Genomic DNA, 72,089 nt, shown 5'->3' on the forward strand with positions numbered 1-72,089 from the left:
GCCAGACTCCCCTTTAAAATAACTAAATAAATTAATAAATCGGCTCTTTTATTTTAGTCTGCTTTGCTCGCTCTTTTTTTTTTTTTCGAACTAGAGTTGTGGGAAAGCCTGAGGGAAGTGAAACTCAATCAGGCAGGCAGTGTTAGGTAGGTTAAGGACGCAGCTTCTATCTGGTAAACAATTGATTAAACCACATTATTCTCTCTCAGGTCAGCTTTTTTTTAATTTTTTTTACAGATTCTAACAATAGAGACTGTTTCTTTCCTTTAATCTCTCACTTATCTAACAACTCTGAATGAAAAATAGGAAGCAACCTTTTCGTTATTCAGGAACTTAATTTCACAATGACAAAGGCTTATGGATCTGAGCTGATCGTTGACATACTGATTGTATTTTATGGTTTGCGTGATTTGAGGCCGTCAGGTGGCATATTCTCTCCACCCCGTTGCAGCCAACGTTCAGATGGGATGTTTCCTCTCTTACTCCACTGGCTCCCTGACCTGATATTACATCTCTGCCACCATCATGTTATTTAAAACAGGTTGGGTCTTTCCTAAAAATGTGTGTGAATTTGTTGACATTTTAGCCGGCGTAGTCAGAGTCGACCCTCTTTCTGCTGAAAGTGTGAAGGGAGTTGATCTTCGCCGACTGGAGTATCAGAATCAGAAATACTTTATTGAGCCCCAAGGGGTAGATTTAGAAAAGGCTATGTTACAGCTGCTTCTTCTAGAATAAAAATATCACACTATAGATAAATGTAAACAAGAAAAAGACATAAAATACAAATAAGACACAAGTAAGTAAAAATAAACTAAATTAAGTTCTAAAAAGTCTAGCTTTATATAAAAATGTACATATAGAAATACAAATTAATGAAATAGAGTTGTAAAGATATTTGCCTCGTACTACACTATAACTACAGTGTAGATAATACTGACTAAACACAACCTTTATGATTCAATTATTCACCAAAGAAATAAAAACAAAGTACTGGATTGTTTACTTGAATGCAAGAAAAAGAGAGTTTATTAAATGGCACATTTTATACTCAAGCAGCAATTCAAAGCAGTTCACTTAACTCATACAAACATCAAATAAGATAAACAGTACAATACATTTAAATGATTTATTATAGAGATGGAAACAATTAATTCATTTATTTTAACTATTTAAGGGTGAAAACATGCATTAGTTGGATTATGGTGTTCGCATAAAATGTGCATACTTTTTTTTAACCTGGTCTTTAAAGATCAGATTTGGGCCAAATCTTCTCACTCCTGGAAGTTTCTGTGCAGCATAATTGAACGTTAAGGATGGTGCTTATTGTATAAAAGCTGTATAAGCAAACTGTATTTCTGACTTTGCATGTTCGCTTTTCTCCGTCCTTGTTTAGATCAGCTGTTTCCTCAGAAAAGACCGTTCAAGTTCAACCTGCTGGAAACAAAAGGGTGGTTAGTTTTTCCTGAATCTTGCCTGGACTTGAACGCTCTGACTCTCGCTATTAATAGTTTGTTGTTTACTTGATGTGACTATTAAAAAAATGTATTTGAGGCTACGCAGCAGGATTTCTTACTCCATTTTCCAAGTCGAGATGGGATTAAAGGAAAATAAGGATTCTTTATAATGCTCTTCTTCTTCCCGTACTCCATCCTTTAATTTAGTAAAAGTACCAGTCAGACAATATGAAAAACTCCATTACAAGTAAAAGTCCTACAATTACAATCCCACTTAAGTGAAATACATAAGTATGATCAGCAAAGTTAAATTACTTCCTATGGTAACAATAAAGAATACAAACACGTCCCCTGTGAATTAATTAAAAATGTATCTAGGTGGAGCGAGATTTAATTACTTGATATAGTATTAGGTAGTTTAGCCCAGTGGTCCCCAATGTAAGAGTTGTGTCCCCCCCAACAGTCACATGATGAAGCTGAGGGGTCATGACATTATTAATGGGACATGAAGGAAGCGAAGGGCAACTGCTACACTTTATATCTAACATTTGCATGCTACATCTAAGATGAGATGAATAAAGATAATCCTTTATTGATCTCCAGAGGGGAAGTTCAGGTGTTACAGCAGCCCGATGAGTACAGATAAATAGAGAAACTTAAAAAGATTCAAAATTAAATGTTTATACAATAAGAGTAGAATAAAATAGAAACTCTGCATTTAGACACAAAACTGCAAAGTGCTAGCAGTACATTTACAGTGCTCGACTTGAAGTATTAGTGCGATACTGTCTCAGCAAAGTGATACTGTGATGTGATTACTACAGCAAGTCATCAAGCTTGGAGCTGCCTGTATTTTTACATATTCATTTATTATTATTATTTGTGACATACTGGATTATTGCACATCTCTGTGTCTCAAACAGTTATTTAAATGACACCATCTGAGAGCTTTAAAAAGGAAATTGCTCTTATGTAAATCTGAAAGTTGTCTACACACAGTTTTTTGTTTCAGGGGACACCAAAACATTTGGGAACCTCTGGTTTAATTTCTAACAGTGTGTTGTATTTTATAAGCATATCACATTTTGTTTGCGGTCAAAAAAGTACTATATTTTGCTCTGGATTTTGTAGTGAATTACTCATTTTACATGGCAGGAGATACTTAAGGATCTTCTCCACACATGGATTATGGATTATTAAGGCATACAAAACAATCATCTAATGTTTCCTCCTGTTTTTCTTCTTCTCTCTTCCTTTTCCTCATCCTCCTCATCTGCCTCCATTCCTCTTCTTCATGTCCTCCCCTTCTTTCAAGTATGCATAAATAGCAGTAGCTGTCATTGAGCGCCGTTAATTTGGTCGAATCATCATCTGAAAATGAACAAGTAACTTCAGCTGTCATATAAATGTAGTGGAGTAAAAAGGGCAATATTTTGCTCTGGAGTGTAGCAGAGTATTTGTTTTAACATATCCACACGTGTACTGAGGCAACCAAAAAACTCTCTAATGTGTGTCTTTGTGAAAAAAAAAAGTATAATAACCACATTAAAATCCATAAAATAGCACCTAGTCCCTCTCCGTCATTAAAAAGTCCAGATTACACGAATATGCAAATATTTTTAATTTCACATGTTTAACTTCTGGACACTTCACTGTAAAGTCCATACTCAGTAAATGTGCACTGGAGGCTTCAAGTTTCCACGTCACAATCCCGTACGCTGAGTATTCGTCCAGGATTGGCTTCCAAACTATTTGTGATGTCACAAATCCTGCTCGTAGGCCTGCCTCTTAAAATCTGATTTCCAGCAGATGAATGTGAAAACAGCCTTCTAGTGTCAAACGCTGCACGTGAAGCTCAAATGTTCAGCTGTAGATACAAGAAGACAAATACAGTTTTGACTGGAGGGAGACTTTAAGTGAGTAAACACCACAAGTATATATTAATCTCTTTAGCTAACTACCTGGTCAACTGGCCGAACAACTCACTGTTTTGATAATTAGCTGCTACTAACGGACTTACTGGCTGCCTGGATGACTGATGGGCATATTGACTGGCTGCCTGTCTGCCTGCCAAACTGACTGACTGGCTGACTATTGAGGCTTAGTCCTGCTATGTGGTGAGATCATCATCACTGGCAAGCACAACAAAAGACTGATGGGAAGAGGCTGTCAGCTTGTGTGTGTCTGCGTGTGTGTGTGTGGGAGTGTGTGCAAGTGTGTGATGGCTTCATTTCTGTATCAACACAGTTCTCTCTGTGGATGAGTCAGTAGGCCAAGCCTGACCATCATCCTCTCTCATCTCTGTCTCTATCACGCGCGCACACACTCACAGGAAATCAAAACGTTCTCAGCACACACACACACACACACACACACACACACACACACACACACACACACACACACACACACACACACACACACACACACGCACACACAAAATGTGGGCTTTGGGGTGAAGTGGTGCTTAGAAGGAGTGAACTTGGGGTCAGGGTGGAGAGAGACAAGAGAGGGACAGATAACACTTCTGTTGGAGACACTATGTTTCATTTTCAGCCTCTTAGATGGCTGTTCCTGTTGACTAATCCTGCAGTTTTAAAACGCAACACCTCCTCTAAACTATTCATAAACCGCTCCGCATTTTACAATCATATCATAGTTACAGACTTCCCCAAAGCTGACTCCCTTCTCTCGCTTTTCGAGCGCGAGGCGTGGAATAAAGAGAGCAGCAGAAAGAGAGAAGTGACAGTAAGAGCGGAGCCCTTGTTAGGAGGGACACATGGGGGAAGGGATTTAGCGTAACACCCAGCTGTCTACCTGTCTGTCTGATTGAGGGGAAAGTGGGGTTTTCAGTGTAACACAGAGCCAAGCTGTTCTCCTCTGTGGCGGCTGAACGAGCGTGTGTGTGTATGTGTTTCGCTCCTCGGTCTCAGGGGCGCCATGGTGAGGAGGAGATAGGCAGACAACCAAAATCTCTCCCTCGCTCTCTCTCTCCTGTCTCCAGTATAGATGTCTCTATATGGACACAAAGAGGGAGGGAGAGGATGAGAGACACTGAGGGAAGGGAACAACAAAAACAGGCCGTCTGCGTGCCAATGCAAAGCCTCACTGTACCTCTGTGTTTTTGTTTTGTTTCTGTCAGGTGAATCACAATCGCCTGCTTTGAGGATATAAGACTTCTCCATTCTTTCTTCGTCTTCTTTCCTCTCCATCCTTCGTCCCTCTTTGCCCTCTGTTGTACATCCTGTTATCCTTCATTCCATCTATTCTTGTCTGAGTTAAAGCACGGGCGAGTGAGGGAGTGAGCGGTAGTTTTGCCTCGGTTGCCTCTCATTCGTATGTTGTTGTCCTCGGAGATGCCTAATCCAAGGGGTCGTCCTCCCAGTGGAAAGCCATACTCCACACACTTGTTATCGTTGTTTCTCTGATGTAGCATAAAAGGGACTCAAACTCAGGATTGTTTTGCAACCCTGGTGTTGTTAAATGATAAATAAATGAACCTTGAAAGCACACTAGACATTTTGTCAAGAAGATCTTGGCTGTTTTGTAGTAAATAAACACAAAACTGAGTTGCATAACACTTACTCCAGGTTGTAACAAGTCAGCATAAAGAAATTGTTTTATTTGCCTGCTTATTGTATGTCCGCATGATACAGTATATGCAATTGTGTCCTGATTGTGCTCTTTAACACACATTGTTACTACTGTTTTTCGTAATATAACCAATTATCACATGGCTTAAAAGAACTTTTTTATTCAGTTGCAGTTGGTCTGAAATTTACAAAGCCAGTACAGTAGTTTATGGTGGAGTAATCATATTTTTCAGGACTTGAAATATGCAATATTACAGATTTACATACTTTATGTTAGCTTTTTTAATGTGTGTGTTTCATGTAATTATAATGTTACACATAAATCCTGTATTTACAATCACGCGTATGAGTTTGAAAGCAAAAGTGACACCGGATTGGTTGTAAAACAAGTTTTATTGGGTTTTTTGGTTTGCTTTTTTTTTTAAAAAAAAAACAAAAAAACAAAAAAAAAAAAAAACAATCTGTAATATAATATGTATTTGCAGAAGAATTTGTAATCATTTGTGCTTAAATTTATTCAGGCACTGTTGAGTTTAATATGCAAAAACAAGCTGTAATGTCTAAGTTCAATGCTGCCACCTTGCATAAAATATAATACAATAGAAAATATAAGAAACCGAGTCTTTAATGATTAGTATTTCACTTGGTTCCTTTAAGGAGTAATCTACATCACATGATAGAGATGTAATTTCCATAATGTAATTCTCATTACATTATAGAGCAAAAGCCAGTGAAATGGTAAAAGGCCTGAACAATGATGCAGTGCCAATTAAAATGGTGGATAACCCACCTGACCTGCAGGCAGTTATCCCTAATGAGATAATAATAATCTCTACTTTTAGAAAAAAAGACCATCTATGTCTGTTTCCTTTCAATAACTTACATCAATATCATGCTGCTTAAATATGGTTTATACTGTGGCTTCATCAAAGCTTTGATGCAAAGGTGCACAAGTGGTGTTTTGTTAATCATTTGGAAAGTTCACCGACTTCTTTAAAAAAAAAAATTAATGATCAAACATTTTTTTAAATTAAGGGCAAAGAATACAAGTGAAACCCTTCAATTAAATTACAGGTGCAAAAACAAGTTGCCCTTGATGTATTGTGATAATTAATCTGCATATTTTATCTTTTCCTTTGCTATAACAACAGTCAAATGCTTGAACGTGAAACCTTGAAAATGTCCTGTAAAAAAACAGAAGAAGAAGAAGAAGAAGCTGGATGAGCCTCAGCAGCCTTGAATGCTCAGCCTCCGAGTGAGGATATAAATAGACACCAGACTTCACTAGCACACACACAAAAGGTTTTCTCAGGGATGCAAAGTGCTAAACTCACCAGCGCCCAGTGACGTGGTGATACTGGTCGTTTTCCTGCCGGGGGAAGATTTAATAAACGCAGAAAAACAAACACGGTCTGTGCGGTGGCGGGGTTGCTGCGGGGTGAGGACGGTGGCACACACACTGGACACATCCTCCTGTGGGAAGGAAGCAGAGTTGTGGGAAGAAGAAGAAAAAAAAAAAAGCAAACAGGAGCCACGGACGGGTCTCTTTAACCCCGCCGTGAACCCGCGACCTTACCTTCCGACGACTTCCCATTACCTCTGCACGACATTTAGCCCGCATACCGCAGAGCGCACACGCACACGCAGCATTGTGTGGAGCTGTTTGGACTTGGGGGGTGTGTGGAGGGGTGGACGGGTGGAGGAGGCAGCGAGGGCGGCGGCGTGCTGTTCATGGAGGGGTCAGAAGAATGAAAACCACCGTGTTCACAGGGCAATTACAAAAAAAAAAGTGTGGATAGTGTGTGCAGCTACAGTCAACTGGGAGAGAAAATACATCTTTTAGCCTGTGAAAAACAGCCATGTTGTCTGATATTATACTGGAAATGTTTCTTTTCCCCCCCATTTTATCTGTTTTGATCGGAGGATTAAAAGATCACAAAAGAGAAGATATGAAACCAAAAATTAAAAACACAAAAATCTGTAAAAACAAATAAAAATGTCATTTTATTTCATATTTTAAGACAATACAACACGAATGGCATATCACAGAGAATGAAACTAGCATTATATGTCTACTATAGTGTATTGCAAGGAATTTTCAAATATTAAAAAAAAACGTATGGCACCAGTATCCCATGTTAAAGCCACTATATGAACTTATAGCTGAGAAAATGTTCTAAATAGGATTTTTTTTAAATCGTTTGATTAACAACAAAAACTCACTAAAATAATGATGCATTTAATGACTCACTCCAGAGTTAATTAACATGTTGCTAGACCATTTTATTAAATCTTTACGAGTGAGTTAATTGCTGTAAAGACTAATTGTGTCAATTGAAGATGCCCCCGAGGACAGATCCCTGTTATATCGTCTTATTTGCCTACAATCATGGATGCTGGAACTAGGGGGTGCTGAGGGGGCTGCAGCGCCCCCTGAAAGGAGGCTATAACATATGCCGAATTTACAAGAAGGCCCGAATGATATATAGTTACAGTTATCTAGTTAATAATATAGTTTTTAAAGTTTCTCCTGACTCAACAACTCACAAAATCATGCGATTTAATAAGGGAGCCTGGGGAGTTTCTCTCCTTCCTCAGCTCCCTGCTGGTCCTGACCGCAGCAGATGTGGCTGCTTTGAGTCAAACTGTAGTAAATTATTGTTAGTGACGATGCACATGTCAGATTAATGCAAAAAAGCATGAATGTCGCGCACCATTGCACCATGACGTCATTACAGAGCCTGACCCCCTCAGCACCCCCCAACTGTGACTGCCTTGTGTGTCCTCTGTTGTGAAATATTAGAAACTATTTCTGCGCTTTTAGATATTTTAGAGATATTCTTCTCTCAAATATTAAAAGATAACAGGTTAACTGGGTGGAAAGGTCAAAGAAGAATACATGAAGCGGCCACCAGAGACACGATGGAGGGCAGATCCACACAACTACAGCTGCCACCCCATGAATGTTTGATAAGCAGGCGGGATAATGGCTCCTCAAATCAGTCAAACATAAACATCTCTATCACGCTCTGACATCTGCCATCCCAGGCTAATAAACCGGAGCTGAATAATGAATGAACAAATATGATGATGACGCTGAAATACGGATATAGGTCAAGTTTGTTTTATGCTTATATGGTGAATTTGGCTGGGTGGTCTGAGCATCGCTTTCTTTTTGGACCTGCCTGTGTGTTGGCTGGACATGGCAGGTTACACGCAGGCTTCAGTGGTTTCAGCAGTGTGTGTATGAGCCCCATGTGTACGAAAACATTATGGTTTCAGTGGCAGGGAGTGGGTGTGCGTAGTGAGCGTATCTAACTCGATACAAACTACTGATACTGGAAGCCAAGCAGCTTGATGTGCCGCAAAAACACCTCACGATGAAGCAATCAGGAAACGGTAATATTTTAATCATCCTCCACGAGGAGATAAAACTGCTGAAATACGCACTGACGCGTCCGACTGATGAACAGAAATCTAAAAATGGCAGTACAGACTTTCTTCTCCTGTCAAATCAAGTGACAGCTTTTGTCGGATTATTGAACGAGGACTTTTCCAAAAATGAAATGCTTTTCAGTAACATTACGGAAATATATTTTATTAAAGACTTAAACCAACAAAATGTAACTTTCCTGGAGAGAGATGGTTGATTGCTCTCCCAGGCAGCTCGGGTCGGACATCTTTCTCCACTAAGTTGAATTTGGTTGCTTAATATTTATTTCGACATATTGATTTAACAATTATCAGTGATAAATGACAGCTGTGATGAATGTTAATAAATAATAATAATAAAAATATATTGATAATAATAATAGTTATTATTATTATTATTATTATTGTTGTTGTTGTTGTTGTTAATAATAAGATATAATAATTATTTCTATTATCATCATTATTATTTTACAGCATTATTATCCCTCAAAATCAACAAGCCTTTCAGAAGCTATCATAATATAATTAATCCTTGCTTCTGATTCTTATTTTCATTCATTAAAACCACACAAACAGCAGCCCACAGAGTCGCATGGGTCAAACTGCTGTTGACTTGTTGCACCTTTCCTCTCCTCTCCTTGCACCTGTGCCTCAGCTCAGCTCAGCCTCACCCTTCCCTCCCCCCCCCTCCCATCCCTCCCTCCCCCCCTCTCCCAGACGTCCGCTATTGATCCGTGGAGACGCGTGACATAAATCAGATTGGATGGGCGCTGCTCACCCGCGAGTAACCGGCTCCTCGGCCGCCGCATCCCTCCGTTATTATCCTGTAAGGTAATATCTGCCACAGGACGGTTAAGCTCACCTCGGATTGGCTCTTGAGACGAAGCCGCTGTGACGTATGCCACGTCTGAAAAACGCACCTGGGATGACGCAAAACAGCCATTAATGAGCTCACCTGCGCCAATCAGTTGCCTAGCAACCACTTTACGTAGCTACTATTCGAACAATCAGCCAAATATTAGGACTATTATTTATTTATTTATTATTTGAACGATTTTGTGAAAGCAACGATCCAACACGCCACTTACTATAGATGTTAAACAATGTTAGCACTTTATTCAGAAGATATATTTATATTATATTTAGTAGCCTATATGTGTCTATAAATAATAAGAGGGAATTTGCGATTTAGTTCAGGTGGATCTTTAGCCTGAAATAGCCGAGTAGCAAACCAACCCGAACATGTTTCCCAAAGAAATAACAGTAGCTACAGCACGTTACTGACTATGTGCTACATGCGCATAAATATATGTTAGGTCACCTCGTGCTGAAAAGTGGTGGCGGCGTAAAAGCTCGGATAGAAGAACATTTCTTAACGTGTGGTCGAGACTAAAGAAAAATATGAATCTGAAATTTAAGGCAATCTAATGTTGAAATCGTATGTGGTCAGAGAAGATGGATACATAATATTTCTTATGCTGATATTAGCTGATCACCTCTGTTATCAACTTTTTCCTGCACATGTTGTGTTCCGTCGCTCAGCATTATTGGCTACACAGTGTCCTGCCTTCAAACTCTGTCATATTTCGCACCAGAATCAGTAGCAGTTATTTTCAACTGCAGCTGCTGATGGAGACCTATTTTTCTAGAACTTTTTTTTTTAAAAAACCCCAAAAACAATTTGTGCTTTAAAAAAGTGATGGGGAGATGCTCCTAGCGTCCCCGGTGTAAAGGACACCTATATGTCCAAAACAATTTAAAAACAAAACAGATCAAGGATTCAGATTTGTATTAAAAAGTCGTCTGTTAAAGGTGCACAATGTAGTTTTTGGGGTGAAACTCTAAAATCTTCATTGATTGTTTTTCACGCTTTGACAAACTAAATTAAACAAACTCTTTTTTCGTTTTCATGACTGAATAAACAAACTGACCTGAAATGACAACACAGTTTCATACTGTCTTACTTTGTTTATACTTTATCTAACTTTAAAAAGCATTCTGGGGACCTTATTTTCCTCTGAAAACGGCTTATTTATGCAGTTATGGGAATAATAAATACCTCTGAGTTTGTATTATTATCTCATCAATATTGTAAATATTACTTTTCTGAGTTTTTGAATTTCTTTTCCAAAAAACGACACAGTGCCCCTTTAAAGTAATGTTGGAAATAACACCAAGTTGAAGAAAGGTGTTCTGGGACTTTTCTCGGTTTTAAGGTTTCTGGTGGTCATTTCACATTAACTTTCAGGGGCACCTGGGACCGCCAGAGGAACAGGTTATTTGTGTAGCTTATTAAAGTGGCTACATCCGATTAATAGTAATATCCTTGAAGTGGTGTCCAGGTGGCAGAGTGACTCACCCTTAATTAATCTGATAAAATCTGCACAAAGTGAATGTCACTGCAGACTAAATAAAAATAAATTACGAGACAATAATGATGAATATATAAGTAAAAGCTCCACAATAACTATGAACTGCTGCTGTGAAGAACTGTGCAAATTGTCCAGCCAGCCTTTGTGTGCAGCCATTCTCCCAGTCTCTCTGATACGCTGCCTTCCTGCTCGCTCTGTGCACGAATTGTTCTCCTGAACAATGATCAGAGCCGAGCAGGCCAGCAATCCCATGCACACTGAGCGGATATGACATGGCCCACCTCTTTTACACTTCTTGCCTGTCTCAAACTTGACTTGGGGGTAAACGGGCAATCGAGTGGAGTAATGTCAAAAGCTGCAGTCAAGGAGGGGAGGGAGGGAGAGAGAGAGAGAGGAAGAGAGAGACTGTGACGTCGGTTTCGTTCATTTCGTGCCATGCAAACACCGCAACAAACAAAATGTGAGACAATGACAGGATCGTGTGTGACGCGGTGACTGTAACCTTCACACACGCACACACACACACACACACAGGACGGACACACACACTAAAGAGAGAGGGAGGGGCTCAGTGACTCGATATGGATCTATAGATCACTCACATCAGTCCATCAGGAAATATAGCTTTAATGAAAGTCTTTACCTGCTGACAGAGATAGAAGCTGTTCATGTTGTGAGTTAAATGCTTGTGACAAACAGACACTGCAGGTGTCAACACTTTCTGACCGCAGCAACTGTGTGTGTAACTGAATCGTGTAGCAGTACTGGTACTCCGGCATCGACAATGTGATGTATGCATGTAAATGTTGAATGTAGTTATCGCAGACTATCAAAAGGAATTTGCAGAAAAGCTCATTTCAAAGTGTTTTAGCTGTTTTTAAAGGTGCACTCTGTAGTTTTGATCAGAGGAGAAAGATCTTCACTGACTGATTCTTTTATGTCCAGATAAACTAAGCAATCAAACTCACGACTGAATAAACTGAATAAACAAACTGACCTTAAAGGCGACACAATTTCAGACTGTTTTACTTTGTTTATATGTGGCGGACCCTGCCATCTTTCTGGCTTCAAACAGTGTCCTGGGGACCTTATTTTCCTCTGAGAACAACTTGTTATTTCACTTATGGAAAAGATCAATATTTCTGAATTTGTGTTATGACCTCATTAATATTGTGAATATTAAAAATCTGAGTTTGAATTTCTTCTCCAAAACTACCCAGTGCCCCTTTAAGCTGCTCGATCTAGAAAGTTGCCTTTTGTTTTAACTGAACTGAGTCTGTCAAATAAATAGAGTAAAAGTATTTGGACAATTTACTTGAGCAAAAGCAGCTGTGCCACGTTACAAAAATACAAGTCTTGTTAGTCTTGTACTCAAAGTTGTACTTACAGAAGTATTAACAGCAAAATGTACTTTAAGTATCAAAAGTGAAAGCACTCATAATGCAGAATCCTTCTCTTCAGTGTGTTTTGTTTCCTATAAAATACTTTTAGAGTATTACCTCTGATGCATCAACATATAGGCTATAGAGCATTTTCATTAAGGTCGAGGTGAAACTAATATTGCAACTTTATACGGGACTACTTGAATGTTTTAACCTGTAAGATTGTGTTATACTTTTACAGCTGATAATGTAGTGTCAATAGCTGTCAAATGAATGTAGTGGGGTAAAAAACACTATATTTCTCTCTGAAATGTAGTAGGATGGAAGTATAAAGTGACATGAAATACTCAAGGAAAGTAGGCTGACAGTTCCTCATAATTATAGTACTTGAGTGAATGTACTTACTTTCTCCTGGCATGGTGAGTGTATACAAGGATGGAGTCATTTAATCTCTCACGATATCATAATCTTTATTTTAAATATAGTTACCCAGCTGGAAGAAGCTTTTACACAATTTACATGTAAAGCAGCTTTGGAAAAATACTCGATTATAAGTAAAAGAATTGCATCCCAAGTTGTAGGGCCTACTCAAGTCAAGTTAGGAAGTAGTATCAACAAAATTATTACTTTGATGCATAAAAGGAGCATTTTCAATATTTTGGCTGATGTGAAGTGAATTAAAAGTTATTAAACCACCTGTATTATTATAGTATTTTATGATTATGATATGTAAAAAGTCTTTAACTGTATAGCTCTCAGATACAGGTAATGTAAAATGTAGTCGGATACAAGTAGATATCTCAATTTGTAAGTAGAGAACTTGAGTAAATGTACTTAGTTACTTTCCACAGAACACTTTATAGTAACCATCGTTAATAAATGGTAAATTTCTAGTTGATTAAACTTTAGTTAATAGTTATGTAACTGTTAGACAATGAAATGCTTCATAAAGCATGTAGTAAATGTTCAGAAACATCAGGTGCAACTTTATAAATGATTTGTTAAGCATTTCCTTCTTCATTTACAGTCAAATTAAAGTTTAATTAACTAAAAATTACCATTTTTATCACCCTCTCCACCATAGCCGCACAGCTTGTCTTGTGTCTGTGTGTCAGCGTGCTGTTTTCATCCGCACACAGCCTCATGATCTCCACCACCATATCACTCGCTTTAAATAATCGGCTATTTCACTGCTGAAATGTTAAAATGAAAAAGGTCAGCTGTGGAGCACGTGGCCAGCCCAGCAGCATCTGAACCCGGCGCTAAAAGCGGCTGCATGGCCAAAGAGTGGCGCGGCCTCGGCTGTATGCATGCGGTCTGTGGGCTCCACATCTCCCACATTAGTGAGCTTGGAGAGCGATATGTCAGCCGGAGTAATTACGGCTTGTCAGCCCCTGTGACACCGGGCTTAAGGGCCATCTCCACAGCTCCTATCTGCATCTGAAAGAGCCGGGGCGCTTAATCAGCCCTGACAGTCGAGTCCAAAACAGTCACATCTTCCTGCAGAAGTTCTGTCATCATTTTGGGCTGACGTAACTGCGGCCATCGTGTCAGCCCTCTCGAGGCCCGAGTGCACTTTTTTTAGGCCCACACATGCAAATGAACGATAAGTTACACAACGATTCTTCAAGGGCTGGAAATAAACTGGAGGATGTGGAGGAAGTCACTGGGGGAATGGAAGGAAGGTGTGCATCATATGTAAAGCTCGGGGCGATGCATCTGATATGCGCCCATTATATTTACCGCCTCTGTCTCCAAAATGAGCCATCTACCTGGAAGAGTGAGCACACGGCCTCCTCCGGCGCTGCTGCTGCTGCTGCTCCGCGTCACGCCGCTGCAGCTCTTTAACGCGGGAGACCAAGCGACTGTGTGGTTAAAGAGACGATATGAGGAAATGCGCAGAAAGAAAGGGGCTGGATGAGGAGTTTTAGAAAGAGTTTTCACATATCAAGGACATAAAACCCCGTCACCAAGGTGAGAAAGCGCCATGGGACGTGCATGTGTAGGTAGATTTTTACAAGCAATGGTAAATCCCATAAAGGTTCTACAAAATAAAAGAATTGGGATGACGTTTCAATCCCAAAAATCACAACCAGTCAAAATAAAGGGCTTGTAAAATATGTAAAAGGCAGAGATAACGTGAGAATGAATTCAAAAGGGCCATGAAATAATGAACCCAAGTCCGATTTTACTGTCAGACCCCTCCCAAAATTTGGTGGAAGCCACCTGTTTCCGAAATGGTGACAAGCCGGGAGGGAGCGAGCAGACGAGCCTAATTGATTTTTAAGTGGTGTCTCTGTGGGTTAGAGCAGTAAGAGGGGAGTCCACTTCAGGGATCCGCCAAACTCCTCCAGTTTGTACCTGAATTGAGGGGCAGTGATGTGTTGCTGATGCGGCTCAACAAGCCACACTGGGGGCCAGCCGAGGGGCGGACGGACGGAGGGGCCGTGCAGCTCCGGTGGGGGGATGGAGGGTGATTATAAATGAACTTACTTCTGCAGAGGCAATAAGCTGACACGTCAAGCCTCATTCAGCAAACAATGGAAGACGTGTCAGGTTTGTGATACGGGCACGCAAACACGAACTCACTCCTTCCCTGCACTGTTAGTGATGATCAGACACCAAGCTGCAAAAACACAGTTTCACTTCATAGTCTGTTCATTATAAACGTGTGATTGTGCCATTCTTAATAAGATCCCTGGGTTGCCATCATCACATTCCTATAAAGATAGGCTATATGCACCACCCACTTTCATTCTTCACACACACTGACACACACACACACAGGCATGCATGCATCATGGAGCCCAGACCTGCAGAGAAAAAGCAACGCTCCCTGAGTGAGCGGAAGAAAAAGGGGGGAGAGAGGGAGGCCGGCTCGCAGCTCCACTCTTCCAGGGTCTCACACACAAGATCCGGGCGCACGGCTCCATTGAGTACGAGGAGGCTTTTGCATGGAGGTTCATTAGAAGTAACGAGTTGACACAAGGTAAATCTTAATGTTGAGGCGCCTTTCTCTACCGGCCCGGGGAGGAGCCCTCATTAACTGTCGCTAACAACCCGTGTAAATACACTGATTGGACAGCTCCGATACAAGCTCCCAGCCCTGCCAGGAAGTCCCCCTAATGAGACCACACAATAAAAACAATAAAAGAAAGAAAGGAGGGAGAAGGAGAGAGACAGAGGGAGAGACAGAGAGAGGGAGAGGTGTTAAAAACTTTTGTAAAAGCTTTGCTATTAAATTTGGCGCCACATTTACAGATCATGACAAAAAAAAAAAAAAAAAATCACAGAAAATTGTGCGTTTGTTTAATCGTCGCTTTAGTTTAGTTACTTTCATTTCACATTTGGCATTGTTGTGTTTGAGGGTTGACCTACTGCACCTGTGAAGTCCTAAGCTGGCAACTGTCTACTTAATTGTTTCGGCGCTTGAGCTCAATCAATCAGTTAAATCAATAAAAAATGTCGTGCGTAATTTTAGCCAATAAAGGTTTTAAAGGGAATAGTAAAATAAAATCGCCACAGCAGCAGTGCGCAGGTTTTATTTGAGAGCAGGAGAGAATGCACTGCAAAAAATATCCAAACACCTCAGTCCTTATTTTAGCACATTTTCTCCCCTGACGCGGTGAAATCCTGCCAGTGCCAAAAAGGCGGTTCCACACATTTTACGCGTTGGAGAAAAATTGCAGAAACAAGTGAACGCATCTTAAAGCAAACCAGAATGTGGCTTATTAACATTTCTACAGTACAATTAAGAGAACTGCACTGATTTAAATGTGCTATGAAAAGAGTTGTGGTGCAAACAGATTAAATTATTACATCTCACTGCCAGATGTTTCTAACGAGAAGCGCAGCCTGTATTTTTTTAAAACTCGATGTGGCACTAAACGACTTGTACATATTGATACTTTTTACAGTGTACACACAGTGCAGAGTCTCCGTACCCTGATATGGACAACATGGGACGGAGGGGATTGTGCGCCCCGTCCCGACAGCATCACACATCTGCTCTGCAGAGGCGCAGATCTGCCCGGTGCTCCGGGATAAAAAAGAACAAATGCGGCAAAATTAAAAGCGGACTTTCGAGATCTAAAATAAGAAATTTAGGAGAAGGTAATCACCTCGTGAATCAAACAAAAAAGGCCTGCATCGTTTCATAATTGTTTTTTTTTTTAAAGTTACCGAACATTTAAATCATTCGTAGTTTTTCGAACATTATTGGCAACATTGTGGACGGAAAACGGCTGTGTTGAGACAGGACTTACAGGAACAGCGGCTGGATTTCCATCCTGATCTTTGGACAAACTGACCGGTGAAACAGCAGAGAACCGGTGTCACGTCCCGTCCAGAGCTCGGATGGTGACAGTCGGTGGACTGGAGCTTGCGAACAGTTCTGCAGGGGACGAAGAAGAGCAAGGAGACAAACAAGAGCGAGAAGAGGAAAAAGGTAATTCCTGGTGAAAAAAAAAAAAAAATACACCTGCATCCAATTTCCACATCATTTAAAAATAAAATGTCTTTAAATTCTCGACATTTTAATGATGATTAAAAGTTTGGAAATAAACGCACGCGTGCACACAAACAGGCATCAGAGTTAGAAGGAATAACGAAAAATGAAACGCGTGACTTTTTTTTTTCTGTACGTACCCGCCATCGCTCCAAACTCTCGTCCTCTGGTTTTGTTGAGATGAATCCAGGATGGAGCAGCAGCCACATGAGCCTCTCCTGTCTTTGCCAGGGAGGGGTGTGCTGCCTTTTTCTGGCCAGCCTCTGCCAAACCGGGGTCAACGAGGGAGCAAAGAAAAAAAATAAATAAAAAAATAAAACAAGACCCCTTCTTTCGTGCCTTCTTTCTCTTTCCCTCTTACCTTTTACAGTCAACACCTTTTTCTTTCTTTCTCTCATCCGGTCCCTCTTCTCTCTCTCTCTCTCTCTCTCTCACTCTCTCTCTCTCTTCCTCTCTCTCTCTCTCTCACTCTCGTACATGACGTAACATCAGCTTTGTTTATTTGCTGCCCTTATTGGAACAGAAAATAACTCACTAATTGGCAATTAACCAGTAACGTAACTTACATTTTAGATTTGTTGCGAAGAACTTCTGGAACCGAGTTGTATTTCCTAAACAACAAGAACTAACTTTATTCACACGAAAGTTTTTATACATAGTTCGACAAAGTGCCTTATAATCAATCAATCACCAGAGCAGGATGAGAGAGGTGTCAGTGCAAAGCCTCTGTCTGCTTGGCCGATGTATTATCAGTGTTTTAGCGCGCAAAGTGCTGTTTGTGTTGTCGTGTCTGGAGATTTAGGCTGTAAGTAAACGGAGAAGACGGTAAATGCTCGCAGTGCATTCAGAGCCTCTCCGTCCCCCGCTGCTCGGAACATTCAGCAAGCCCCCGGATAAACACACAATTAGGGCAGGTGAATAAACTTGTTTGGGGGGTGTTAATTACATGCTTAACGTAAACAAAAGCCATGTAAAAGAATGTGAATTACCAGTGGCTTTTTCCCCCTCAATCCCCATTCAGGTTTTACATTTCACCTCTAGTCTCTTCGAGGAGTGATTTCCGAATTGCCTGCGAGGGGCTACTCCCAAACAAGGCTCCTCCAAAACATAATGCTGGATAATACCTGCAGCCTCGTCTTGAATGGTGATCACCTAAATTGATGCACCAGGTAGGAGGCTTTGCATATTCGGAGGAGAGCTGCTAAGCCTGCACTCTCAACTTAATGTTGGGGTCGAGAGAGAGAGAGAGAGAGAGAGAGAGGAGGGGAGAGGGGGGTGGTGGTAGGCTAGGAGGTTAGTTTTAACACCAGCATGAAAATACCAGCCTTTACTTCCAGTCCACGGAGCTTTCCAACGGGACCAATTCAAGTGCCACTTGGAATTAGTTCTCCTGAGGTTCGTATCGCAGCGCAGCGGACAGGTTTGATCCCATATACTCCCCCACCCCTACCTCACGCGCGCGCGCGCACGCACACACTCCCAAAAGAAACGCCTGACCCTGCAACAAGATCATCACAAGCCCCGCTCTGCATCACATCAACGCACCTGCAGACGCTTGCACAACATCGCACATGCAGGAATTAAAAGCACTCCATGTTTGCCCCCAAAAACGCCGGCGCGTAAAAGCGCGCAAACGTGCGTAATTCGCACGCTCGCTCATGCAGTTACTTAAGTATACGTCGGTTAAGGCGCAATGGTGAACATGAACAGGTGACCACACATGCACGTCCAGCTGGTCTACTCACTGTCCCTCCATGCTTGAAGTCGGTGGTCTATCTGGCCAGCGCCGGAGAATGTGTAAATCTGAGAGAGGAAAGGAAAAGTTTTGAATTCCTGAATGATTTTGTAGAAAGGCGGCTTAGGATCATTATGTCAGCTTTATTGAGGGCGGATTAAGCGGAGTCTAGATGCTACGCCTTGTACACGGCCCTTTCACAATGTGAGCACTGTTCGTGTTAGAGTGAACTCACACTATTTTAACACCCTATAAGCCCTGTCTAAATATGAAGCCGTTTTAGCCATAAACATGAAAATCACACCGCCGTGGCTACTGCTATAAGCCGAGTCCTGTGACTGGATGTGGACATTGATCATGTCCTTACCACTAGATCAAATACATGAAAACTGCTTTTATGTCCCCAAGGAGCTTTCATGTTGCCATTTGATTGTAATTCCAATACTAGTGGTATTATTCAGAGGTCAGGACTATCACAGAAACCCGTGTTAAACTGGTGGCATTAAAGGGCGACGCCACTGGCAAATTAGTTTTCCAACTGAAACGCCGTGACCTTTGTTTAATCAACACAACGCTGCGCATCGATATTCATTTGGAACAATAAATTTTGTTGGCTGAAGAGGAGGCAGCGGGCAGGGGGCCAGGGCTGCGCCCAGCGTCCCGGAGGCAAGGCCGGGGACGGCAGGAGGGGGAGCGGCATCACACTGCAGCTACACCCGGACCAGCACCCACCAAACACAAAGTGACCACACAGCAGCCGACCCGAGGAAAGTCACGCTCGGGCGGCGTCAGAAAAATTGCCAACGTGCAATTTTTTCAAAAGCATCGACGGGTCCGGGGCAGAAGCCAGAAGATTATAGGACTGTGTCATAATGTGATCTTTTAGAAAACAGGAAAATGGAAAGTGATAACATATATGAAAAGGAAAAAACGTAGCAGACCCTGACGCCTTCCTATCTCTCGCTCGAAAATGAATGAACTGATTAAAAAAAAAAAAGAGAGATAAAAAAAAAGTAGCTACTACAAGAAAAACTGTACGAGAATAATGTGCAAATTGACTCGCTTCAATTCAAAACGTGTATTCCGGAGTTGCAGTCATTGGTTGTCCATTTGTCACCCTTTTAAAGCTCCCTCTGCCTCCCTCCCTCCCTCCCCGTCTCTGCTAAGCATCTCCAGTCTACATATCTTCTTTAGCTTTAACGAGCCTCGTTAAGATCGCAATAATATTCCACCCTCTAATTGCTCATTCCATTCAGCAGATAGGCGAGCATTGGCTTGTGCCTGATGCGCGCGGTGCGGTGGGAGGGTTGCTGTGGAGATCGGAGACTCTGATAACCCCCCGTGCGTGCTGCACAAGTGGTGAAAGCCTCGCGCTACGTACTGGCTAATGATTGGCACGCTTGACAGTGATTGGCAGGGCTGCCATGACAACGCTACAACGACACCAAGAAGACCAATAGAAAAGGGAAACAAAATGTTTCAATGCTACACTCAACGGCGGATTTAGGGGGGAGATATTATGAGGCTGGTGTCATTAGGCGATAGCCATTGAATCATTCAATCTTTTTACTTGCCGTGTTTTTTCGGTTTTTCCCTTTTCTCGATAATTTTCTTTCTCTCTCAGGTCATTTCCATGGTTTTCAGATCCCCCTTAGAGCTTTATCCCTCCCATTTCTTCCTGCCAAACTTCGCTGATCGCCCTCTGCTCCTGGCGAACAGCGCTCCCACCACCAGGTCTCCAGAAGACTTGTCCATGTTTCAACTACCGACCCTCAACTTCTCCCCGGAGCAGGTGGCGAGCGTCTGCGAGACGCTGGAGGAGACCGGGGACATCGAACGGCTGGGCCGCTTCCTCTGGTCCCTGCCTGTGGCTCCGGGAGCGTGCGAAGCGATCAACAAGCACGAGTCCATCCTGCGCGCCCGGGCCGTGGTGGCGTTCCACACGGGGAATTTCAGAGACCTTTACCACATCCTGGAGAACCACAAGTTCACCAAGGACTCGCACGGCAAACTGCAGGCCATGTGGCTGGAAGCGCACTACCAGGAGGCCGAGAAGCTCCGCGGTCGTCCCCTCGGACCGGTCGATAAGTACCGGGTGCGGAAGAAGTTTCCGCTGCCTCGGACCATCTGGGACGGCGAGCAGAAGACGCACTGTTTCAAAGAGCGGACACGGAGCCTGCTGCGGGAGTGGTACCTACAGGACCCATATCCAAATCCCAGCAAGAAAAGGGAACTGGCTCAAGCCACTGGACTCACTCCCACACAGGTCGGAAACTGGTTTAAAAACCGGAGGCAACGAGACAGAGCCGCGGCGGCCAAAAACAGGTTGGTGATTTATGTCCTTACGCTCCGAACACAAGAATGTTTGAAAGTTTGTCTAAAACGCATAAATGTTTAGAAAAGAAAAGGTTTGATTATAAACTGTAGTTGTGTTCACGGACAGAGGCTGTCTAGGAAAAAGACGAGTCTGTCTGGCAGGGGGAGGGAGCAGGCTGCGGCGACATTTTTGTTATGAAGTGAAAACAGAATGAACATCGAAAACACTACAGAAGCTGCTGTAAATATCTAAAACCCGCCTCAGAAAATATAATATATATATTTTTATCATTTAGAGGAGCTGCTTCAAACACTGCCGGCTGATGTGTGATTTTATTTTGAAAGGGTTTTGAACAAAATACAGAATTATCAGTAAAAACACAACTAATGTTAAATTCAAGTTCTCTGTTGAAATAAGATGAATAAAATAATATTATAACAGTCACGAACCAGATTGTTGTTAAACTCGCGAGGCGATTATTGCGCAGTGTTTTTATTAAACAGAAACAGCTTGTTTACGTTTTTCCGTAAAAGTGGAATAAATCCCCAAAAGAGCTCCAATTAAATATCCAAACATTTCTCCACCTTACATATTTACAGCATCACCACTATTTCTGTAATTACAGCACAAACAGCTTCAGGAATTATTTTTAATCAAGTTAAACGTCCAAAAATAAAAACACTGGACGAGTCTTAAAATGCATTTAGACACAACTTTATTCCCTTTCTCTGCTTTTTTAAACACATTTCAAATTGTCACGTTTTACAAATAATTTTAAAACATTTTCCTGCCTGCTCTCAGAGCTGTGTGATGATTTATTTAAGCCACACAGCGTGTAGTAGCTACATGTATCATGCACTGCTGGTGCGTTTATCATTTTAACATCACATGTTACTCATCACTGTGGACAGAGATCATCTCAGAGGATAATGGAGATATTATCGATATTACTCGACTACAAAAAAAACAAAAAACAAAAAAAAACAGCCAGCACGCCTTTTAAAAAAATCATGTGGAGACGTACAGTAGGCTGTATTCATAACATTAAGTGTGGTATCACTCCAGTGAAATGCTATAATTGATTAGAAAATACCTCGGAGGACGACTAAGCCATATGAACTCTATTCTAATCTTTCTGCTAAATGAAGAGATATATTTCCAGGCTGACATTATCCCGCCGCGGTGCAGTTATTATCATGAGTGGATTGGAGATAAACATTTAGGATGATTGGAGTAACCTGGATCTCCACGTCACTCATTCACACACGTCCACTTCCATCAGACTGAAATACATCTGTGTCACAGCCTCGTGACATCTTGCAATTGCACAAAGGCCTATATATACATATATATTATTTGTATGATATTTTTTTGCATCATATTGTTGTTCAGTCCACGGGTCTCTGTGAGCTAAATGTGCAGCCAGGAAGACGAACAGTAAACGCAGAGCACATGCACTTCGAATGAAAACAGCCACAAAGTGTTGTTGTAAAGAGAGCCATCAAACTGCTTCTATAACAACAAACCGAGCTGGATTTACAGATTATATTTTGTCTCCCTGCGATGTGACACGACATCTAAATCCCAGCCGCGCGCTCACCGTGCCTACTTTTTCGCAGGAATCAAATATAAAACTGCACAGAAAAAGAACCCATCACATTTCCTCCAACATTTGGTAGTCTAAATAGTGCTGTGTTTTGTCCCCTGAAAGCTGGCTATTTGATAAAAGCATGCATGCATGGCTGGGGCCGGCAGGGGGAAAGAAAGGCGAGTTTGAACCCCTATTTTGCAGGAGGAGGAGGGGAAAGGGGGACATTCTCAGGTCTAATTGCCATTTCTCTCATTTTTTTTTTCTTCTTCTCCCCCTCCTCTCTCTCCCCTCCTCGCTTCTTTTCTTCTCCAGGCTCCAGCACCAAGCAATAGGACCGAGCGGTATGAGGTCCCTCTCGGAGGCCGGGCTCACCCCTCACAGCTCGGCAGAGTCGCCTTCGACCGCGGCCAGTCCCACCACCAGCGTTTCCAGTATGACAGAGAGAGTTGATACCGGGACGTCTATCCTGTCCGTCACATCCAGTGACTCGGAGTGCGATGTATGATACGGAGGAAAGAAACACACAAAAACAAACAAAAAGAGAAATATTTACAGGGAAAATGGACCTGAGAGGAAGAAAAAAAGACTTATGAAATATCTCGGATGAAAAAAGGACCGATTGATATAAATATTAAAATAAAAAGAGATAAAAGCACGTCGTTTTTTTTTGTTTTTTTTTATTAAAAGCGCTTTCAAAGGACCCACGCCTCCCCTTCCTCTTCATACCCCCACACCACCACCGCCACCGCCACCACCACCACCACCACTACTACTAGACTACTTGCATGATGTCTTTTTTTTAATTATTTTTTATTTTGTAATCAGGGGAAAGAAAAAAAAATCCTGAGTGCAAGATTCTCCATCAGGAACATCGATCAGAGGGAATAAACACAGATCGTCTTGGTGTCTTCGTCGCTTTTTTTTTTTTTTTCTCCCTCCCCCCATCTCCGTTTTTAGTCCAAGTGATGATGATGATGATGATGATGATGATGATGATGATGATGATGCCGCCATGCAGACAAGATGCAATCCTGTTTCTTTTTTTTTTTGTTTTGTTTTGTTTTGTTTTTTTTGTTTTACTTTATGTTCATCAGACAATCATTTTGAGTCGTAAGCACCTTTTTAAATACACTTCTGTCACTGCCTGTGTGGGGTACATGGTCAAAAAAATGACGAACGGGATCGTTTATGACTGTATCAGATTTTTATTTTTATTTTCAAAATTTTATATTGAATTATGTATATCTCAAATAATGCGATCATTCTCCCGGTCTTGTAATATACGTGTAGAAATATGCTTGTACATAATTATTGCTCTCTCCCCCTCCTCTCCCCCTCGCCCCCCCCCCCCCACCGTCTCATCCTCTTTTCTATCCCCTCCTCACTTTTCTTGACTTGGTGTTCCTACATAAAATATTTGTCAAAACTTACAACTCAAGTGCTCCAGGCGTTTTTGTTGCCTGTTTTGTTGGTGGGGTTTTGATGATGACATGATGTTTGCCGGTCACACTTTATGCAAAAAAACACAAAAACAAAAAGGAAAAATATGTGAGAGTGGAATAGCTTGTTGTTACTACGTTTATTCAAGTCTGCAGGCTGCCTCCCCCCCCTCCCTCACCCTCACCCCCTCACCCTCCTCCTGTCCTCTCTCCTCTCTCTGCCGCCCCAGGGTCGCTCCAAGCGCTTATTTACATTAGCCTACCCAATGTTTCTTTCTTTGCGTGGTTATTATGTTAATGTACCATACATTTCTAAATCAAATACAGTATTCAATTTGCTATACCTCTTTTGCATGATGTCTGTCTTCTCCATCCGATTGCGGATAAGGACATTGATAAGTGGCTCTGTTGGCTCGTTATTGGATTGTGGAGGCATTAATGCTCCGTCGTGGCTCATGCGTTCTCGGACCCGTCACCCCAAAAATTAGTTTGTTTTTTTGATTTGACTTTAAAGACTATTTATTTATACTGTTGTAAAAATGTTTGGTTCTTGGGGGAAACCAGAGCTGTGTTTAAAAATGTGACAGATTTCGCACTTTACCATTTTTTAAAACTGTGTTAATGCGCCCTGGTGTAGGTAAAATCGCCCTATATGACTGCCTCTGTATACTACACAAATTCTGGCAAACGTCAACGTCATGCAGCACTTAAAAATGTGAGTGCTATTTCCCCTTTTGTTTACCGTTGCTAGTGAATACAGAAATTAAGTAAACGCGCCATTAAATGGGCTAATCACGATGGGACTCCTCCCCTGTCCCAATCTCCCATTGTGGCCCGCTGAAAAGAGCTTTTCTTCCTCGGACGAGAACCATTTCCCCCCTCCAAAAAAAGGCTTTCTCTCCTGCAGTCCCTTTCCATCTAAATCCCCAACCAATTATGCTGCAGACTAGGGCAGATTTGCTATAGGACACTGTTGCAGGAGCTATAGTTTTTTGGTGGAAACACAAGATTTCTGCTTCCTAAAAGCAGCGCTGAGGGTTTCCCCCATGTAAATGCGGCGCTGCGTAAACTGCAGGCAACTCTGCAATGCGCGTCGACGCTGTGTGAGTGCTTGCAGTCGTGTCTCTGGCAACAGAAAGTAGGACAGATGCTGCTGTTTGGCTCAGGGAGAGCGCAGGAGTTTTTTTAGAAAGTGGAGACTGTGCGGCGTGCAGCTTACACCAGCACAGATTTCTCCTCGGCGTTAGAGGGAAACTTCAGCGTCTCCAGCAGGTCTTTGTAGGCCTGCAGTGTGGTGTCAGGGACGGCCAGTGTGTTTGGATATTTTTGTGCAAAGTCTGAAAGCTTAAATATAAAATTCTATGGGCGGTGTACGCGCACGCAAAGAGGCTGAAAGAGGCTGTTTAACATTTAGAGTAGAGACCAGGGAACCAGTTTCTCAGACAAAAACGTGCCTAATTAGACTGGTTACATGTGTTAATCTATTAACAAAGGAGGCTATGGGCACGGGTGTGTAAAAAAACAAACTCAGCATTAATCTTAACTTGTAAAAATATTTGTTTTCTTCTTGTGAAGTGACATCCTCTGCGCGAAATCTGCGGATTAGTCCGGCAAAAGTTGAATTTGTCATAACTACAGCTGTGGATACTCTCCATCTGACCGTGGATTATGTTTTTTTTTTCCCCCTCTCATAAATGTTATCAGTCTCCACTGGATGAAATGCGCGCATAAGCTACCCGCATGCATAAGTCTCTCTCAATCAAAACACAAAAACAAGTGTGTCAAAAAGCTTCAGCCATACGACTCAATGGGCCTGTGATCCTGAAATAACCGAGGCCATAATACAGCTCCCTGCCCGGCTGAAACAAGCCAGCTCCCTCCCTCCCTCCCGCCGCACTCACTCATTCATTAGATGGAGAAATCTGTATCATATTTTAAACCCATTCCGGGTCTTAAATCGGCCTGCCAGAGACAGATAGGCCCTATCAAGAGCACCGAGGGGCCGTGGCACCGCCGCACCACCAAGACCCTTATCACACCCCCACCCACCTCTCCATTTACGCACTCCACAAGTTTTATTGGCTGCGACAAGTCTCGGCTATGATTGAGATTAAATTAATCGTAAACTGAAGAGCATTTTTATCGGCAAAGGAGGACACGAGGATTAGGGCTGTATCTGAGAGATGGAGCCACAGATAGGGGCTCATGAATACAAAACAAGAGATGAATGGGCTTCATTTGCGCAACGTTACGTTCATTATCCCAAAGGCTGTGGAAACACGGTGTAAATATGCAGATATGAACTTAACTTAGTGGAGGAAAAAAAAACACAATGAAAGCGAGGTGTTTGTTTGAAATTATGTGTGTGGGAAAAAAAACAAAACAAAAACAAAGTCAGCTAAATATAAAAACTTTCAGCTCTGTCATGGCTCCGTGAACTCTGACAACAGAAACAGGATATTTTTTAGTGGATTTCTATAAATGCGCTCGTCAAACGACGTGTTAGAGAGATGTTAGAGGAATTCGAGGCTGTGGATGTGACAGCAAAAGTCAATATTAATTAAATATCATGGTGATTTTCCATCAGAGCGCGTTTAATCATGTAAACGAGACGCATGTAAACAGGTACGCGATTGTCCCCGCCGTAAACATATGTAGGCCAGAGCGGCGGTGGTAAAAGAGAAAAAAAAAAGTGCTGGAAGTGTGAGTCTATCTGTTGCTGGCTGGGGTCATTAACAGTGGGGGAGCTCTTGTTCGTGATCTGTCAACTCAAATATGGATCACAAGACAAAGGAACTTAGCGAGGAGTAATCTCTGTGTGTGATACTTACATGAGAGTAAACGAGAATGTGAGACAAGTGCGGCAACAATGGAGACTCGCATGTTTTTCTCTTTTTCGCTCCCTTAAGTTGTTTTGCGTTTATCTGTGCAAGTGCATCTGTCAAACAAGATCTGCGTGAGCATCACGCCGAGCGTCAACAACATAAAGACGATTAGTTTTTTCCTTTTCGTGGCTCGCAGATTTGAAGTCAAAGTGATCTTTAAAGAGGAGGGAAAGCGCTCCTGAAATATTACAGATTTTTTTTTTTTTTTTGTTTGTTGGGGATTTTGTTGTTATGCGCCGCGATGATCCGCTTAGAGGTCAGAGTTTACCTTCCTTTTCATTCCCAACCACAACATCTTGTATACCGAAGTTAATTCAGGCAGTGTCAGTCCAACTATAGGGAACAAGAGGAAGGAGGAGGGGGGACTATTAAGCCGGAGTCTGGCGGTGAGAAATACTTGCCCTGCCCTGTTTTTTCTCGGATTTCACCGGTTAACTGAACACAACTTTCCTATTGGTGTGTATTCATGCAGCACCCAAAGAGCACCGGCTTCCTTATAGCCTCAGCAGCGCGGCTGTCAGTGCAGGAATGAGCGGGGCCCTTTGGACTAAAAAACTTTCTGCTCTCACTCTCTCCTTCCTTCAATAGGTAAGGCGCAGGGCTGCAGCATTCCTCTTGACTGAGTGGTAATTCATACTAAGTTATATGACCGTGACCTGCCGTTCTGCCGTTTGGAGACGGAGAGCTAACTGTTCTCCCTCTTCTGGGTTATTATGTGAAATATTAGCAGCAATTATCCGTCCTTGGAAAGGCCAAAACAAGCGAGTGTGCATTAATTACACGTTGTGTTTTCACCTCAACACCACCTTTAAATCACAACCGATCCCGCAGAACATTTTAGAGGAATTACAGACGCTTTTTACACGATTTTACCGACATGAAAGGGATTATATGAGGTAAAAAAAAAACTACCACAAAACTCTTTGGAAATTATATAAAAACGATGCTATGTGGTAATAATGACGTGTCAGGTCGATAGTTGACATTTTGACTTAATTTCGATGATGTGTCTCCGTGTCCGCGGTGCGTAAAATGTGCGCGCCGTGCACCTGCTGCTTGTCGTCGACTGATCGACCCCCTCCAACCTCACCGACACACACGCACACGGTCTCTCTCTTTCACGCTCGCCATTTATCACACACACACACACTCCCTCTAAGACAAGGGCAGCAGCGTTTGAAAGGTGTCCTTCTATTAAAGCGTAATTTGGAGGTCACACAAGGCAGGAGGCGATGATACAGGATCAGCGGTGTATAAGCTTTCATTATATGTAGGGCTACCGTGTATAGACAGATGGGATCATACTCTCTCTGTAGCCAGGTTGGGAGGTGTGTGTGTGTGTGTGTGTGTGTGTGTGTGTGTGTGGTGGGGGTGGTGTCAAGAAATACTTCACTCTAATGCTTATTAGTGTGGACTGCCATTGCACAAGCCTCATCTTTTTAAAACAAGCATAACATGAAAGCAACCCAACTCTGGCTTACTCAAGCGAACATGACCACCACCACCACCACCTCCACCACCCCCCACCTCTGTTTCTCTCTTTCGCGCGCACACACACACACACACACACACATGTGCACGCGTATAGCCTTACACGGACAGCACATATGGAGGTTGTGTGTGTGTGTGTGTGTGTGTGTGTGTGTGTGTGTGTGTGTGTGTGTGTGTTGGGGTGAGATGGGATGGGTGGGGGCGCTGGGTGCAGGCTGTGATCTCTCGCCTTGTGCACACCGAGTGGACAGAGGGCTGAGCAGCTTAAATAGAGCCCCAGCACCTGTGTTTTCTGCCGCCGTTCTCAGGCCTTCTTAGCATGGCACGGCACTGTACAGCACTGATGTACGAGCCGAGAACACGCAGATATTACACACCCCACATGTGTGCGCCAGAAATAAATGAGAAGAAGGCCGTCCATCTTTGGATTTAAGCCACACTGAATAATTAAACTGAAATCCCTCATATTGTTGGTTTTACACGCTGCGCGTCATGTTTTGGTTGAGGATGATTATCATCCAACTTGAATATGCCAGTGAAGTCAGTCACAATGAGGAACCATATGTTGATATTATATATTTTAAAAGTTCATGAATATAACTGCTGCGGTCTTCCAATTTTCAAAATAAGATAAAAAAAAAGAAAACTCACTCATTTTGTAAATAGTTTCAGAGGTCTCCACGCACAACACAGTCACTGAGTATGTGTTTATTAGCAAGAATCCACAAAAACAGACTCCGTCCATGGTGCATTTTTGGTGACAAGTCCCCCCCCCTCCTCTTCGCTCCCCCTTTTCCTTCCATGAATTGGTGATTGTTCCCGGGTCTGATGCTGAAGGCTATTGTCTGTCAGCTGGAGCTCCTGCCTGCTCTGGTACTGAAAGCACCGGATGAACCTGGACACGGACACCCGGTCCCGCTGTGCCCACCAGACACCTCACACGCACGCACACGCACGCACGCACGCGCACACACACACACACACACACACACACACACACACACACACACACACACACACTCCTCGTCTTTTCTTTTTGACCATTCAAATTTGGGACGATGACGCGTAAAACTCCAGAGGGCAACAACGTGATTATACTCGAGGCCTTTTGCACTAAAGACTGCGCACCTCTCTAAATAAAATTTGGCATCTGTTTTTGTCTCACTCTCAAACCCAACATAAAACAAATCTCATCTAAAAGTACAATGAAATAATAATTCTGTGAGAAAATAAAAGTAAAAGTTACAGATTTTGCCTCTAAATGCACCACCTCAAGCTGCTGCGTTATTGTTATTTTCTGACTAAACAACACCCAAAGAAAAATCCTTATTTTTATCCATATTTTTTAGAGCATCATGGATATTTGGTGTATATGTGAAGAACATAAAACTGTCAACATCTGTGAACTAAAACAGATTAAAGATGTTCTGAACGCAGGATAAATCACGTCTGGTTTGAAACTCAGCTCATACAGGCTCTGGAGCTATAACTCTAAAATATGTATGGCACCATGTTGGCTTGTCATATATCACAGTGATTGGCCTAATTGGTGACACATCGTAAAAAGCCTCGGCTTTAGTCCAGCTTTGCCCGGTGACACGCCTCCTTTCAGTACCCATGCACTTAACAAAAGGTCAGGGATTGACCGAGGCCTGGGTGTCCTTATCAATTTAACCTCCATTTACAAAGCTATAGGATGGATTACGCGGGATGCCAGCCTCCACAAGCTCACAAACAGCCCCCGACCAGAAGAAAGTCCACACTGCGAGGCAGGTGCAAAGCCGGCCAGAGTGGAGGCTGAGCGGAGAGGAGCCAAACGTGCTCCTCGACTGCCATCTAGAGGATTCCTGTGGAAGAGACATGACCCCAAAACATGTCTGTGTAAACAGCTCCTGTCATGTCAAGTGGCTGAGAAATGGAAGGCAAAGAGGTGCAAAATTCAAGATATTTGACTCTATCTCTTATTTTCGACTGTTGCTTTACATTAAAAATTAGGATTCTAGGTGTCTTGAACATTAATTCAACACATTTCCACAAATGTCAGCCTCACATGTTTGAATGTTTTGCTGCTTAACATGGAGCCACTAGAGAGAAAGTGGACCTATTATGCTTTCTCGTTTTTTTTCCTTTTCCCTTCAGCGTGTTAAATCTGTTCTGGTACATGAAAAAAATCTTAAAAGATAAAAAGGTCAAAGAATCTCTTCTCTCCTACAGAAAACACTGCTCCTCAAATGCCTCGTCAGTAGTCTGCCTTTAATTCTGTGACTTTGTGACATCGCACTACGTCACCATGTCGCACATTTTCATCATTTCTGCCTGGCAGCCAGTTTGGCACATAAGAATTGATTTAGCACAGCTGCTCTGCTGTTGCTAGCGGTGCTGGCTAAAGAGACAGGAGCTAGAACAGAGCATTTCAGACAGAGGGACAATTGGACAGTGCTAAAGCATGTAAACCTGTTCTCATAGTAACCCAAAATAAAACGATGAACCTGAGAATGAGCATCACGTCTCCTTTAAATGGTTTTATCTCATATTTGAAAGCACTGTTTGGCCACGATCGCATAAAGGACTCTGTTCAGGTTGGGACTTCTTGCTTCTCTATTAAATCCACCATGTGCTCTATAATGTCGACGCAGGCACGAACGTACATATACAGGCTTTTACTACAGGGACAATAAGTGCTGGCCGGTGAAGTCCTACTGCCCACGTACTGTACACACACTGTACAGGGCGCATTCATTAAAGTTTCATTGCATGAAAGTCAAATGATGTTGGAACACTGAACCAGCTTCTCCATTTAGTGCTAGATCAAGGATTCAGACGCCAGAGAGTGAAATGGAACCCCTGATCCCTGGTTAATTTTTAAAAACTGATACCCAGAGTTTTACTGAGGCCGCCAAGGAGCCAAGTGACTGACTGACTGGTGTGTGTGTGTGTGTGTGTGTGTGAGAGAGAGAGGGAGAGAGATGGTGGTGGCAAGGAGGGGAGGCATAATGGTGTCCGCTGGAGCGCGGCCTTTTAGAGTTTAACTTGCCTATTATGGAGAGCAGGGCAGGCGGAGGAAGAGGACAGAGAGAATGCAACAGAGAAGGTTTCACTGTAAATGGACAGTAAAACGCTTCCGGCAAACTAGGCTTGAATCCACCATTAAATAATTGCACGTGGAAAGGAATACATGACGGCATGTTACAGGCCATAAGCAATGCCTCTTTCATTTCCCCACTTTTTAACCACTCGTATGTCCCTGAACAGTTTCAGCCTGATTTCAGGTTCACATGAGGGTATGAGCAACCTTTATGTGGGGTCACTAGAGTCGGTTAACAGACGGAGATACATCCAACATTCACAGACGTATTAGCTGACAGAGCCTGGAGGTAAAACATGCACTTAAAGACAATTTTGATTCTGTAAAATTTTAAAAAGTCTGTAGGTAAACACAGACATAGCATGAGGTGACATTTAAAGTACATGCATGCTGTATGCAAAGCCAAATTACGGTCCCATTTTAAAGTTTCCATTGTCCACCTCCCTCCTCACATATTCATCTCCCTGAATCCAACTGAAAGGTTTTGCATGTCACATCTGCTCTTGGATTGAGACTAACCATCTGGAAAAAAGGGAGAAAGTTTAATGAATTTCCTTTTTCATATTCACCCTTTTCCAATTCATTGTCTATGAGAGCATCTACTTAAGCGCCTCATGTAAGATGTACCATGCTAGTTAATAACCAGCTCAGGGCTCTGGAGGCCCTCAGCTGAAGCGTGCTGTTTTGTCCAACCACTTTTTCTATTTTTAATAGGTTCCTGTACATGAGTCGGCCGTGGAGTATCTTTAAAGCGCCTCTTTAAAAACGGCCTCTGTCCCGGGGTGGCCTCCAAAACGCATGCATTATTGAAGCATGCACCGGCCTTGTCCTCCGCACTTCCCTCCATCACTCAGTCCAGTTCAGCAAGCAGCAGCAGCTGCACGGCTCCCACAAGAGCCGGAAGAGGCGGAAGAAAACACGGCCCGAGTGTTCAGAGCTCAGAGACCTGCTGTATGAGTGCGGAGGTGGAGGGAAGAGGAGCAGCTGCAGGTCAGAACATCAACCCTCCTTCTCAAGTTCACATGGCTACTGAGGTTCAGATGTTTTTGTTCAGCTCATGAAGCTCATGATTGAGGTGAGTCATTCTGGTGCGGTAAATAAAATTTCCCAGAATCGTCAGTGAACTCAAAGGAAAGATAACTCAATAGCAGAAAAAAGTATTTCTTTAACAATATCTAAAATATTCCTTTTTAGCCATGTTTTTGAACAAAATACACACAACAAAAACAAATAATTGAGTCTCAACAATGTGCTCTTTAAAGGGGCACTATGTAAAAAATTCAAACTAAGAATTTTTATTTTTACAATATTAATGAGTTATAATAACACAAACTCAGAAATATATTTTTTTTCCATAACCGAATAACCAAATTTAAACAAAATCCCCAAAACTACATAGTGCACCTTTAATCCAACATCATCACCTTTGGCTTTTGGTCTTCTTTGCCAACACATGCATGCACACACGCTATCAAACCTGATTGTGAGCAGTAGGAGAGAACAGAGAGAGGGCAAAGGGAGAGGTTGAGAGCTGTGTAAATGGTCAATTGGCTTAACTCAGTCGTGTCTTGTTCTTGGTGTGACCATGTCAGTGGGCAATGTGCAAATGTGCACTCTTTTGATTTCCCTGATGTAATCCTCTGCAGCACACTGGTTGCCCGTAAAGCCCCGGGGAGGAGAGATGAGTGAGACGTTGGATGGTGTTTGTTCTGGGATTAAGATATCACTTCCTTGCGTCCATTCATTCAAATGTCACACGCACGCATGCAGAGAAGGAGTTCAAACACTGTATGTATGAGTACGAATGCACGCACACACACTCACACACACACAAGCATATTCTCACACACACTCACACTTCTGACCCTGTATTCACAGCATCTCTCTGAGTCTTTTAGAGTGTATAGCTGTCTCATTATGTTACACTGCCATCTAGTGATCTATAATAACTCACATTCACCAGAGTAATAATACACTTCAGTACATAGCTAAGAAAGGAACAAGCAGGTTTTACTGAAGCGCACAAACAATTTAAAAGAGAGAGCCTTCTTAGAAATGACAGGAGACACACGTGAAGACACTGGGACATTAAAGGTCCCATGTAGCAGAAAGGGAGATTTCATGTCCTTTTTGTTCATAAAGCAGGTCCAGGTGGTAGATAAATACTGTGAAAATATCAAATCGCTGTCCACAGAGAAATGCAAACAGATTTGTGTTTTTCAAAACTGTGACTTCAAGCAAGCCGTCAGAACTTCTGTAAGATTGAGAGACACAAAAACGCTGCGTCCAGACAGGCGGTGAATAGAGATGCAGCAGTGGATTGTATGTGCAAAATAATGTGTTTTTTGAACATTAAAGGATGTAAATACCCAAAACAAAAGAGCCTGAAAATGAGCATAATATGAGACCTATAAGTAAAAAAGAATTTCAATCTCTATTCTTGCATGAAATCTTTCTATCTTAAGCTATTTCAAGGACCCATGTCTAGATTCAAAAACTTTCAAGGCATTGATTTTTCCCCCCTCAAAAGCTTAACTGAAGCTGCTAAACTAAAAGCGTTAGTGCGCTCCCCATAGGAAGTGGGTGCAGCAGCGCGTTGTAAATAACGTGTTTTAAAATCAAATTGGGGATGTCGGGGCTTCCTGAGACTTGGACCATTTCATGGCTTTTTCTCAGTTGTTTGCTTGTGTTTGAACCAGACATCATCTACTTCTGTTGTTTAGGAGAAAAAAAGCAACAGGGTTTTGCTGTAAAGCTCCAGAAATATTTCATGGACTATGAAATGTCACCTGATGCCAATGGCATTGTGAGCTTTTCTTATGCTAAAATACAGTAATATAATATACAAGCTTTAAATGCACCTGTACCTGTGAAAGTGTGGTGGGTGGTAAGTTACTATCCACTGTAACAGAGAGTTCATTTAAAACCATGACAGTCCTAACCTGGTGTGCATGGTATCATCATCATCGTGACTTTCTCTTTTCACAGATAGCACCACAGTGCCTTTGAGCAAGGCACCCTCATCTCATGCACTCCAGATTAGTTTCTAAGTGACCAGAAAACAAAACGCAAGACGTATGTATTAAAATCTGATCAAAATTAAAAAGAATAACGAGCAATGAGTTTAATAACTCCTGACAAATTAATTGATATAAACACAAAAATGAAGAGTCTTCTCTGTCATCACATTGTCTTGTCCATTGTGTAATTTCAATAAAAAAACATATTCAAATGTTTGGAAATATTTCCATCACTATTCAAACGTGAGTCCTGCAATCATCAAAAGAGTGCCTTACTTTAACCACAAGGGGTCATCATGAGCTCAAGGTTGGAAATCTGACTTAATTCATGAGAAGATCAGATGGAACTGAAACAAAACTGAAGGACAATCACAAAAAAAGAGTGCAAGCATCTGGCACGCTTTCCCTCCCAATGCATTACATGGAAAACTATTCATTATATAGCCTTGTACATTCACTCTGAAGCCTCTCTTGTTGTCTATACAAGCTGCTAATGGCATTCATGGCTTCCAGATCCATTCCAGCAGCCACATGTGTGTGTGTGTGTCAAGTCAAGTGTACAATAAATTACAAATGGTGTATAGAGAAGCTTTAAGGTCAGTGACACATATCCCCCCCTCTATGCCTACCTCTCATTGTGTGGTGAAATTATACCCGTGGCATGTTTTCTGCATTTCTCACTACAAAATTGCTTTGGCTGAAACCCAGGAGCGTTTGAAGTGCAGCGGAGAAGCTAATCAAGCAGCAAGTGAACGGCAACAAAGCAAAAGAGACTTCAAGCAGCTGCCACTGCTGTGGGTGAGAGAAAAAATAACAACAAGAGGAGTCCACAGCTTGGAAACCAGTCTAGTGTAAGTTATCAGGAGGAGGGAGGAGGGAGGAGGGATGGGAGACAGAGGGAAGGACACAGAGAAAGAGAGAACTACCACTATTTTTTTGTCATTTTTCACAGTGAATGAACTCGAGAAAAAAGAGTGAACAACAATTTGGATGTGAAAGTCATCCATGACTGTTGTACTGGTATTATATCCACGAGAAATAATGTATTTGCCGCTGCGTGACAACATCCCTTTCCATAAACTTGTACATTTTCAGTTGCTTCAGCATAATCTGGCTGCAAAAACATGCAGTGCGCTTGAGATGAGCGTTTGTTCTCGTGAGCTTTTCTCCCCTTAAATCTGCTTCCTGCAGGAGTCAATGTGCATGCTAGCTAAATCAGCTCCCTAATATAAAATACTGCAGACCTTAAGCATGTTTTTTAATAACAACATTAAGTGTAGTAATTAACAATAACAACTTTCTTTACTTGATAAAAAAACTATCATCTTGAGGCTCGCAATTTTAGTATTAAGCATTCAACATTCATAAATATATAATACTTACTATACCTGTATCTGATGAAATACTTAATTGGGTGTAGCTTTTTGAGATTAAGCAGACTCACCATACTCTATTTAAATGTTATCATGATGTTTATCTTTTCATTCAGTTGCAGGTGATGTTTATTTTGCAGCCCATCTGCTTTTACTGTGCTGTGTTTGGTTTGCACATTTGCATGATGGCCCTCATGCAAAGAAGAATTCAAAAGACCGTCCTGTATAAGCTGGACTAATGAATGAAGCCATTCACTTGACTGTATAATTAAAGATACGATATGTAACATTTCTGCGTTACATTTGTTGAGTCGTTCTGAATCGTCCCAAAAGTTTTCAACAATGTTCAAATCCGGAGAAATCCATCAGAGTTCATGCAAAGCTGCGTTTTCATTTGCTCGCCTGTGGCTTTAACTTCCTGGAAAGTCAGAGAGTGAGGACGAAAGTCAGTGAGCGTGACTTAACGTATCATGGACACAACTCCTCTGTGAACAGTTTTGAACAATGAAGACAACAACTCCTGTGATCCCATCAGAGGCAAGCCTTCGCTGTTATCTTGTTCCTGTCTTTACACACATGCAGTTACACTCTGTGGTCACTGGGTGGAAGCAGTGTTCAGCTCAAACAGACTTTTTCAGTCGCTTTTATTCGGAGCCCTGCTGCTTTCCCCCTAAATTATGGAGAAAACCAAATGGTCAGCTTTCATCACGTCTGTTCTGAGGTTTTGTTACTCTTTAAACAAATCTACACAGCACTAAGTGGAGTGAACACAGTGTGACGGTGTGTGTCTATACAGTACGTGAGGGGAAGAGTGGGCATCTATTTCTCAGGTCATGTTGTGTTTCTTGGTGTCATAGGATCATATGAAGCATGTTTATCAAGCAGAGGCCTTCATTTATACTCACCTTGACTTCCTTTTCTCCTCCATTTACAGATTGGTTGCTATGGTTACAACCTTCCCACCTCAGGTACAAGGGATACATGTTAGAGGCCATATTTCACAAACTAAACCCGGCCTTTGCTTATTTTCCTTTTCTTTCTTTCTTTTTTTTTTTTTCTTTTCTTGTCCCTGACTTGTTTGGGATTACTTTTACAGAGTGACAATACAGAACTCTTTTTTTGATGGTACACCTACTACTTAAAGTTAGTTGTCAGTTGTAATCTACAAATGACATGTTGGATGCATTGTAGCCGACAATATGTCAGATTTGTCTTCCAGTTTTTTTGCTGCGCGCTGTATGCTGAGTCAACAGTTTGGCAGGTTGAACCCGTTGGTGTGTTTAGCTGGAAACAGAAGAACCTGCACCGTACACACTCAGACAGACAGGCGTAGTGTGCACAATCAACACCGATACCGATTGATCCAAATTAAAGGGAAGTCCCCCGCCTCCACTCCTGAGTTGGAACAGACAAGCCTGTAGCAGGATACAAAGCTGAGTGAGTTGCGTAACCTTTAAGAGCTTAAAGCAACAAATAGTTGTGTAATGGCGAGTAAAGGTTCAACACCTCTTTTTACAAGAAACAAGAAAACATAATTTAATTGAGTTCACATGGGGCATCTAAGGAAAACGATTACAACACACGAACAAAGCAAGACTTTGTAATAACACAACACTGAACGGGGCAGGAACTGTTGCCAAATTATGTTGTAATTGAGTTATTCATGGAAACAATATGTAGAGTTTATACAAAATAACAAGGTCACATGCAGCTGCATTAGGAATAAAATTCATTCTGTCACTATGATAACTTGTCCTGATGAGCCTGAAGTCTTTGTATCAGCGTGCAGATCTTGTCATGGTGACTCGGCTTTTCTCATGAACTGCTGGCATTAAATCCCTTCGTACTTCCTCATAACCATACTGGCACCAGACTAGTTTCGAGGTGTCATAACGTAAACATAATATCAGTAACTGAAATGCGTGTTGTTCTGCTGAACCCTGTCAGTCAAAAATTAGCAGCAGACTATACAGCAAAACTGCATGAATGGTTTTATTGTTGACCATAAGTGTATCAACAGTTGAAATGCAGCTGTTTTGGCTTATACGACACATCAGGAATCCTCTATGTCTTGTCATTTTCTACTGCTCAGTGAGGCAAAATCATAAAAACTATAGAAGGAAACTAAAATGAGTACTACGATGTTCTGGTTGTCATATCCATTCTGATAAAATCGCAGTCTGTCAGTGGAATTTGTGTTGTAATAACAGCTTGAGTTTCACAAAGATGTGTCCTGTTGTTCCTGTGTTTTGATTTGATATTGTAACGGTGAAGTTGAAGGAAGCTTAATGAATGATGAATAAACAAAAAAGTGAAAAAGAGTAAAAGACATTTTATCAAAAGCTTGTATGTTATTATAATATCAGATATCTACTACTAACAATAATGAAAAGGGGAACTAAACTGATGAATGGACTAGTTTTACAACAATTTATCTGAGTGACACTCTGCACTGCTAGTTGATATAACATCAAGTAAAAAGGCTGGATGGGCCGAACGTAAAATACAGCGCACTATGAAAATCTTGTGCATGATTTAACCTGCCCTTTGGTGTTCAGAGCGAACACCCAGTGAAAGCATAAAGAATGGTGTAGTTAATCTTTGCGCTGGACAGATTTAATGGAGCGGTGTCAAGTGACAATAGCTGGAAAAGCCATCGGAGTGAACCTAATGCGATCAGAATAGCCCGTGTCTGTCTCCCATCTAGGAATTTACAGTAGGGGGGGAAATAGCCCAGGTGAGCCTTTATTCACCCCAAGTGCACACACGCACACATTCACCATTACTAAAACCTTTTCTTCTTGACCTTTTATACCAAAACATGCTCAAACGAAGACACTTCAACCACCTGAGAGTTCTACAGTTTTCACAGCAACACTGTAAGTACCTCTATTTAGCGATAATAACGATAATTCTGGAGGCTGGTGTATTAACAGATAATGAATGACAAATATAGTAAAATATCCCTTATGGAAATGTCACATGTGAGATGTTCACATGTGAAGTAATATTTTACTTTTATTCCCCGAGTATGGATGAAAATTACACTGTAAAGCCCATGTCTATGATATATTGTAACACATAATGAACATACTTATAATGCATTATAATGCACTAATCACACTGTATAATCAAAGTTATAAGCACTCATGAATATTCATAATACGTTTTAGCAATAATTATTACTCATTATGATGCCAGTGTCCATAATGCTTTAAAAACAATCATATAATTCATTATAGTTTGCCTCTACTTGTTAGCAATCATAAATATTCAGAGTGGTTTATAACTATGATGAACCATATTATTTGCTGGTCACTCATACAATCATTTAATAACACATATCAATGCATTATAATGTGGTTATAAGTTACTGTAAGTGGCCAATGGGTGGTTTTAGTAAAGTAATGAAATCCCTGTGTTACAGGCAGATGTTACACATTACAAGCTGGTTATAAGACACTATAAGTGGTCATTATTTGCTTTAAGTAGAGCAAAAAAAAAGTCAGTGCACAAAATGCTGTAACATGTATTTTTTTTAACAGGCGCTAACATACATTATGCTAATGTTTATAATTTATTGTATACATTGGTTTGATAATGTGTTATGATTATTGTTATACAGAATTATGAATATTCATGAGAGCTTGTGACTATAATAATACTGCGCTATGGGTGCATTATAATGGTTCTAATGTGTTATAATGCATTATAGACATGGGCTTTTTAGTGCATTATAAAATTGATTATAATGTGTTTCAACTGAGGATTTTAATACTCTACGATCCATGTAAAATAATGAGTGACCAGCGATTATGAAGTATCAACACTTGACCTCATCATCAAATGCTTTATAATAATTGTAATACAGCATTCTGAATGTTAATGATTGCTGCTAAGTATAGGAACACTATAATGCATTCTATGTTTATAATGTATAATAGCCATTGGCGTAATAATGAGTTATGGTTATTGCTATCACATGATAGCACTTATAATGCACCTATAGGGCTGTATAATCAGAGTTAAAGTATACTACAACACTATAACACATTGGCGTCATAATGAGTTATGAATATTTCTATGAAGCACTATGAATATGTATGAGTGCCTTTAACTTTGATAACACGGTGCTATTATTTTATTATACGGCACTATTGGTGCATTATAAAGCATTATAAGTATGATTATACAGCTCTACAGGTGCATTAGACTGTCTTATTATAAGTATGTTCTTAATGTGTTTTAAGGCATTATAGACATGTAGGCTACTTCATAGAAAGTGCTACCACATAATTAATTTACGTTTTCACATGTGAATTATATGCGATCAGATGTGATTGGAAACGTGTAAACAATTCTTCAAAGGAGAAGTTTTACTTGTTGCACATTAATAATCACTTATCGCTCTTGACAACTTTATTATAGTGTGTTATAACCATTGATGACAGTGTTTGTATTCTGCTAACATACGGTAAATAAGTGGACTTGATGTTTCCACTGTTGTACTGTTTAAAATTAAATGTGTGTGACTGAAACTAAACAGGTTAAACGTTTCACTGCAGATGTTTGATATCTTTCTCCTCATCTCAGGGCTCGGGACTGGGCTGCAGAGATGGAAGTCAGGACTCGGTCTGCCAGCTGACCTCTCACTCGAGCACAGGGCGCCCGCAGTGTGCGTATGTGTTTGTGAGAGTGTGTGTTTTGTAACAGTACGCGTCCAGCACACAGGGAGTGCATTAATGCTCGTACTCCCCTGGCCATCTCTCTCTCTCTCTCTCTCTTTCCTGACCGTAACTCTACACCGTGCACCCCCCCACCGACCCCCTCCTCCTCCTCCTCACTCCCCAAGCCCCCTGCTGTTTTATCCTGTTTTATGGGACACACCTGACACACCTAAAATGCATAATGGCTGAGGAGAGGCTGAAATCAGTGTGCTCATCAATAATCACACTCCTGTGTTTGACCTCAAAAGTGCTGTAAAACTGAAGAGAAACAACAAAAAAAGAGGTTTTACATGAAAGTGAAATGTCAGTGGTACAATTTTGCAAATAGGCGCTTTTTATTTGCAGTACTTGATTTGTCATAGGCTGATAATTTAAAGGCCAAATGTGTAGAAATCAATCAGTTTGAAGCATTTTGTTTGTCTCAGCTGATCATGATTGGAAATACGCTCTACACTGCTTTGGTTATGAAGATTGCTGATGTAAACAAACATTGTTTCAAATTTTGCTGCTGCCGGGGAAACTCTCATCAACATTCAGATTGCCTTTAATATTTACATTTTACTCCCAGGTTGGACGAGGCACTATAAGGACGAGGATGTTTGTAATACAAACCATATTCTACATAGTTATACTACTAATAAACCTTGATTTCATCCTTCTGTCTCTCTGGGTGTTCCTCGTAGCTCTTGGCCTGGACATGTGCACCATTTCATGTCTTCACGTGTGCCCGAAAAACACTGGCTCTGTGCTGCCTGTCAGTATTACTGAATCAGCCAAGAGCAGACTGTCTGTGGACCATTTATATTTGAATCCGCGTTATATTTAGAACTCCTTCGGCTCAGCAGGCGTTTTTCCACCATACATTGAGGATTTATTTCATGCAAGAACCACAACGAAGCTATTTAGAATTATTTTCATGAGATAAATCAGCCACATTTAAAAAGAAATGCTATGACACTGATACCAAAATGAATTTATGTTAGGGTTATTACATAGCTTAATGTAGATGCATTATGTTTCACACTTTAATATCACAACTTACTTCTAAGAATTATCGAGGTAGATTTTGTGTTTTTTGGGGGGTTATATCTTTTAGAGCAAGACGTTTACTGTCTACTGTCTTACATTATCCAGTCATGTTTTTTAGATTATCAAAGAGGAATTTCAGCTCATGTCATGTTATTCCCATTCAACAGGAAGAAGCTTCGTCTGTGGTGGTGAACGGTCTGCTGTTACAAGCAGGGAGAAGAAAGAGTTTGCCTTTCTCACTAACTAAAGTCGACATACAGTTCAGCACAGATGCAGTAAAAGTGGATCCAATTGAACACTGCCTGATAAGATTGCATGTTTTAAATGTAATATCTCAGGCTTTCGTTTTAAAAAAACAATCCAGTACATCTCTTAACGTGTTGCCACAGTTTGAAATGATTTAACGGTGGTCATGTTGCAACCAGTTGATGTTCCTCTCTGTCGTCTGACTCAAACAGTTTCCACTTTGCAGACGCAGTATATCAGTAATGTAGATCCCAGCTGTCTCGCTCCCTTGTTAGTACAAGCGAAAATCTCTCTAAGCAACAAGTGGCATGAATCATTAACTTTTCACACCCAGTGTCTTAATTTGTTTCAGAAATATTCGTACTGCGCTGTCATCCTCACACATTCATCCTTTATTTTCTTTGTTTTTTTTACCATTATCTGGGACAACCAGAGCTCTGTCATTTTCACATTTGTCTGCTAAATTATTAAGAGCAGCGAATTCATCTTTAAACTGGGACAGTAGTTTGACAAACCGTCCATGACCCTGTGAATCCCTTCTAGCTTTGAGGCTGCTGCTATAAAAGTTTGACCTCTGACCTCCCTGAAGGGGGTCTAAGTGAAAAGAGAATTTCCCCAGTGGGACTAATAACGTGTCACATTAGAACTATCATCACCGAACCTGACGTTTCCACGCAGCGTCTCAACATCACTCAACAAAAAAGACTGAGATTTAATGAGTACGTGGTACTTAGTGTACTGTGCTGAATACCTTCTATCTTTGTCATTTGTGTGCTTTGAGCAAACAGAGGGATGACATGTTCACGCACTCAACTAAGACTATTTTTTAAACTCAAAATATCTCTTAAAATAGTTTTGAATAACGGCAGCTTAGTGACACACCGAAAACAATGTTTTTCTTCTGACTTGGCCAAAAAGGGTTTTTACTGAACAACAGTAACTCAGAATGCCATTTAAGCCCCGATCAATTATGATCCTCTGCTGTTCTTTACAATTATTGCTTTATCAATCTCCCCTGCATCATTATCATTATGTATTTATGGATGATGACAGATAAAAAAAAAAAAAACTCCTTAATGAGGGCAGAGTCCTGAAACTGTTTCCTGCTCTACAAAAATAGATTTAAAAGTCAAATTAAATCTTACAATTTCTCAGAATTGCAAAGTTAAACCCCCATAAAAAAGAGCATTTTTATACCAATCTACATTTAGAAATTGTTGGATTTTAATGAGCTAGCCCCACTTAAAAGATCCTTACATGATTAATTATCAACACTATATGACAATATCTTCTTACCTTTTTATTATATTGTTTTTTTTCTTTACTATTATTATTGTTCATTGTTATATTGAACTGTCCTTTGGCTGCGGTGACGCACACATGTCCCCGTTTGCGGGGCTAATAAAGGGATTCTGATTCTGAATATAATATAAGCTTATTGTTTTCATGCGACTTTACTGTTTTTCAACCTGATTTTATTTCCATATTAATTAATTAGATATCCAGACCTGACAGCTCCAAATAATTGCCGATAAAAATAACAACAGAAGAGGGAAAAAAAGAAGAAAACTGCTGTGAGTGACAGGTCCGTAATTTAAATTATTAGCACATTAAAATAAACTGATAAACCTTCAAATCAAATGTCATCTGTTTGATGTAACACGAAAATTGGCTGCATGTCTTTGGCTGCCATTTCATGAGATAGAAATAAATATAAAAAAATAATGTGATTTAGCTGCACGGTGCAAATAAAAAAAGCTGAGTGGGGCAAAATACAAAGCGTCGCAGCTGCTACAGTCTGCAGCCCCAGCCACAGCATCTGCGCTTAATATAAAGCCATAAATCGATCTGACGATTAAATAACGATCAAATCTCCATTATTCAGTCAAGCAGCACGAAAAACGGTGTGTGTAAAAGGGCATTTTGCGCTAATAAATGGACGGTGATGTAATTATGATGACAATAATTTGTTTACCCGGGCTTATCGCTCATGGAGCAAAAACAGATCTCAGGTCAGAACAACTGTGGCTGCTTAATATCCTATAAAAGTGAATGGATGTGATCTTTACAAGGCCAGGACTGCACATTCTCTCCTGATTGTTTTTTTTGTGATTTTTCTTCCCGAGGCAAAGTGGCAAGTTAACTCTCCACAAGTCTGTTTGCCTCAAGTTTCTGAACACTTAACATTTAATCTCCGCAACATCCTCATGAATTGCGGTGACCTGACGGGCAGATGTTGGGAGGAAAAGCCACGACTAGTTCACACCTGTCTGTTTACGCAGATTCCTCCGCTGCCATTGTTCCCATGAGCCATCTTGGCAGAGTCAAATCAGCGTTTATAACCAGCGCGCCTTGTTAGGACTTTTCTTCAATGCAGGCGGATTTTCCTTACATCTTCTGCCCGAGAAACGTTTAATAGCCTCCCCTCCCCTCCCCGGGCACACATGGCGCACTCACGGTGCCAGTTCAAGTTCACGTTTCAAGCCTTATGGGAAACAAGAGAGAGTGAAAGTGCGAGGAGACGAAAATCACAACTCTTTGTGGGGTTACAGGGTTGGTTTGGGGAGAGACCAACTATTCCGTGTTTTGTCTCCTCGCAAGCCACTATTACAGGCTTGTTTTGAGTGGAGCCATATGCACTGAAGTCCTCGTTAATTATAAACTGTGGGCTTTTGAGGTGCATGCGTAATTGACCTCCGTGCGCCAGGAGTTGTGCCCAGCAAGGTGTGAGCGATCCTTCGCATTTACAGACAGCTCACACACCCTTGGTGTACACTGTTCATATTTACAATCCCATTAGAGGCGCCGGATAGTTTACCAGCGCACCATAATATCCATTCGCTGTTGTTTCACGTATTAAAGGAAAATAAATCCACACCAGCCAATCAATACGCCGTAAACCTTCAGCCACATTATGCATATTTGCTATTATGTATACCTGCTATTTACAGGTTGTAAACATTGCATTTTCAAGGAGATGTCAGGACATTTTCCAGCTCTGTTTACGGACAATACGTCGAGACAATGTGCAATCCCAGTTGGCATTTGCGCAAATTTGGTGTAAAGGGACAAAATGTCTAAATATGGCACGATAATACACCATTATATTATTATTGTGAAATTAACACTCTATTATACTAATGTAGTGACCACACTGCACTGAACCTGCAGCCTGAAAAGAGCTGAAGCTTCTAAATAAAATTTGAAATTCAGAAAATATGTTGTTTCATTTTTAATCTGTGCGTAAAGTTCGGGCAGCTAACTCTGTGTGTGTGTGTGTGTGTGTGTGTGTGTGTGGTGGTGGTGGTGGGGGTGTTGTTGAAGGTGTTGCACGGCTGAAGCTGTTCAAACAAAGTGTCTTCTTTCAGCGCCCGTTTCCAGTTCTGTGTTGTTGTATTTCTTCTCCCTCCGCCGAACACTACGGCACTTTTGTTCTCCTCAGCCGAGCGCGGAAAGATAAGGTGTCATCACTTGAACATCAAGGTCCCCCCTCAGTTGGAAAAGCTCGTATAAATTTCGGCCCAGCTCTGCCTGTAATGGCCACATGTCTCTCTCGACTTGTGTTGTTTTTGCAAAGCACCGGATTAAGTGTCGGTTTCTTTCTTTTTTTTTTTTTTTTGTCATTTTAACATCGGCAATGGAAGTTTGGGTGAACCTTGACCTCGAGTCGGCGAACTTCACTTAAAAAACGGCTAAATTAAATTCAGACATGGTAAAACCCTTACTTATCTAACAGATAAATGCACTTATTCTAAATTATGTCCCCTAGATTTAAAAGGCCTTATCTTCGGCGTACGTTATATTTCCTCCTTCCACACATTTCCAAACTTTGTAGCTTCTTTAAACCCAGTTCTTGCATTTCCTTTCAAAAAGCCAAGGACACAAGCCTGGGAAAGAATGACTGGTGGAGAATGGGGAGAGAAACAGACTTCCCTTGCAGCATTTATGATTAGATGGTAGATAATCCCGGGATATCGACCCGTGCACGCCGGCAGGCTGCCCACACATAAAGAACAATATCCCCTTTCTTGGAGCAGGGCATATGTGTCAGAGGCTAAGAGCTCTTGATTTTAGGTAATGCTATCTGATTATACATTTCCCCAACGTTATTAAGAAACTGGTGGTTCAGCGCACATTGGAAAGAACATTGGGAAGTTTTGAACCAGGCTCACCACCGCCAGCCTGGTCGTTTAGATACACACTTTAAGGGAATTAGACGTATTTAAAACAAAAACAAATCCTCAATTAAAAGTGTCAGGAAATAATTAAACCCACACACACTTCCCAGTAAACACACCTCCTCTGAGGACGAGACATTCGCCTGCAGCTGTTTGAGAATATTCGCTGTCTTGAAATATTTTTGAAGCGTCACACTCTGAAGACAGATAACGAGGATGTGAAACAAACTGGTGCTCTAAAAACAATAAGAAAAGGGAATCATCCAGAATTTAATCCATGTATTTCTTTCTCTTTTATTGTAAAGGGTATATGAAACTATAGGTGAATCGTTTTATGTTTCATCAGTTTATCGCAAAGTTTACATGCAGTCTCTTCTCCAAATGAAAATGCAAATAATAATAATAATAATAATAATAATAATAATAATATCAAGAGATTAAGATATTTAATCTTATCACGGCTCTTATAAGACACTTGAGAATATCATACCCCATCTTTTCCCCCAACCCCCCCTCAGAAAAAAAAAAAAAAAAAGCTTATGGCTCTCTTGGAAAACCTTTTGTAAACAGAAAGGCGATGGGGTACCTTTAACTCTGTGGAGTCTGTTGTATCTAACCCCCTAAAATAACAACGGTAATAGTAACAAGAATTAAGACATTTTATTGTTATTGTTTTCAACAATATAACATGTTACGTTATTACATTCTGGTAAAATACTTTTTTATCCTTTTCTTTTCTTTTCTTTTTTTTTTTTTTTCTTTTTTTATACCTAAAACGACCTACATCCGCTCCACATTGTGTCTGCACCACCACTGCAACAAGTCACATAATCTTTGGAATCACATTTTCCTTAAAATATGCCAATAAGGTGAGAGCTGCTCGAGTCTGTTCCGATCTTTTTCTTAAGTGCTCTTCCTCGACTCTCGTTTTCTAGGAAAATCCGAGAAACAAGCTGGAGTTTAATTTGTGGATGAGTGGAGGTTTTGCGCCCAGTGGCAGATTTTCTTTTTCTCACGTGTTGAATATGAGACTAAATGATCTGTTACGGTGGCTGTTTTCGCAGTGTCCCAGTCTGTCTGCAAGTGCTTGAAGCTTGTCTCACGCCACCATGTACATTACTTTTCCAAAAAAAAAGAAAGAAAGAAAAAATGAAAGAAAGTAAAATAAGAATCGTTGCTCTCTGTCTGTGCCACTTTTTTTTTTTTTTAAGAGCCAAGGTCCACTAGATTAGAAGACATAGGGTTCAGTATGGTGTCATGGTGCAATGAGTGGTGGTGGTGCACCGAGTCTGCACCGCTCGGTACCGGGATGGCGCTGGGTCCCGGCGGGGGCGCGAGGCCGTGCAGGGACTGTAAACCGGTGTTCGAGCCGAGGAGCAGAGCCGGGCTGTGGGACGTGTGATCCGGTGTTCCCGAGGGGGTTTTATCGTCGTCCGAGCTCCCCAATAGAGATTTATTTCCATTCATGGAAGAAGTCAATGGGTTGTGACTATTGCTGTTCTCGTTGTTTTCTCTGCGGATTGAAAACAGAATCACACGTCAGTGAGGTGTGGGCACAGATTTTTTGCAACACCAAGAAAAAAATGTAAGAAATTGTGAAGTGCATATTTTTTTTTAAAAACTAGCTACAGTCGTTATTACACAGAAGAGCAAATGTGAGACTTGAATATGTGTGAATAAATATTTTCAACGTTGTAAAAAACAACAAAAATCATCATCCTGAGAAGCACACGTAGGCCCACACACACACACACACACACACACACGCACACACACTGCTACTGTGTGCATATTAATTAAGCTGCGCCATATTTACACCAGCCCCAACAAGCGTAATTACGATTTAAATGATCAAACGCTCACTTTAATGATTTATTAATGCGCCAATCAGGAGTGCACCCATGCGCACGCGTGCCACGATGAAAACAATAACTAAGTCTTTGACAGAATTGGAGACTATTGCTCAATTCACTGCAGCAGAGCACAGAGGTACGTGCCTGTAGAGGTGAACACACTCAAGACAACAAATCCATTTGACTATCTAACCTGCATTAAGTGTGTGTTGGTAACCAGAGTGACCTGCGCACAAGTCCTCGGCCTGTGCCACGTCCGAATAAATGACAGCTGTAATTATTGCTAAACGTGCTGCTGTATGCTGCATGGTATAGTTCGTGTGCTTGCAGTGTGCGACTGAGGCTTTTCTCAGTGGGAAGACATGATTTACGTGTAGCTTTCAGCCCGAATTAGTGGCCAGAGGGTGAAAGAGGACACCAACCGGGCGAACACCTGACAGCAACACGTCTCCTTAAACCTCTCTGTACCCCTGCCTGTGTGTGTGTGTGTGTGTGAGTGTGTGTGTATAATTTCCCAACTTTGAAAACTACAAACTACTCTTAATGAAATGTCAACCTGGCTGATATGAAGGCTGCACAGCCCGCCACATCACTTACACCGCAGAACAACTTTAAAACGTGTTCTGAGATGTTTTCTCATCATTCCAGTATCTGGAGGTTAAAAAAAAACAAACTCTCAACCTAATGTGGAAGTTCATGTTATAGTAGTAAGTGTGATGAAAGCATGAAAATAGGTTAAATGCAACCTTTACAACTTTGTAATTTACCTGACAACAAGCCTTTCATTTTCTGTCTTTCAACTTTTACGCACGGCCTGCACGATTATCGCATACATACACACAACAGTGCGGGTAAAAGCGAGCTACTAAACAAGTAGGAAAAAGTTCCTGCTTCTAGTATATTTATGCGCCGAGACACACAGAGATGCGAGAAGTGATTTGTTAACAAGTGGTAAAATATTAATATTTGTTCAGTGCAACAGATTGCCAGATGTAGGTCAGCATTAGACGCACAGAGGGAACATCGACTGTTTGTGCTTGTGTTAAATACCCATTCTGTCTATTTCTGCTTGGCGTCATATCCATTAAAAACACACAAGATTCACCAACTCTGAGATGCGTTTTAAATTCTTTATCCTACCTTTCCTTCGCCTCCGCTGCTCGGTCTCGCTGCCGTCGGTTTTTGAACCAGTTGCTGACCTGCGTGGTGGTGAGTCCCGTGGCCTCGGCCAGCTCTCTTTTCTCCCGCGGGGATGGGTACGGATTGTGGGTGTACCACTCCCGCAGAACGCTCCTGCTCTTCTCTTTGAAGCAGTAGCTCGTCTCCTCTCCGTCCCAGATGGAGCGGGGCAAGGGGAACTTTCTCCGGACGCGGTACTTCCCCACGGCGCCGAGCGGGCGGCCTCTCAGCTTCTCCGCCTCGATGTAGTGCGCTTTGAGCCACAGCTGCTGCAGCTTCGGGTGGTTGTGCGGCGAGAACTGGTGGCTCTCCAGGATCTTGTAGAGCTCTCGGAAGTTCCCGCGGTGGAAGGCGACCACGGCTTTCGCTTTGAGGACGCTCTCGTTTTTGTGAAGGTGCTCGCACGCCGGGAGGGACCAGAGGAAGCGCCCCAGCCGCTCGATGTTCCCCCCTTGTTGGAGGACTTCGCACACACACGCCACTTGTTCCTGCGTAAAACCAAACGTCGGAAGCATGGACATGGCGACAACGTAAATCAATACAGATTATATTGTGCCTTTACTTCCACGTCTCTCCACTCAGTCTCACATCAAATCAAAACGCATTAAGTCCATAAGCGACAAAAGGTCCCAAAAAGAGCCGCGTAAAACTTCAAACAGCCCAAGGTGAAGTAATATCCAACTGCGTATTGAGGAATAAACTCAAGTCCATTCAGCCATGCAAAACCCCGGGCGACAAATCCTCATAAAGTTGGTGAGAAAGAGAGAAAGTTGCTGCTCCTACTACCGTCCTCCTCCACCTTTTCTATGCCGTTTCAACATAACCTACTCCGGGAGACCGGGCTCGCTGGCTCGTTTTAATAATATTATTCTAAGCTGGCAAGACAAGCGATTATATGAACTCTGATTGGTCGGTTATCTGACCCGGGGATGGTGAGGATAAGACAATAGCCTTAGTCAAATTATTTGCCATGGTTACGCTGTCACTCAAAGTAACCTGATATGCTTTGAGGTGGCTCCCTGGCAAAGTCAACCCGATTGTTCCCTCCACGACGAGCCCGCCTACCAACAGAAATATCGCTCAGATTTTTCTTCTAAAACACTTTTTTTTTCTTTCCCCTCACTTTGACAGACACCTCGGGCAGCCAAAGAGCACAGAGCTGGCTGTTGTGGGGGGGGAGTGTGTGTGGAGAAGGAGAGCCGCGCTGGTCCCGCAGCTGGGGGAAGGATGGCGCCAGAGCGCACAGAGCCTGCTGAAGTATGTCTTCATGCCTCAAGCGGCGCTCACAAATCAATCAAGACTTTCACAACGCCTGGATCTTTAAAGTTAGTCGCTTCATCATTATATACAAGTGTAATGACTGCCAACCGACAACACATGTAGCGTTTAATGAAAAGTTTCCAAAAAAAGTACTCGGTCTGCTCATGACGGTTACCGCGAATCAACAAAAATAACATAAATATAAATACAAACAAATTAGATTAATGCTGTCAGAGAGGGCAGCGATTTATATGTTAAAGCTGTAAAAGCTGTAACTGTTATTTTGTAAATAATAACGTTTGTAAAGTAGGTTTAAAGTCGGTAAAAGTAGGCAATAGAGTGTCAAAAAGCGAGATATGTTGCAAATAATTTCAAAATAAAAAGGGAAACTTTTGAAAAAGTTAGATTTAGAAAGCAGTTTATCAAAAAATATGCCATAACTTTGCACGTTTAAAGCCTGCGCGCTTTCCCAAAGGAGTTTAAAGTGCGTCTCTTAAATCAAGTGATTTCTTAATCTAATCTGGTATAGAATCCACGTCTGTATGATCCCTCGAGGATTATTATATTTCCGAGGGAAGTAGATATTTCGCCTCAGAATATGTCATAACAAGCTTTAATATTCAATGCATGTGATAAGAGAGGTGGTGATGGATGAACGGGTGTGTGAATGAGAGGTGAGGCAGTGACGGCGGGAGCGCACAGAGTGACAGGCAGCGTCAAGGTGTGCAGCCGGTCGAACGGTGAGATGAAGTGCTCGAGTGTGCTGCTGCAGAGTTTCTTGGACGGGGAGCGGAGGAGGAGAGGAGAGAGCGGAGGAGACAAACGGCATCAACCACCACCACCAGCAGCAGCAGCAGCAGCAGCAGCAGCGGTGAGACAAAACTTTCTGTTTGCATTCAAGTCATCCGGCTGACGAGGTTTGGGGGACGATGGAAGTCAGAGATCATCAAAAATCACATGCAGGAGCAGGAGATAAGATTTGAGGAGCTGCTCTGAGTAATTATTTCAGTGTGAGGGGTTGAGATAAAGCGATGCGGAGAGGATGGATGTTGGGGGTCAGCGAGGAGGTTTTGTGATTCGCTGAGGAGAAATAACTTGTCGAAGTTGATGAGTTTTCGCAGCAACACGATGAGCGTCACATGGTGTGCTGTGGTGATGTCAGGTATACGGCCACGGCGCGTTATTGACTGTTGGACCAAAGATTGACCAGTTGGTAGATTTCTATCGCCTCACCATGGGACCTCTTCATTAGAGATACGATTGTCAGCTACACCCACACTCAGTATCACATCACTCGGCAGTGCTGCCTCAAACCACACACACGCACACACACACACACACACACACACACACACACACACACACACACACACACACACACACGCACTGTCTCTACATAAACACACACACATCGCTGCTGCTGTCTCCTGCGGTAGACATGTTTCAGCAGCTTTTACCTCATAACTCAATATCACCTGTGGACCACAAAAAAGCCCCACTTCCTCCCACAAAGGCAGGCAGTGCGCGAAACATTAAAAGTTAAAACAATAAATGAAATAAAATAATTATCATATTACTATTTTAAATATTTAACAAGCGAAATTTGATACGTGCAGAACTCCATTTAAATTTTTCAAAATAAAAGTTTCAAATGAAAAAACAGCAGCATGTTTCATGTCTAAACAAGAAGCTGCATAAAATCTCAGAGGTGAAAAAATATAATTTAGTCATCGGCTTTTGTTTCAGACCAATTCATCAATATTTTCCCCGCTGCGCAGGCCCATTAGGATGAGCTATTTCCTCCACGTCTCGGCCGTTTAAAAGGAATTATTAGTGTAATTACGAAGTAAGTTTATCACCAGAGAAGAGGAGTCCCGTAAGAGGAGCCTGATCCCTGTTTCCGTGTTTTGTTCTCCCTGTGTTTAATAAATTGACTTGGGTTTCGCCTGAAGCGCGGTTCAGAGAGTATGACGGCATTAAGCTGACTGATGGTAATCGTCAGGGGACCGCGGGGCTCGCCTGAAATGGATAGTGAGAAAAACAAAAAGGGATATTTTAACCTCACACAGCTCATGCAAGAAAAAAAAAAACCAGAATTCAACTGAGAATACAACGTTTTATTCACACATAAAATTAAAAAAGTAAAGATGAGATGATACTAGTCACAGTAAAACAATAAATACAACGTCATATTTCATAATATAACTGTGCAAACATGTCATTAAATCACCTCCTGCGTGTGTTTTAATTATTTTTTGATTCACGACTCATGAAAATCGGAGAAAGAGAGCGAGACCCGATGAGTGGAAAATATGAGCGTCTGTAAACACAGTCTGACAGCAGCTCATATATTAAAAACGATTTCACTTACAAGAAAAAAAACACACACAAAAAAAACTTATCATCTCCATCCATCTAACACACACAAACCTAAACGCCTCGTAAGTGAGCCCAAAACACACACAGGAGCCTCTCCCACTGCTGAGAGAGGCTCTGCAATCACACGCACAGTGCGCTCACAGTATTTTCCAGTCAGGTTGTGCATCGTCTAATTTTTTATGTTTCACATCAAAGGCAATTCATGACGGACTGAAAACACTCCTCAGCAAAAAAAAATAAAAATAACATGTTGCTGTAGTTTATTCTCCACCTTTAACCGTCGCCTCCCTGCAGACTGATACGTGTCTCTGCTGTCAGCAGTGGTTACGCGGAGGCCTGAGAGCCTCCCTCGCTGACTCTGTCCTCAGTCATTTGGATTATTTTTGGGGGATGATGGGCGCACATGCAACCAAAATAGGGTCCCAGAGGAGCTCCAGATGGGCACCATAAACGGGTCTCATTAGACTGCATAAGATGGTATTCTGATAAAATGATACACTGCATGAGCATTGGATGTTTAGATCAGGTGGTCATCTATTTATTGCTTTGTGGCAGTATCTAGTTTTGCTTACAGAAGCATAAATGGGATTCTTGGAGGTCAAATCTTCTCAAACTGGGACTTTTTTTGGCGTCTTTGACATGAAAAAAGTTGGAGATTAAACACCTGCTCTCTCTGTCTTTGTCGCTCCCAGATAAGGCTGTCATATCTAAATAAATATTAGCTTTGTGTTGAAAAGCGATCATGCGGTTTTAGGTATAAGGGGAATCAATATGAGGTCAGAGTGGATAATTACGGCAGGAAAAACATTGCGTAACGGTGCATCAAAACCATGTGCGTGACATCCACAACTTCAACACCACGTCAGTCAAACTATGGCAATATGTAAAACACCAGCGCATCGCAGTCAGCCCTTTTCATTTGTTGGTGAACATCTCGAGCTATTTTCAGGACAAATATAACACATTGGGCTTTTAAAAAGTGATGGGAACAAAATCTGCCAATTAAAAAAAGAAGTGAGGACATGCCCACAGTGTCTCCAGTATAAATGACACCTATGTTTATGAATCCAGACTGCATCCGATTAGGGATTAAGAGGACATCAGAACAAACAGAAGACTGAAGCAAGCAATTAAAATGAATATAAACACGAAGCATCCTCCTTTCATCGGAGCTGCTCGTGGCTGTGCGCACCGGCCGGTGTCAGGGCGCACCGGGGTCCCGTGTCTGGCCCCTGACAGTGTTTGTAAACCACTTGTTTCCACGGATCAGTTTGATCAGAGGGCTCCGGCTCTGAAACGGTAATTATTACGGCCGCTGATGAATGGAGATCGCGTTTCCTCTAATAGCCAACCCCTTATTTTCACAACCTCCCACCGCTCACCTCGGCCGCTCTCCACCACGACCCGCACTAATTGAGCTGATTATTGCAAGATGTGTGTTTTTTCTTCTTCCGTGTGTGTGTTGCAAAGCTTACGTGTTGGGGTGGGGGTGCGTATGTATGTATATGGAAGGGGACGTGGCTTTTATTCTGTAAGACACGCACTGACCTGAGACAAGCGCAACAAGGGGTTGATGAGTAACATTCTTTCGGACAGACATCCAAACGTGCAGAGAGAGAGGAATTATTAAAGCCAGAGCCTGTGCGTCTATACCGGTTAAAGGGATATGAATGAGGGCCTATCCAATAATTGGTTGTTTACATCTATCTTGTTACCCCAGAGGCCAGGGCTATCCTACAGAGCAGGGAGGAGATTTCACTAAACCGCACAGGCAAGCAGCAGGGAGAGGAGGGGCAGAGGTGTGTGTGTGTGTGTGTGTGTGTGTGTGTGTGTGTGTGTGTGTGTGTGTGTGTGTTGGCTCTGACCGGTCGACAGGTTCATCAGATTGGACGGTTTACATTTCAGGCCCACTCTGGTACACACAGGCCTGCACAAAACGCAGCAATTTCACAGGCTGTTAAAAGGTGAACCAAGCATCACCTCCAGTTGATGATCATCACAGCAGCATGAGCACAATCAGGTAGAAAAGGCAATCAGGTCAATCTATGACACAACTTTTTCACTAGCAGTTGACACATACGCCTAGGATCAGCCTATATGAATTTAGCATGGAAGTTTGAGACAGTTTAAAAATCATCTCGAATCAAGATTTAGTCTGTCAATATTAGTTTTTTCCTGATTTTAGATTGTGTATTTCTTTAAATGCCCAGCAAGACATACAGTGTAAACAAATAATATTACTCTGTGACACTGTGACTATTCAAAAATAAACTCTTTTCTTGTGCAGTGGGACCTAATAAAAACCCCCAAAAATGTGATGCATTAATGCTAAAAATAAGTATTAATCACAAGACCTGTCAAATCACCAGATGAAATACCTGGACACTGATGAGATACTCAAAAGTACAGCAGATATATCAGTTAGTGGATATTATCAGCCGATACTTGGCCGATCACAGATATCTCGGTATTGGCATATATGCTGTCCATTATGCACCGATATTAAAATCTTTATTTTTAGAGATTATAATGCAGAAAAGGATGGCTGGGCTACATTAGATTTATCGGACGATATACATATACTTCTGAATTTTCTACCTATAGGTATCGCCATCGGCCCCAAAGATTGTGCATCGGTCAGGCTCCGATCAAAAGGCTATTAGGGTTGCAGCGATATAATGGTGTCAAGGTATATGGCAGTAAGAAAATTCAGGGTTACACCGTGTACATTTGCTTATCTGCAGTATTGGATTCTATATTATTGTTGTTAAAAATCAATATACTTCAAGTTGATATCAAATTTCATTTCCGTCAGGAAATAACATTTTGTGCAATTGTAATAAAGTCTTTGATCAACCAAGAAAAAAACTTTCTGTTTTCATAGCTTTTAAGGATAAGCTGACCCAGAAAGGAAAATTCAGTGATGATGAGATTCATTTTTAGGTGAAATTATCCTTTAAAGGTCATGTAACTCATGATAATGACAACTAGAATGGCACTCAGATACTGACACCTAAAAACGTTTTCATCAAGATCCATACATTATTCCCTGAAAAGGAAGAAAAATGCCCTTTCTTGCAATGTTAAAGCAAGTTAGAAAATATTGTTGGATCCATCCTGAACGTCAGCAAAAGTTATTGGCATCTATTCTGGTCCGAGACCTGTCCTACCTCCAAGTTTTGTGGAAATCCATTTAGTGGTTTTTGTGTAATCCTGCTGACAAACCAACCAACCAACCAACCAACCAACTAACTTAAAAAGAAACACAACCTCCTTAACGCTACAGTCTCTTGCTGTTGCACCCCTAAAGGCTATATAGTAGCTACAGAAATACAAACTGATGTATCAGTCATAAACTGGCAGGTAAGCTGTTTTCAGCAAATAAAAAAGCTCACTAAAATCCATTTTGGTTCATTTCCATTCAACATAATTGCATATTGAACGTGTTCTGGAATGAAGAGAACAAATTAAAAGCCCTGCAATTAAGCACAGGCTTTGCACTTATGCAGTTACATCTATTACACACTGGCAAAAGCGCTTTAACCAACCAACCAACACCCCACTGCCCACCACCACCTCCACCACCATCACTGCGCTGCTGTGGAACAAACTTACTCCCAAATTGCAGCTGGCCTGAGCACCAGAGCAAACAGCAACAAGTGTCTGTTTTTCTAAAAGGCTGGTCATTGGAGCTGATGAGTAGCAGTGTGTGTGTGAGTGTGTGTGTGTGTGTGAGAGAGAGAGAGAGAGAGAGAGAGTGAGCGTGCCGCTTGCTGCTGAGGTTAATTTATTCGATCAATCACTCCATTTGATTCCTGTTTATTTTCAGGAGTCGCACGGTCATTTCAGCCTCACACTGAGCCCTTTATGCGCTGCCAAGGCGTTTCCCCTCGACCAGTAAGAACGTATAGCATGCGTTCGTTCGGCTATAATTTGGAGAGGAGAAGGGTTCCAGCACTTCTCAGATATTTCATGGTTCCTAACCTTTATGGTGAAATCCCCTCAGACCTGTCTCTCGTCAAACCTGCAGTGTGCGGACATGCAGGTATATGAGCTTCACACATACACTGATTTATGTCAACGCTGTGGGCTTGTTTTAAATGACTGCAAACACACTCCAGTGTGGAATTATGGATTATCGTCTGCAATTTGGCAACTGGTGCACAGGGCCAAGTATGCAGCCTTTCTATTCATGCATTTTCTCCTGTACAGGCTTATAGGAAACCACCATGGGACCAATATGTAGGATTAGATAATCAAAGACAGAAGTCTGGTACATATAATTGGATCATGATAACCAATTGCTTCTGATCATATAACGTTTGGAATAGCAAATAAATGCCTCTTTTGGCCAGAAACATGAGGAAAGACTTTACCCCACCCATAAAATAAATAAAAAGAGGACTCCACCATGATACCACAATGTTATTTCAGTGTGAATAAGGCCAGAGCTGGGATGAGAACTTATTTTGGAAACTAGTTTTACTAAAACAGCGAGGGAGGGATACAAAACAACAACATGTCAACCCACAGAGAGCTCTGCAGTTACCATTTTACAGTATCTCCGCTTGTTAAATGGCTTACTCTCAGAAAACGCGGCTCAGATGGCCAGAGCTCTATTTCATTCAAAAAAAAGAAAGTGTGATTCTTAAATTAAGTATTCTCTTTAAATCAAACCAGGGGACTTTGGTTTCCTGTGTGAATCTTATAGATCGTGCGGTATAGTATTCCTTTACAGCGCTCTACTTATAGCAAAAGTCTGCAGCATCGCTTAATGTTTCTCCCTCATGCAACATTCTTCCTTTTTACAGTGCTGGAACTCGTATGTCAGGAAAGAATTTATTAAAAGCGACCCGCAGTAATTAGCAATGTGCTAATGCTTGAATTTGTATCCATTCCTGTATGCAGGGTTTTTACAACACTTGGTGGTTTCACTTGAAACACAGGCTTGACCCGGTGTCACTGGCCATATGGGCAGTAAATAGTTCCATGATAGAGTCAGCGGTTTCAGTGATACCGTACCGGGGAGAAACGTCTTATTATATATCATACTACATGGTGTTTTTATGGCATAAAGATGATTGACAATGAAGTGTTGGTGAAGTGATTGGTGCTTTGTTTTATGGTGACCTGATTCATTGGTTTGAACAGTTTTATTTTTTTTTTGAGCCTCAGTGTGCGTGTGGGTTGAAAACAGCTGCACAAGTTGCTTTATCTTTTAACATATGTGTTCCCACAACATATAACATTATGGTATTAGGTGTAGAGTTTGATAATTATATAATTTGCTTGCATTTGTATAAACTAGCTTAGCTATGCTATCACTAAAGATTCAACCCTACAAGATACCATCGATATTGGTTTTAATTGATAGTTTAAGTGTTGAAATAAATGCTGTGATGCTATCAAGAAAGAGACTACAGCCATGCTAGCAGCTCTTTAACACTGTAGTTAGGCACAGAGGTGTTTTGAACTAAAAGCTAATACTAGCATGGCAGCAACCTCACAATGCTAACATGCTGATGTTAAGCAGGTTTATTGTTAGCCATATTATCAATATCAATTTAGTAAGCATTTGTCAATTAGCACTCAACAGCAGATGCTGATGGGTATTTCATCAGTTTTATGGGTATTTGGTGATAAATCAAAGTATCGGACACATTTAAATTGTGACCTGATGGTGGTGCTAGAGGAGAAGTCAGGATGATCATCAGAGTCATAAGGATTTATCCTCTGGGCATCATGAATGTACAAAATGTCAAAATACTGGTGGTCCCTGGGAAAAAGTCATAGAATCACCAAATTATTTAGGATTCATCCACTGGGGATCATGAATATCAGTACAAACTTTGGTGCCAGTCCATCTCGTAGATGTTCAGATCTTTCACAGAATAAGTAAAACATTTGAAGACCTTGTGGTGCTTAAGGACGAGACAAGAGGGTCACCAAAGTCATTGGGATTCATCCTCTGCATGGGCAACGTGAATGTACCAAATTTCAGGGCGATACATCTAAAGACCCAAAATGTTGCTGGTGGGGCTTCGGAAAAAGTCAGAGAATAGATCCAATTCATTAGGATTCAGCCACTGGGGATCATGAATATCAGTACAAAATTGGTGCCAATCCATCTTGTCGATGTTGAGATATTTCACGGAATAAGCTAAGTTAGAAGTACGTGTAGTTCAAGTCAAGAGGATGACCAAGGTCGTTAGGATTTATCTACTGGATAACATGAAAGTCCCAAAATCCCATATATGTTTCTCTAAAAAACAAAAATGTCAACACGCTGTTGCTTGAGAAAAAGTCAGAGAATGACTGATTTCATTAGGATTCATCCACTGGGGATCAGGAATGTCTGTACAATCCACACTGACCAACAATGCCATGTCTAAAGTGATGCCGCCAGTGTGGCTAGTAATAAGAATGAAAACATGCCCATGAAAAGACAGATTCCCTCAGGCAGCTGATTCTTCTTTCCATAGAACACAAGTCATTCTGTTTGGGGACTGATTCATGCTGTCATCACAGCACAGACTGCCACAAAAAGAAGAAGGGTCTTTACAGTACAACTCTGACTTTTCCTTTCACAGTTTTCTCTAAGTTGTATAAGTTATTCAAGCTCTGCACACCCCATTTCCACTCTGAAGCCTCCAAGAAATCCCATTAATGATGTGTCTACTTTCATCGTCTAAATGACTTCTCTCTCATTAAACCAAACCATCCATCAAACTTTTCGCTGTATTCTCCTCACTGTTAGGCAAAATACGAGAAACTGTTGAAGATGAGGGCGAGTGTTTGCATTGTAAACAGAAGTGTGGCACGGCGCGTCGCTCATTTGTTTTTATATGGAAGAATTGTATTTCATGATTGCTTTTTAATTCCGCCTGCAGGGTATATTAAACGCCTGCAAACCTCTGAACACTTTGTCCAGGAAACTAACAATTATAGTCAATCTGAGCATATGGCAACCACAGCCATGTGAGAGAAAAGATGGGGCTTAGGCTGACGAACTGCCTTATGCATCATTACACTTTACTCAGATTTAGTTTCTCCATATATTGTTGCTGTTCATGCCAGTGACTGTTAAACATTTCTCTTCAATCCAGAGATCACAACTTAGTATCTGTTATTTACAGCAATATTTTGACTTATACAACTATAAAGTAAGTGCATATCTGTAAACTGTTACTGCACTTAGTGGTGTTCTGTAAGCCTGATCTCACAAGAAAATTATATACATGTACTTTATATATATACTGTAAAATATGATGATCAGAGCAGCTGTTTTAAAGTAAGCATAAACTTACTTAAAATGTCCCGTCTTACATTTATTCTGCTGTTCCTGGATCAAACCCTCTTTAACTTCTTTACCTTCTTTGGCTTCTTTAAATCCTTCATCCTTTAACACTGCTTGCCAAAGCTATTATAGCCTGTCATTATTTTGCGATTTTAGAAAGCCCTCGGTCTAACACTACTAAATTACGTTCGTGTTCTGTTATAGATATAGGATAATAGGAGCCTATTGTTTTTCCTGTAATTGTTTCATCCATTCATCCATATGTGATCTTGTCACTTAAATTAGGATCACGATGGCAATTGAGACAGCAGAGCAGCCCAGTTAGCCTTCTCATTTTCATCTTTCTCCACCTTGGAGGATATCAAAGTAATCTCAGGCTCGAAGGAGAAAGTAGTTCCTCTATCACAACCATGTCTCCTAAAATACATTCAAATATATATTATTATAACACATGGAATACATCAACAAAACAGTAACTCTCAACATTTTTCATTTGCTTACCCAACTACATCTGATCATGGCTACTCAAAAAACAGTTAGTTAAGGTTTGGTGAAAATTGCTGTCTTGGTTCGAAATTAAACAAGTTAACACTGACTTGAAGCACAAGACAGGATGCGATGACTTTAACATGTAACCAAACCTGCAATCTTTCTCTAATTTTAAGCTCCTGTTAGCAAGATAGCTGATTTTCAAGTCTCATTCCCAACTCATCAAATACTGATGCTTTCAGATGGTGCACCATCTGTCACAAAGTATTTGACGAGCCGGGAGACTCAAAGCGTCAGTATTTGATGAGCGGGGAATGAGACTTGAAAATTAACTATCTTACGAACAGGAGCTTTAAGCATTTTAGTAGCCTTAATCAAACACCATATGAGACATGAGCCTCGGTCTCTGGTGTCAAAGTTTTGTGTTTTGAAGATGAATCCATCCACCCTGACCTCTTCCCCTGGACTGTTCAACTACAACAGTAGCTACAACAAGTCATACATGCTGGATTGTAAAAGACAGTGCCAGTAGACATAATTCAGACAGCAGAGCAGCAGCTCAACTCATGAGGTCCTCTTAGATCGTCTCCAATCAAAACTGAGTCCATCTGCTTCAGTGTCTTTTATGAGTACTTTGTTCTTTTAGTGATTACTCAAAGCACAGGTGTGGGGCAGAAGAAGGACTGACTTTTGTTTTGTGGGTCAGCTCTTTTTTCAAACTGGTGGTCGGTTCCTCTATTTTCATGAAATGGCCTGAATGCAAGACAAAGACCATTGCTCTATTCCAAACAGTTGTGTATACTCAAAACTGATGTAAAGCTTTGAAGTTAGTCGTTGGAGTGCCATATTCAGACTATATGTGTGTGCTTACCACCAACCTTTTTTGTCTACTCATGCAAATGCATGCGTGTTTCCTCTGTCATTAAATGAGTCAAATAGGTCTGCGTAGAATCACCATCACTAAGTCTGCAAGGATTCATTTGTGCCTAGTTTCCTTAAGAGATACTGTAGTGGTTTACTCTGAGAGGCCTCTCGAGACCACCAGGAAAAAGTTTGAGACGAGCTGATAATGATATACAACATGAGCTACGACAGACCCAAAGCTTTTCGTACCACCACTGGAGGTCATCTCTAGTGAAGACGTGCCTGTCGGCATGCAGAGGGATGATGAGCTTTCACACAAGCAGAAAGAGGGGATTACTGTCAATTGCTCACAAATTGCAATAATACCCGCTGCCGGGCCACCCACGCATGTGCTGAGAGACAAGTGATAAATTGCTACATATGTCCATTCCACAGTGGCAACCCCGAGCACACTGGCCACAACGATCTCCCTTCATTCACGCTTCGTGACATGTGGAAACAAGTGGAAGGGCTTTTACTGTAAGAGGCATTGAAAATCTAAAATGTTGGCTTGGATATGGAGGTTCAAAATAGAGAGCTGTTTCATTAGCTTAACGTTTGTTTTCAGATTAAAATCTTTGTAAACCTTTACAAAAATGAAACGTGAAATTTGCGTTTTCATATGTAAAAATCATAGTTTCACATGTGAAATCATATTTTTTGACACGATTAACTAGTTTCACATGTGAACTAAAACTTAACATGAAAAAAATTATTTCACATGTGAAGCGACTGGCTTTTTTCACATATATTTCCACATGAGAAATGTACTTTTTCACATGTGAATTCCAAATGTTCACACATTTTCATATTTCATATTGTCTTATTTTCACATGTGAACTAAAATTTGAACACGTGAAAATTAGATAATCGCATTATAGTTACATGGGAAATGGGCCTGTGAAATGTACTTTTTCACATATTCGTATATGATCTGCATATGTTTCACATGCGTAAACATGGCACGTGTGAAATTGACTTCTTCACATGTGAATTCCACATTTTCGCACACGATTGGCTATTTTCACATGTAAACGTTAATCATATGAAAATAAAATAATGTCACATGTGAACTTCTCATTTTCACAAGTGATTGGCTTTTTTAACTTGTGAATTTGAATGTACATTTTCACATGTGAATCGCAAATGTTCATTTGTGATTGGGTTTTATTCGCACATGGAAGGTATATCCTACTCTAAATCAGTAATTTTTCAGAAAAACAAGCTGATTTCCCCCCCTCTTGATCTTTATTTTTTCATCTTTTTTCCCTTTGTGTACAGTCTTATTGAGATTTTTGTCATTTACTTTACCTTATAATGGCTTAAAAGCGTAACCAAGATTAATGTAAAATGATCACATTTTATCAACATCACACCGCCTTTTCGTCCAGAACAGCAGTATATCAAAGAATTCCATTACACAAGGACATTTTTAGCCACTCAGAATGAATACAGCATGTCGTATTTTGAAACTGAACCCTTTGGTGTATTCTCATTTAGGAATACATGGTAATTAGTTTTGATCATATCATTCCTCTGCGTAAGAGCCAAGCAGATGGCTAATCCAGTCCCAGTGTCTAATCAGTGCAGTCATCCTAATGACAGCATAATTTCATAAGAGGCCTTTGTCTCAGAATATTCAGGAGCAGCATGGGGGGAGATCGGAGATATTCATCATCAGCACAGATTGGAAACAGGCCCTAATAAATGACACATTTGCTTCCTGCCTGTCTGTGTTAGAGGAATGGCAGAATGCAGTGAATGTGGTACAGTGTGTCCGTGCGTGTGTGGGGAAGGAATGACATGGTTGCAGTGTGTGGGTGGACAGCAGCTGCAAGGTTCTTCATGTGCATTGATGCCCATGCATACTGGTGTGCGTGGACGTGGAGGGTGAGGTGTGTGAGAAAGAGCGTGTTGTATGTTCAGTGGTGAGAACATCGGAGTTCAGTCGAGTTAACAGACGAGGTATTAATGTAGAATTTACACCTTCAGGTCAGGGCACCAAAAACCCTAATGAGTGCTAACAATGCAGCTGGTGGCTCAAAAGTGTGTGTGTGTGTGTGTGTGTGTGTGTGTGTGTGTGTGTGTGTGTGTGTGTGTGTGTGTGTTTAGTCTTAGCCCACACAGACCTCTTTTAATTTCACTATCTTCTACCTTCTTTTTGTGTTTCTTTGCATTAATAATAAAGACTGAGATGTTTCTAACACAGGCAAAAAAAAAACCCCACACCCGTAAAATCAGATGTGGCAGATAAATCCAGCCATGTTTCTGCGTGTGCACCACATGGAGACACCAACCCGTGAAAAGACATATTATTTACAGCGCTGCGGGAAGTCACAGCCCAGCATAGACAGACAAAAAATATATACGTAGACACACGAGGGCAGGATCTTCTTTTAGCCAACTTAAGGCTCAGAGCCGTACATCATGTTGGATCTCAGCTCGCTGTTTCCTGCAAACTGCATGTAGCCTGATGTTGGACTTCTACCCTGGGAGGGGTCAGGAAGTGAATATGACACACACACGAACGCAGATACACAGTGAATCTTCCCCTGACCCCCCTCACTTGCTCTCACAGGTACACCTTAAATCCATTCACCTCTACACACACACACACACACACACACACACACACAGACACACACACAGAGGCAAATCCCAGCTTTGTGTAGCATGGATGGAGGGGGGCAGGCAGGGTTGTAGCTGCCAAAGATATATTTCTACATCAGCCAGTGTAATATTATCAATAAAAGCCAAGAGGACAGCAGCTCGCCATAACTCACGGCAGGCAGGGAGCACCACAGCTGTTCAGAGTTCATCTTCCTCTGAAGCAACGGGGGAGACAAAGAGAGATGTTAGAGCGGGGACAAAGAAAGAGAGACAACAGGGAAGGAGAACTTAAAGAGTACAGATAAAGACACAACAGAGGGAGGAGGGTGACACTAATTCAAGACAGGTATCCAACTTAAAGTTTTATATCCAGGCTGGGAAATAGAAGGGGCTGCAACTCTGGATAATTTTCACTACTGAGCCGCCTTTTGATCATTCATTTTATCATAATCAACTTATCGTGTAGTTTCTGAGAGTCACGAAAAAGTGAAAAAGGTGGAAATGATAGGTGGAATACTGCTACAGTATAGCAAATATATAATTTTTTTCTAAACAGCAGTCCAAAACCCCCCCAAATTACTGAAAATACATCAGAAACAGAATCAGAATTGATTTGTAAATGTAAAATTGGTTTTACATTGCTCTCAGTGTACACAGAAATCTACATATAACTGGGAAGGACAACAAAAGTACTTAACAAATAAATTAAAGAATGGTAAAGAATAAAAAATTGAAATGTCAAGACTGTGCTGTACAATACCATGTGTGAAGAAAGTAGGTGTATACTGTAAATATTAAAACCACCAATGGCCCTAAAAAAGACCTAAAAAAGACCTAAAAGTGTATGTCATGAAAGTCTGTTTATAAGTCAGCTGCAAACAGTAAAAGTAATGCATAAACTGTAAAGTAGTGCAAAGGAGGAATAGAAGTAGTGCAAAGACATAAATACTGAATGAAAATGTGTATGGGGCGATGGGTTATGTACATTATAATACTTCATGAATATACGTTATTTATAGTGTGCAGGATTGGCCAAAGTTGGGCCCACGGACCAAAGAGAAGAAGCGAAAAACAACTCATCATTTAAAGAAATAAAATATTATTTATGCTGTTCTATATTTTATAAATATGTAGGATCCCTAATTAATAAAGGTGCAGTATGTAAAAATGTGGCTTTAAAATGTAAAAAAAAAAAAAATAAATTATCACAATTATCAACAGGATGGGAAGAAATGTCTTTCTAGCAGACAGCAGCTACATTTAGCAGCAGTTAGTGCCTATGTTGGTAGTTGCTTGGAGCATGAATTTAACAGGTGGCCAATTCTTACATTAAACATATTGCACCTTTAACTCTTTTTCATAATCTGAGTATGGTTTAATAGGTCTTATTTTCATAAATCAACTTTAACAGGTGGAATGATGTCATGACTACATGATTATGTCCTATTATAGCTTAACAAAGGTCCACTGTCAAAATGAATGATTTTAAGGACTTTTGTTGGCTGTATTACTTTATTACCACTTCAGTGAACATCAGTTTGATGATTATATGTGTACATTTTCCATATCACCATACCCTGAATATCTATATCAGAAAGAAATGTGTATCATGACATTGGTTTCAGCTCTATCCCCCGACCTTATATCTAATTTAATAACTTTTCAAACATACTTCTGATTGCAAAAACTGGATGCTTTTGTTAGTCATGGACTGCAGTTGGTTGATGAATCCAATCTGAATCAATATGAGTTCTACTTTCATGCAAGCCGGTAATCATGTGTTTTTCTTTTTTCTCTTTCTGTGAAATTAGGTGTCACGTCTCATTTTGGAACGATGCTCTTCAAATACTTCATCACCGGCCCCTCTCGGTTTCACTGCAGACGCTGGCTGACCTCATCGACTGACCTCACCAATCACAGATCAAAGTGTTCGGGTTTCTGGCTGGTCAGGTTAATCAGAGGACCACCCCGGGGAACCAATCAGGTAACATCTTACTTGACTTAAAGGAATTAGGCTGCTTTTGACGAGCAACTATGTATGTTTCCTCGAGTGATGTCGTGACGTACATGTTTGAGGTTCTTGTGTTTTCTCTGAGCATGTCAGTGAGTCTGTTGTGGGGGGGATTCAATACTTTGATTTCAGTTACATCATTAGTCATTTTGATTTGTTTAATTTGGGCTTTGAAGGACATGGTTACGCACACAAAACAATGGTGATTGAGTCAACTGTAAGGGATTTGAACTTCATATACTGTCCATATTTTGTATTCTTCTTGTTTAGATTACTAAGTATTTAAATACAAATTTAATGTTTGAAATTAAAGTTTGGGAACAAATATTCCAGTCAAATTGGAGCTTGAAAAGTGTGCGTGGAGTGTTTGCATGTGTCCATATATGTTTGTGTGTTTGCGTGTGTGTGTGTGTGTTTCTAAGAATGCAGGTCTTGTATCACTTGCTCCTTTTTGAGGGGAAGTGACATGAGATACTTAAAGACCAAAATTGCCTCACTTAGCCAAACAAACTGGCTCTCCTGACATACACACTCACACACACGCACACACACGCACGTCTAGAGCTCTCTAATGGCCAATAAACTCAGGATGTTCATTCCTCCTCTCAGGCTCACAAAAAACGAACGGCGAAATTATTGAGAGTAAACGGATTCCACTGTAGGTCTGCCTAATGACCACACACACACACACACACACACACACACACACACACACACACACACACACACACACACACACACACACACACACACACACACACAGTTTGAGGGTCAATGAAGGCTGAAGCAGATAGGATGTACATAATAACCCTAACATGGTTTTTATAAGCCTTCAGCTCTTTTGAAACAACGACGGCTGGGAGAGAACCCAGGCCTGCATATAAAAATACTGAGCTTTCTGGAGGAAGACTTTGAAGTTTTATTCAGCTTGAGCTCAACTGAAGAGACACTCAGGGCCACTACAGATAGATGTGTCCATGCAAAGAGAGAGAAATATAACAAGTCAAGGCAAGTCAGATGTGCTTTCCATGCAAGAGACAGATACAAAGCTCAGATTATTGTCAACAATCCTAAAATTAGTCCAGGGGCGGCCAGTCAAAAGAGGGCAATAGGGCGTCGCCCTTCTTGAGCCACAAAAAAATATCTTCATTATTATAATTTTCTTCATAATGTATAAAACTATACACGTTTTCTAAACAGTATGTCCCGTTTCTGAATACACTAGTCAAAGCAGTTGCAGCAGCAAGCCATGTACAGTACTGTATGTCCCTGTAGGGCGATTTCAGCCTGGCTGAAAATCGACTGCTCGACCACTCAACATTCATGATAAGGCTTTTTTTTTCTAACTGTAGGCATAGCAATGTAATCTCTGTGGGTTCTGGTAGGGCTTGCACTAACTGTTTTTGGGTTAATATTACAGCAGCATTAATGTGTATGTGCCATTTTACTGCAGGTTGAGCTCATTTTAACTACTTCATGCACTATTGGCTAGTTTAATCTACAACAGTGCTTCATATTCTGGTTTCACAACACATAAAGGAACGCTTCATCCTTCAGTTTATCACGAATGTTCAACATCAATACATGTGGAGATTCGTGGGTTTTCACTGGAAAGGAAGGTGATGAAAAGTTACTAGTAACTAAAGCTGTCAAATGTAGTGGAGTAAGAAGTAAAAATATTTGCTCCTGAGATGTAGTTGAGTAGAAGCATAACGTAGCATAAAACGGAAATATTCAAGTAAAGTGAGTACATTTTATTAGTTACATTCCCAACACTGCTTTAATACTGTATCTCCTCAGCAGCTGAATTGTCAATAGCCGTATAAAATGCACATTATCAGGCCCACTAGCACCGTTCTTTATTTTGAACAACCCATCTGTGTTACGTTCAGCCAGATTGTACAAACAGTACACTGTAATATGACTATATCAGCTGCCTTCATTTACCTAAGTCACCTTAGCCATCATCACAACAGTTGCTCCCCCCTCTTGAGAGATTTGGCAGGAGTTTCCACTGCTGAGCTAATATGCAAATAAGTGGCTTCATAGACGAAACCCTCATGCCTTCAAGACGTCAGAAAATATAATATCTGATTGAATAAAAATGATTTGTGTCATGAAACAGAAGATCTTAATAGGAGTCCTGAGATCTAACATAATACATCCTCCTGTACTCTGGACACAAATACATTGCGTAAACTACAGTCGAGGGGTTTTGATGCAGAGAAACAGACATTTTTCCCTCAAATTTACAGGACGTTTCCTTCCTTGTCTCGATACTCCCATTTGAGCCATTTGCAAATTATTGTCCCGTCTCAGCTGGTAAATTCACTTTTCCTCCAAAGGACAATTTTTGCTGTAATCCCTCTACAAATTTAAACAATTCTGTCACTTTATACGTATGGCTGAAGGTGGGGAATGGGCCACGTACAGTTCAAGTGTGTGTGCATGTGTGTGTGTGTGCACGAGAAAGAGAGGGAGAGAGAGCGAATCCACCCCCAAACCCCCAGCCCCAATACTTCTAATGGTTTCTTTCGGGACCATATGTCCTTTGCGTCAGCACAGCAGCAGTACGGGCTCTACGGTTACAGTCGGGTTCGGTGTGAAAGACAGACATGTTGTATAATGGAAGGTGGGAGGTGGAAGGTGGAGGGCATTAAGTTGTGTGTGTGTGTGTGTGTGTGTGTGTGTGTGTGTGTGTGTGTGTGTGTGTGTGTGTGTGTGGAGGGGGGGGGGGCTGCAGAGCATTTTTTGAAGAGGCAGATCTCTCCGTATTGCCTTACCATCAATAAATCTAGGAGCTCGCTATAGTGCTGACATAAATTAGCCTGCCCCCCCAACCCACCTACCTAACCACCACCTCAACCTTTTCTTACACACACACACACACAAAGTTGCTACACCTCCTACTACTTCTTCAAACCCTGCCCGGACCTTTACATCAATACGTGTCATGCTCTCTATTTTGCACACAAACACTCAAAAGTGCACCTACAAGCAAACGCATGCACACGTCGCACACGTACACACAGCAGCAGCACAGACACCCACAGAGTTTTGGGTAATTAGCCGTCTTCCTCGGTGGTGAGTGCGTTTCCTCCTCGGGGTCACTGATAGCAAAACGCCTGTTAAACTTTATATTCCCTGATGGGGCGGAAAAGAGAGCGAAACAGAAGGAGAGTACACTCTCATTAACACAGCGCTCTGTGTTTGTGTGTGTGGAGTTTTTACATGTGCGTGCGTGTGGCTGTCTGGGTGGTGTTTCAATGCTCAGGCCAAGTGAAAGGATCCTCTTTAACCTCAATTTAGAGCAAGCCTTAAAACTCCACTCTGATGAGAGACAATATGTGTGTGTCTCATACTCCGCTTTATCTCACAGGTGGTTTCTTTGTTCAGAAAGCTGGGAAATTAAATAATTGTTTGTTGAGTAAATAGAAGAAATAAAGTTGAATTATTTTATGTCGTTATAGAAAAAAAAATGAAAGAAAAGCCTGATCTCATATTGTGACGCAAAATGGAGGAGGTTGCACTGGATACAACAGGAATAGCACCGGATAGTTGCAGTGGAAATGCCTGTAAAGAAACCAGTGCTGAAACGATTACTTAGTCAATTAATTACTCACTCAACAGACGTCAGTTTCTTAGCAAAAATGCCAAACCTTCTCTGTTTCCAGCTTCAAGAATGTGAGTGTTTTGCTGCTTTTCTTCTTCTTATGTGTCAGTAAAATGAAAATGTTTGGATTTAAGAGTGTTACATCACTGTGCACTTTCAGAATATGAGATTGTGAAAAATCTCTCTCTCAAGGGAACAATTAATAAATTAAACAAATAATAGGTAGATTAATTGATTATGAAGATAACTGTTTTCAACAATCCATATATTAGACAGTCTAGTACAAAATATTTAAATCAGTAGAAAGTGTGTAATAAGGATTTTTATTCTGCACTGCTATAGACCAGAATTGCTAAATAAGCCTTGGAATGACATTGAAATGACTAGAGTTTTAATAAATTATTAAATAATTTATTTGCCTTCGATGTGTTATAACAAAGCAGCAGAAATAGTTATTCTATAACTACTGGAAAACTGCCAAAAGAGTGTATAATAAGTAGAAGAAATACCAAAGACATCAAAATGAAGACTCATAATTCCTTCAGTATTCACATCTCTGCACACTGCTTCACTTTATTTATGTATTGAATCATTTTCCTGTTTACCAAAAGAGGGACGTGGGAGATTTTAACGGACTCAGCAAAAAAAAAAAGCTGCTCTGAGGCACTTTGACGTTTTAAAACACGCACACACACATACACACTTTGGGTGAATTAAAGAGATTCTGTAGATAGCTCTGAAAGCTTATCCTGTGCACCTCAGCAGTTTCTGAAGCCCTTTTTCTTATGTGATCATTTTAGGTAATTGAATAAATTCCCAGCGCTCTGTGTGGAATTAGAAGAAGCGAGACTTTGGTCAGAGGAGAGCTTTTAAGAAACCAGGGAACATACATCAGAGGCCCAGCAGTCGATGCTAATGTAATGAACGTTTACATTTACCTGCCTCTCACCTTTCCTGTTGGTGTAAATCCACAATCTAAACTGTGCTCGTCAAAGCGCCCGTCCAGTTTGTTTTCATAAATATACTGTATCTCTTCTCTTGCCTCCTCGACCCTGCCTAGAAAATGAAATATTTGGTGTTTCAGTGGAGTGTGTGTGTGTGTGTGTGTGTGTGTGCGTGTGTGTGTGTGTGTGAGAAAGGGGGGCAGAGGGCTGGCTATGATGCCAGAACTAGCACTTCTGGTTGGAAAAAAGGGGTCTGAGTTTTCGTCAGACATGCAGCGCAGACAGACAGGGCGAACGAAAGGCTTTTTGAAAGCGCCGTCCAAGAGCAACAGAAAACACTCCCTCTTGACCGTGTGGTCAAAAATGGGTGTAGAGGGAGAGGCGGCATCTGGCGTCTCGCCCGGAGGCAAGGGGGAGCAAATAGCCCGGCTTGCTGTGTGCCTCCTCTGCTGCCAGCTGCAGGCCGTGGGCGTATGGTGGGAGAAGAGACAGATAAACATGCAGGGAAACAGGTAGAGCTGAGAGGGAAAGACAGGCAGACAGATAAAATGAGCATCAGTGAGAGAGACAGGAGGATGGAGAGACGGAATCAGGTATAAAAGCGCCAGTGAGGAGGATACTGAGAAGCGAGGAGGCATATCATGAACAAGGTCAGAAAGACACCGCGTGGAAGAACAGGAAATGATACAGGATATATCCTCTCTTTCTCTCTCTCTCTCTCTCTCTCTCCGAGGCCTGTGCTGTAAGTGACAGCGCTGCAGAGGGAAGTTGACATTGCTGAAGTATGAATTTCACCCGTTTGTGTTTTGCGGAAAACACGGAATCGAGGCTGTCTGTCTGGATCAGGGGCTGGGCCCTTGACCCCTGAATGTCCCCTCCGGAGCAGACGGCACAGTTTTATTGGCCAGTCAGATTCAATTTATTAAACACTACGCAACTCTATTTTCAGCTTTTGAGTTAGTCTTTCCAAATGTGGCTGTGATATGCATTTGGACATGGATATGAACGGTATTTGATCTACTTTAGGCGCATGCAGTTCTCCTCACAGGGTTCTTCAACAAACTAGCATGAATGATAGCCTGTAATACAGTTGAGGTATACCTACATTTTAACAGGTGGAAAAGTCCACGCGTCCTTTACTCAAGTAGAAGTCCAGATAAAAAGGTAGAAGTACTGATTCAACTTCTTTACTCAAGTACAAGTAAGAAAGTACAGGCTCAAGTAAAAAGTTTCCTTCTGGATGACATTTCTACTGGCCATTCCTGTGCAAAGCTAACTGAACCTCACGTCATATTAATATAACGTAAAGACTATCAAACTTAAAGGCAGAATCAGTAGAATTTGTCTGAGGTGTTCATAAACGCACCAGAAAGATAGTTGATTGTTGAGTCTCATTCCCAGGATGTCAAATACCGACATTTTGTGTTGGTAAAGCTTCCCGAGCAACAAACAATCAGAAAATAAGAAGATACAGGCAGAGGGCTGCGGGGTCTCTGCAGACACGGGACACGAACACGCCTTTTCTTCTCATTTGAGTCTCCGTCTCAGTCTGTTTCAGGCTTGTTACGTCTTTAACGTTGTTTCGTCTTGCTACGTCTGCCGTGCTTGATATGCACTGGCTGAAAATCAGTCTTATGGTGCTGGGAAGGCGCCGTGCAATGATGCAAAATAAAAATAATCGATAAGTCCCCTGAA

General features: G+C 41.4%; 3 protein-coding genes across 5 annotated transcripts; 1 reads left to right on the plus strand and 2 right to left on the minus strand.

The window, feature by feature from the left end:
- Nucleotides 1-2,065: 2,065 nt before the first annotated feature.
- On the minus strand, nucleotides 2,066-17,072 carry LOC311270350 (uncharacterized protein). 3 transcript variants are annotated; one of them, XM_084375162.1, is made up of 4 exons: nucleotides 16,881-17,072; nucleotides 16,499-16,626; nucleotides 6,382-6,520; nucleotides 2,066-2,825 (listed from the first exon to the last, which is right to left on the minus strand). In XM_084375162.1, the coding sequence occupies exons 1-4, from the start codon at nucleotides 16,947-16,949 to the stop codon at nucleotides 2,805-2,807; spliced, it is 357 nt and encodes a 118-aa protein (XP_084231288.1). In that variant the 5' UTR covers nucleotides 16,950-17,072; the 3' UTR covers nucleotides 2,066-2,804. The 3 variants fall into 3 exon arrangements, with proteins under 3 accessions (XP_084231288.1, XP_084231289.1, XP_084231287.1); XM_084375163.1 differs by lacking the exon at nucleotides 2,066-2,825 and adding an exon at nucleotides 3,236-3,321; XM_084375161.1 differs by lacking the exon at nucleotides 2,066-2,825 and adding an exon at nucleotides 5,515-6,231.
- Nucleotides 17,073-19,868: 2,796 nt separating this feature from the next.
- On the plus strand, nucleotides 19,869-24,132 carry six3a (SIX homeobox 3a). Its single transcript, XM_084375378.1, has 2 exons — nucleotides 19,869-20,800; nucleotides 22,696-24,132. Exons 1-2 carry the CDS (start codon nucleotides 20,109-20,111, stop codon nucleotides 22,886-22,888), a joined length of 885 nt encoding a protein of 294 aa, XP_084231504.1. The 5' UTR covers nucleotides 19,869-20,108; the 3' UTR covers nucleotides 22,889-24,132.
- Nucleotides 24,133-46,372: 22,240 nt separating this feature from the next.
- On the minus strand, nucleotides 46,373-49,729 carry six2a (SIX homeobox 2a). Its single transcript, XM_084376216.1, has 2 exons — nucleotides 48,850-49,729; nucleotides 46,373-47,369 (listed from the first exon to the last, which is right to left on the minus strand). Exons 1-2 carry the CDS (start codon nucleotides 49,407-49,409, stop codon nucleotides 47,063-47,065), a joined length of 867 nt encoding a protein of 288 aa, XP_084232342.1. The 5' UTR covers nucleotides 49,410-49,729; the 3' UTR covers nucleotides 46,373-47,062.
- Nucleotides 49,730-72,089: the final 22,360 nt, after the last annotated feature.

The sequence above is a fragment of the Pagrus pagrus genome (assembly GCF_965226575.1).
Source record: "Pagrus pagrus genome assembly, chromosome: 15".
Classification (NCBI taxonomy): Eukaryota; Metazoa; Chordata; class Actinopteri; order Spariformes; family Sparidae; genus Pagrus; species Pagrus pagrus.

What these genes read in the sequence shown, in the direction of transcription:
- LOC311270350 (XM_084375161.1), bottom strand. Translation starts at nt 16,949, where the DNA reads ATGTGGCTGCTGCTCCATCCTGGATTCATCTCAACAAAACCAGAGGAC. An exon ending in AGAGTTTGGAGCGATGGCGG is followed by an intron (nt 16,627 to 16,880) that starts GTACGTACAGAA and finishes CGTCCCCTGCAG; the next exon opens with AACTGTTCGCAAGCTCCAGT. An exon ending in CACCACGTCACTGGGCGCTG is followed by an intron (nt 6,232 to 6,381) that starts GTGAGTTTAGCA and finishes GTTTTTTTACAG; the next exon opens with GACATTTTCAAGGTTTCACG.
- six3a (XM_084375378.1), top strand. Translation starts at nt 20,109, where the DNA reads ATGGTTTTCAGATCCCCCTTAGAGCTTTATCCCTCCCATTTCTTCCTG. An exon ending in GCCGCGGCGGCCAAAAACAG is followed by an intron (nt 20,801 to 22,695) that starts GTTGGTGATTTA and finishes TTTCTTCTCCAG; the next exon opens with GCTCCAGCACCAAGCAATAG.
- six2a (XM_084376216.1), bottom strand. Translation starts at nt 49,409, where the DNA reads ATGTCCATGCTTCCGACGTTTGGTTTTACGCAGGAACAAGTGGCGTGT. An exon ending in GCAGCGGAGGCGAAGGAAAG is followed by an intron (nt 47,370 to 48,849) that starts GTAGGATAAAGA and finishes TTCAATCCGCAG; the next exon opens with AGAAAACAACGAGAACAGCA.